At 34.8% G+C, this 62,176-nt stretch overlaps 6 protein-coding genes across 16 annotated transcripts; 2 read left to right on the plus strand and 4 right to left on the minus strand.

The window, feature by feature from the left end:
- Window positions 1-502: 502 nt before the first annotated feature.
- On the minus strand, window positions 503-1,234 carry LOC118039903 (zinc finger protein GIS3). Its single transcript, XM_035046736.2, has one exon. It carries the CDS (start codon window positions 1,232-1,234, stop codon window positions 503-505), a length of 732 nt encoding a protein of 243 aa, XP_034902627.1.
- An 8,724-nt stretch (window positions 1,235-9,958) lies between these two features.
- LOC118039902 (chaperone protein dnaJ 15) lies at window positions 9,959-17,249 on the minus strand. The gene is made up of 11 exons (XM_035046735.2): window positions 16,730-17,249; window positions 15,527-15,650; window positions 14,866-14,948; window positions 14,578-14,689; window positions 14,393-14,497; window positions 14,213-14,263; window positions 11,674-11,763; window positions 11,448-11,556; window positions 11,215-11,363; window positions 11,076-11,129; window positions 9,959-10,488 (listed from the first exon to the last, which is right to left on the minus strand). The coding sequence occupies exons 1-11, from the start codon at window positions 16,861-16,863 to the stop codon at window positions 10,276-10,278; spliced, it is 1,224 nt and encodes a 407-aa protein (XP_034902626.1). The 5' UTR covers window positions 16,864-17,249; the 3' UTR covers window positions 9,959-10,275.
- Window positions 17,250-20,744: 3,495 nt separating this feature from the next.
- LOC118039901 (zinc finger protein BRUTUS) lies at window positions 20,745-31,357 on the minus strand. 6 transcript variants are annotated; one of them, XM_035046732.2, is made up of 14 exons: window positions 30,772-31,355; window positions 27,817-28,026; window positions 27,377-27,571; window positions 26,898-27,262; window positions 26,205-26,430; window positions 25,812-25,980; window positions 24,432-25,667; window positions 24,072-24,243; window positions 23,761-23,982; window positions 23,542-23,679; window positions 22,711-22,945; window positions 22,493-22,552; window positions 21,393-21,464; window positions 20,745-21,306 (listed from the first exon to the last, which is right to left on the minus strand). In XM_035046732.2, exons 1-14 carry the CDS (start codon window positions 31,066-31,068, stop codon window positions 21,163-21,165), a joined length of 3,741 nt encoding a protein of 1,246 aa, XP_034902623.1. In that variant the 5' UTR covers window positions 31,069-31,355; the 3' UTR covers window positions 20,745-21,162. The 6 variants fall into 6 exon arrangements, 5 of the variants coding, with proteins under 5 accessions (XP_034902623.1, XP_034902625.1, XP_073266846.1 ...); XM_035046734.2 differs by lacking the exon at window positions 30,772-31,355 and adding an exon at window positions 29,570-30,539; XM_073410745.1 differs by lacking the exon at window positions 30,772-31,355 and adding an exon at window positions 29,529-30,539.
- Window positions 31,358-39,125: 7,768 nt separating this feature from the next.
- On the plus strand, window positions 39,126-41,651 carry LOC118039900 (glycosyltransferase BC10). Its single transcript, XM_035046731.2, has 2 exons — window positions 39,126-40,156; window positions 40,797-41,651. Exons 1-2 carry the CDS (start codon window positions 39,626-39,628, stop codon window positions 41,439-41,441), a joined length of 1,176 nt encoding a protein of 391 aa, XP_034902622.1. The 5' UTR covers window positions 39,126-39,625; the 3' UTR covers window positions 41,442-41,651.
- A 2,943-nt stretch (window positions 41,652-44,594) lies between these two features.
- LOC118039898 (probable protein phosphatase 2C 15) lies at window positions 44,595-49,765 on the minus strand. 6 transcript variants are annotated; one of them, XM_073410697.1, is made up of 9 exons: window positions 49,491-49,765; window positions 48,109-48,987; window positions 47,408-47,579; window positions 47,124-47,277; window positions 46,984-47,047; window positions 46,752-46,859; window positions 46,467-46,592; window positions 46,033-46,265; window positions 44,595-45,007 (listed from the first exon to the last, which is right to left on the minus strand). In XM_073410697.1, exons 2-9 carry the CDS (start codon window positions 48,316-48,318, stop codon window positions 44,788-44,790), a joined length of 1,287 nt encoding a protein of 428 aa, XP_073266798.1. In that variant the 5' UTR covers window positions 48,319-48,987; window positions 49,491-49,765; the 3' UTR covers window positions 44,595-44,787. The 6 variants fall into 6 exon arrangements, with proteins under 6 accessions (XP_073266798.1, XP_073266796.1, XP_034902620.1 ...); XM_073410695.1 differs by having other exon boundaries at window positions 48,109-49,002; XM_035046729.2 differs by lacking the exon at window positions 49,491-49,765 and having other exon boundaries at window positions 48,109-48,535; window positions 48,845-49,451.
- A 4,042-nt stretch (window positions 49,766-53,807) lies between these two features.
- On the plus strand, window positions 53,808-59,307 carry LOC118039897 (nicotinamide adenine dinucleotide transporter 1, chloroplastic). Its single transcript, XM_035046723.2, has 10 exons — window positions 53,808-54,277; window positions 54,357-54,450; window positions 54,615-54,704; window positions 55,330-55,436; window positions 55,901-55,946; window positions 56,105-56,217; window positions 58,050-58,144; window positions 58,354-58,442; window positions 58,542-58,636; window positions 58,733-59,307. Exons 2-10 carry the CDS (start codon window positions 54,372-54,374, stop codon window positions 59,126-59,128), a joined length of 1,110 nt encoding a protein of 369 aa, XP_034902614.1. The 5' UTR covers window positions 53,808-54,277; window positions 54,357-54,371; the 3' UTR covers window positions 59,129-59,307.
- Window positions 59,308-62,176: the final 2,869 nt, after the last annotated feature.

Here is a 62,176-nt window from a genome sequence, read left to right on the forward strand (position 1 = left end):
GGCTCGATGGAATGAACGCGCCGGTGTTGGGAAAAAGTTTGACTTTGACAAGTTTGAAAAACTTCGCTCATGCCTCTTCTTTCCAAATATTTTGTACCCTAATTAGTAATAATTGAGCAAGCATGCTAGGTTTATAAATGTCAATCAGAGCCCGCTTAACCTAAAATTACTTGGAATGGCTCAAAACTTTCACTCCAATAATAAATATTTAATAAAAGAATTTAAGAAAAAACAAAATATATTTTTCCAATTAAATACAGATTATCCAAGACCCCGTTTATCTATCAGACGTACTTGGAAGGATAAAAATAAAATACTTCTTGAATTGTTTTTGCAAAAGCTAGCGAATCAATTATAAATTAAACCAGTTAGCAACGAGAATGGTGAGGAAGAAATGTCTGATCTAGGGAGATAAATCATCAGAAAAATAAATAAATAAAACTTGAAAATGTACAAATATCCGTCCTGAAAAATATATCCCAGGTCACTCCTAGAAAACAAATCATGGCCCAGCTGGAGAAAGACTAAGATGCAAGTCCAGGCTCAATTTATCATCAAAGCTAGGTCCACCATCACTTTTAGAGAACCTGCTCAATGATGTAGGCCCATTCAGATCACCGATGACCCTGCTAATATGGGCCCTACTTTGCACTTGCTGGTATGGCCCACTACCACTAGAGGCCAATCCAAAATCCCCTACACTACCACCATACGTTAAGCTCCCTACACCCCTCCCACCCACCCCCCTAGGAAACACACTCCCATGTGAAACATGAAACGGTGGTGCCGCCCGAGGCAAGTAAACCCACGACTGAGAAGCCTCCGGGACCACAACCTGGCCTGCTGCCTGGGCCAGGAGGTGCGGAGGAGGAGCGAAGGCAGAGATCATAGGGTTTCTACCAAAGGAAACGGCAGCTGCAGCTGCGTTTCTTGTGGCTTGCATTTGAGCTCGTTTGAGTTGTTGTCTCTCTTTTTTGTGTGCGTTTTGGTGGCCACCAAGGGCTTGTGAGTTTGCAAATTCCCTAGAGCAGTACTGGCACTCGTATTTCCTACTGTCTCCTGTAGCTGTCGCTGTAGCGAAAGAGGATGAGTCCGGAGTATTACAAGAAGATGACTTGAGAGAGTATGTTGTAGCTATTAGGTCTTCATCTTCGGAGACGTTGAAGCCGAATAGTTTTAATCGTGTAGACGTAGTGGTTGAGTTGTGTTTTGTATCGTAGTCCAGCTCTGCCATTTTTAGCTCGGCAAACAAGGTCAGAGAGATTTCTTTACTTTGTAGAGAGACGGATCAGAGAGAGGTGTGGGGAATGAGGGTGTGAAGCATAAGGCAAGCTGTTGCATGAGTGGGGTATATATACAAGATTAAAAAAAAAAAAAAGCTTGAGGAAAAAACTACTGTAGTATATACAATAGAGAAATATAGAGAGATGGTTGCGGACATCCCAAGGAGAAGAAATAGTGTGATGGTATTTTGGGAACACGAACCAAGAGCACTCGGGACCCAAAAGGATTGCACTTGTCTCGACCAATTTTTTCTCTTTCTATTACGTAACACCAAGGTTTTGTTAACTTTTAGGGCTAAATTGCAAGAATGCCCTTTGTGGGGGCAATGAAAACAATATTAGCCTTCATGATTAATTAAACATGATAATGCTAATTAAATAGCTTATTTTATCTATAATTATATATATTAAATATACATTAAAATCTCTTAGATTTCATGAATTCTTTTTTAATTTTTTACGACACTTAAAATTTTTCAGTCTTATTTTATATTTTTATTTTTTTTTCATTTATTTTGTATTCTAAGCATTGAAAAAAATATATGAGAAAAATTATGAATTTTTTTTAAAGTTTTATTCTGAATATGTATATTCTTACTTGTCTTTTATTTTTCTAATATGTTATTAGCACGATCACTCTACTTAATTTATACTAAAGTCTTGACACACATGAACTCTCATGTAATGTGGTTTGTATCAATTTTAGTATTTTTCTTTTATCTTTTTATTATTTTTCATGCTTTATGGAATATATTTGGCTCTATAACTTATTTTGACAATTTTTTTTTCTTTTTTATTCGTCAAAATTTAAAGTTCTTGAAAAACTAGTATTATAAATTTATAAAGAATTAAATAAACTAAATACAATTCTTAAAGAATTAGTATTTATAAAGAACTGAATAGCAGTCTTAAAAGATTAATTTTTTCTTTTATATTCATGATTTTATTTAATAAGTTGTTTCTTCTTCTTCTTTTGTATCTTTGTTGTATCTACCTTTTTTAAAATTATAATAAATTAATTTATTTTATCATTCAACATTAAATTGATTTGGTATTGCCTCGGTTTTTTGGTCATATTTGTCATATCTTGCTCTTTTAATAATAAATTTTTTAATTAAATTAAATTTTCTCACCCTTCAACATTGAATGTGTTTTTATATTAAGCTTCTTAGTTGAGTCTATATTAGGAGTTTAACTAACAGTTTGTGAATTTAATAGATTAACTTGAGTTTAAAAGGTTCGTTCAGATTTGTTTGGTTTTTATTGTCCTTTTTTAGCTTATTTTTTTTATGTTTCATCCTCAAAATGTTTTTTTTCCCAAATCCTATAAGATTTTTCATTTTTTTTTTTAAAAAAAAAAAAAACATGTTACCATCAATTGTTTTTTATAATTTGTTTCAATTACTTTTAAGACCTAGGTCGGCCTAAACCTCGAGTTTCCCACGTCACGAGTCAACTTGTCAGGCAAGCTTTTTGAGCATCAAATGTTATATTATGATTTTTTTTAATTTTATCCTCACTTAATTGATTTTTATTTTTATTTTGAATTCTTTTGTAAATTTGTGGACTTAGAAATTTTCAATTTGGACCATTCAATTCAATATTTGATGGTATTTTAGGTTTTGATCCTTAATCTTTTATTTTTAAATTTTAATTCTTTATACCTTTATTAAATTTTAATTTGTTTTTCATTTCATCATTAAATTTATAATCTTGATTGTCTTTCAATTTCATTACTTGGGTTTGCTAGTATTTTTTTTTTCCTTCATTTTTTTTTAAATTTTATCTTCGGTATTTTTTTTCATTCTCCTTTTATGATGTGGAGCTGTTATTTAAAAAATAAAAACATTTACAGCACTAAATTATTGTTTTTTATGCTTAAAAAAAAATCAGATAGATTCGCAGACAAGCTATCTAGTTATCTTCCAAGACAATAAGACTCCGTAGCACCCCCCTCGAGCCAAGATATGTTATCATGCACAGAGAGATTCCTCGGAGTATTTTTTGCTCTATTTAAGTTCTGCAACGAGGAAACTTATTATCGATGATGAGAACTGTGATTTTTGCTCTATATATATATATATAAGATTATTAGGTTAGAAAACTGTGCACAGATGATCTGGACCACTAGCTTTCAATTCAGTGATGATGAAAAGTATAGTTAAGGAGACCAATTACAAGTTAACAAATTGGTTTGATCAACTATGTATAGACTTTTAATTTATTGGCTACACTTAACACTCAACTCCCATAGTGGACAAGTCCTGAGTAAGCACTTCGTACGTGGCACATGTACCGTAATTTCTACTATATATAATGTTGATGCCGTCTTCTCCATTACTTTGATTAAACTTTCTTTAAAGAAAATTTGCACTCAATTATAACCATATCGTTAATCATCTTTTAAGGATCTGGCACTTTTGTAATTTTAATTTATTGCCATCAAATGTCCAAATTAAGATTTGCTATCATGAAACTTGTAATTTCTAATATTAATGGTTACTGAAAATTTATCTTATTGTTAATTTTAAAATTAATTAAAATTAATTAAGATATATACAAGCTAGCCTAAATATTCTATATAAAAATTAAAAAAAAAAAAAACCCTCAAATTTTGCAAAACATAACTCGTCTTTCGACCGTTGACATGTCTTTTGTTTCCATTTTTAGCCCTTTGGCCCATCTTTCTCTCTCTCGAGTCCAAAGCTACTGCATGCCTTGGCTCAATCTCAGGAGCCGAGACGCACACCCAACCAGCCACCACCACTTCAGAAGTCAAAACACTGACCCTTGCATGCAACATATTAAATACATGCATCATAGGATCCATGTCGTAAAAACAACTAGATACATTCAAGATCTAAGTAACACCACATATCAAAGTCCCACACTAATCACTTCTTCATGGCCCACGTGTCACCATCTCACTTGTCCTGCATACGTAGCATTAGATACGCATGTTTCACATGATATATACATGTAACTTTTTCTCTCACTGTTATGTCTCCTCCGCTCTCATCCCTCGGCTCTATCTGTCTCTATCTCTCTCCCCCCACTTGCGATGGTGGTGGAAGTTTTTTTAGTGAATTGAAGTCAACATGAGAAGCTGGAGATCTAGCTTTAGGTCTAGCTAGTTGCTTTAACTTATTTGAGAGGCCAAGCACACTGTGTACATATATATATATATATATATATATATATATATATATATATATATATATATATATATAACAAATAAACAAGAAACTTCACGGGACTGGCTAGGTGGGTGAAAAAACAAATATGAATTGAACGAAAATGAATGTTCAGGTGCTTACAACTATATATCATGTGGCCCTGTCATTACGTGCTAGCTGCTGATGATGGTGAATAAGGTTAAGGATGTTTGCGTGATTGACGTTGAAATCTTCTTTGCTATATTGTTTTATTTATTCCAGAGAGATCTCTCCGAATCTCAATAAGAAAGTACCGTTTGTTTGGAGGTAAACTTTTTTTTCTAACTAGCTGTTTAGAAAAACATCGTTTTGTTAATTAAATAATTCTTATTTCTTACATTGAATTTCATGTATAATTGTGTTTTAAACTTAATTTGACTTTATAAAAGCTAAAATCATCTGTTTTTTTTATTTATTTTATACGTAAAAATCTATCCTATAATAATTAAAACTACAAGAGAGAGAGAGAGAGAGATTTATCTGATTTGTCTAATAACCCACTTGAATGAGAGCATAAATAATTATTTTTTTTACAGACTTTAAAATAGATGTCGTAAAGATCTTTAGATACGTGTGGGCATGAAAAACTTAATTTTCACTACAAAATATAAGTTATATAAATCTGTGCTTGTGTTTTACTTGTAAGAGAAACTACATATATGGCTTTGTCGATTCCTTTTCTCCTTTTTTAAATTAACCAAGGATTCCTTTTCATCTTATCTAGTTTATAATTAACTACTGAGATATATAAGGAAGGTTTAGGATCTGATGGGATAGTTGTGATGACCCGTTGGTGAATAGTTCTATGCGGGGCCCGCTATGTTTAATGAAATCCCTAAAACGGGGCTTAAATGTTGTTTGATGACATTAAGAAGATTTAAATATAATTATAATACAGATAGACTGGAATCTCTGTTAGCTTAGAATAATGGTTTCCTAAACCTGATCGTCTTTGCTTGTGTATAGTAATATGGTATTTTTAATTAAAAATATTTTTTAATTTTTAACATCATCACATCAAAACCATTAAAAAAACACTCAAAAATCAATTTTAAAAAACATCAACTATTTACTAAGAACGATAATGGATCCAATGATGTCTTTTCGAGGTCTTTCTTAATCCCAGGAAGGTTAGGAAAAAACCAGAGGTTGGACCCCTAACCACCACCACCCACACCCAGACCACGGGGGCTCGAGGAGTAAGTACTTGTCACTTTGAAAATAAAATGTACAAAAGCATGCTTCTCAACTAAAATATGAGTAGTCATACTCATAAAGGTTAAAGAGTTGCCATGTATGGATGATTGCTGGGACCAGCACCTGTGCCCGGTGAATATTTCAACCGCTGGTAATGCTATGATTTAACTTCTTACCTTCCTTCATGGAGTTTATCAAAATTAATCTATTAGTTTTTTTTTCTTCAAAAAATGCCTTCCAAACTTCCGTCTTATCTACCATTTAATTCCTCCATTCAATGTTTTCAACAAGGAAAAAAAAACATGGAATTGATGAAGAGACAAGTTATAAATAAATTTTAAAATTTATACGTCAGATATATAATTCTTTAAAATCATATCTAATTAATTTCATTAATAAACAGGAGTAGGTTATACTTGTTGATATACAGTCTTTCATCATTGAAAGGTTAATGATTACAAAAAACAATGATAAAAATGACACTTTAAAGGATTTTTCAATTTCCATGTTGTGATTTGAGGGCTCGCAAAACCATGAGCAGCAGAAACCTCAAGTCTGGATAGCACCATAGCTATAATTAGGTTTGGGTTCCAACTCACAAGCTAACAGGTGAATCTAGTTTATTCAAGATAATGATATTTTAATTTATTAAAAAAAGATCAGATGATATCGTCTTGGACGCTAAGAAAACTTAAATGATACTGATATAGATAAAAAAAAAATGAAAAAAAAAATATCTATTCTAATCAAGTTAATATATACGAATAAAGGACAAACCCTAAAAAAATAATTATTGAGGCCTAGCAAAAGCATGAATAATAGAGAGAAGATGCGTGGAAGGGAGGCGGCCTTGGTTAAGGAAGGGATTGTATATGAATTGTCAAGATGGGTGGGTTAGCATAGGCACAAGGATTTCTCCACTGATGGAGGGTGACGCATGTGAGGGTGAATCTAATTGGCCTCGCCCTCTTTGAACAAACTTTTGGTGGGACACACCTAGGATGGGGACCACATGGGTGTCAATGGGCCCACAGGAGAGAGTCTTGAGCAGCAGTAGGGCCTGGGCCTTAGGCAGCTAGGGTGGTGAAAGGATTGTCCAATCAGACCTCTTCCTTCATCAACACCTGTCCTCTTCCTGCTTACTTTGCTGGTTGATTGAAGGGATGCCGATATTATCATATAAGATCACCCGAATCATGTAGATGGCCCACCAAAGTAGTGCTTATCAGAGAAAACTAACCAATGAGTCTGTATAAAAAACATTATTAGCGAAGGATTATTTCAGACATGATCCTATCATGTTAGAACTCCATTAACTTTCTAATCATCCTTGTTCCCTTTCGCAACCATTACTTTGGAAGCATCCATAAAGGATAGAAAGATAGACCCAATGTGACTTGGTTTTCAAGTTGGAAATCCCTTTTCATGGATATGTTCATACCTTTTCTTTTCTTCTTTCAAACAATCCCAAACATTGTGCCTATGATTTAATAAATACGGTTTTTTTTTTTTTTGTATTGTGGTTGCGGTGTAGCATTAATATTTTTAAAATAATTTTGAATTTCTTTTTATATTTCTTAATTATTTGAATGAATTGATATAAAAATAAAACAATATTATTTTAAAATAAATTCTTAACGCATCACCATCAACCCTTCCATGTATTCCAAGTGATACTACCTAGTACCTACCTCATTTAAAAACTAGGTAGGAAAAGTAGGAGTGTGGTGGAGTGGAGTTAGCTTTATGTCATGTGAGGTGACCCTTTCTTCGCCTATCTTACTAAAACCAAATTTTAAAATTAATCATACTGTTAACATGATATTAAGCACTTATGCTTCGACTATCGTCTAGAAGGGCTGCCGTTTTAAGGAAATAAATGATTGCTATATGAATCCCATCAAGCTTTTGTGTCTGATTTTCGTTCTTTTTTTCTTTTTTTTTTGTCTAGGAAATAGAAGCCAGTGAAATAAGTTTGGATGTAGAGAACTTCGGTCAATCAATGAGATAAAATAATTGTGCTCTGGTTTCTAAAAAAGCGAGACACTAGACGGCTACACGAACATACCATACGGCATCCAGCCCAAAGCCGTGGGGTTGGAGCACATGACATGACAAGAACTTATAGTTCATCAGTTAATTCTTTTATATTAAAGTTTTTGTCCCTTGTATTGTGTAGTAATTAGCTAGTCTATGCGCAATTCTCGCTACTTAAATAAATAATCACACTTATATAGCATGGTCCATCTATTACAATGTGCCCACGTTGTAGTTGTGAAATAGAATTATCATGTTGTATCATCAAAAGGAGCAAGTGGGGAATTTACATTGCATTTACTTCTTTTTTTTTAAGAAACGAAAAGTTTAAAAAACAATGATTTTTTTTTTTTGAAAACGCATGTTTTCTATTTTTTTTAGAAAATTGAAAAACATCTCAATATATAATTGTTAATTTCAAAACATACCACGTGTAAAAAAGGCAACAAGAAATTCAGAAACCTACACAAGACTGAACCAGGGAATCTATCTTAATAAATATTGGATTTCATCGAGTTCTTTGCTATAACTTATAAGTTTATGAGTGCGCTTGTGGGACTTGGTCTCTAAATAAGGGTTCAACAGAAGAAGAAAAAAAAAACATAAACACAAAGGAAGATGGGTTCAAGCAGTTCATAACTGTCCTGTGTGCTTATTATAACAAATACCCTCACGTACCCTTAAACAATCCTTGAGCACTCGAGGAATCTGTCAGTTGGAAAAATCCAAGTAGATACAAGAATCTAATTACCACAGCTGCAAATTATTGGTTTTTAATTCAACACGTACAGGTCGAGACAAGAACTTTGATGTTATGGAGTTCATGTTCGTTGTGTTGTGCGCATCAAGTCATGTTTCTATACTATTTGTCTTAAACTGATAACCTAAGATGGTCCTGTTCTGCGTATTACTCCATGATCGTCGCAGATTATTTTTTAATTTACACCGAGAGTAAATTATAGCTTCGTGTCTGTATATATGTTTAAGAAAACAACTAATTAGTCATTTGACTACTTTCGACTGTCAAATCAGTAACAAAAATAGGCGCCGGATACGGATTTGAGCAATAGAATTGGAGGTACTTAGTAATAAATTGAAGAGATAATACTTAAGTTGATTCTAAACCATTTGTTTCTTAAGATTAATGTAGCAACTAAGCTTATAGCATACTCTTTCTCAGGGCTTAACTGGCTCTGGCTATACACACGGAGTGCCCCCTCTCCAATCCCTAAATTTGTGTGCATTCCTAATTCTGAATTTGATACCTTCTGGTAAAATCCTAATCACAATTATTGGGATGTCTCTTTGAGAACGCATCGACCTCGACATTTGAACCAACCTTCAGGCAATCATATGACGTGCCAAGCTCAATACATCTCATGTTGCTAACCTTCCATCAATGAAAATGATTTCGATTGAATTTATCCTTATAATGGCATTCGTAGACTTTTTAAATATGCTTTTCTATGACAAGTGTACCTTATTTCGTCGAACAAGTTTCCCCCAGATTATTTTGTCAGAAAAGAGTTCGTCATCAATATAACTGTTTTATACAAGACGCTTTCCTGACGAAAATAAGATATCTCGTTCGGAAAGACATCACTTGACGACATTTCATTGATTAAGCAAAGCCATTTCTGGTAAAAAAAAAAAAAAAGAAATTCCGTCCGGAAGTACTATAAATTGGCAGCGGAAGCTCGTTGTAAAGTCATCGCTGATGAAATTTCATTCCTGTTGCTTTTCCAGATAAAATAGTACAATTTTGTGTTTTCACAATTGTTTCAAAATTACACTGACATATTTGTTTGTATTAGTGATGAGAAGAGAATTTTTCCGACATATACAGAAGTTTTAAATACAATGTTACAGAAAACGCCTGCAGATGGTCTTCATTCGAGGAAATATATAATATATTTATTTAGAAGTATGAACATGATCGAAGTAGTTGAACATCTAGTCACCGGTCAGATACAATTGAATGATCAAATCGTCATTTATGTTTAGATAAATTATGAAAAACCATTCCTATATATATATATATATAATAACAAAAAAAATAAAGTAAAACCGACTTACTTCGGCTCTGTTCAGCAATCTATATATTTTAAAAGAAATATTTATTTTAGTTTTAAATTATATTTTAAAATTTTTTTTATCCTAATATCAAAAATAAAATTTTAAAAATAAAAATAATATTTTAATATCTCCAAAAAAAAAAACAATTTGAAAAAAAAAAAAGTTTTATTTCACTGGATGCAATACAGCAAATGTTCAGGTTTTACATTAACTAGGAAGATGGGCGAATTTGAACTAAAACTATACATACTGTTACATACAAACTATGAAAATTACAGATACATATCAGAGAAAGCCATTAATAAACCACCTCAGTAAAACCTAAAGAGGAAAAAAATATCAAACAAAAAGTATAAGGCGCAAGTCCCTGCGTGCTAAGTGGATGGGCCAAGTACTTCAATCCAATAATGGATATCCAGTCAAATCCCTCGAAACAATACAAAATCATTTAAATACCTTTTGAAGTCCTACTTCTTTTCGGACCCTTTAAGGTTCAAGTTGAACCATTTCTTTTTGGATGATTTATCCTTTCCATCAGAGATTCCATCTTCCACTGGACTCCCGGCTTTTGAATCATCACCAAGAAGTTTGCTCGTACTTCCATTACTTAAGTAGCTCACCGTCCTGGTTACGGTGAAAGAGGCGTGTATGCTATCCCGCTGTTTCAGCAGCTCATCTACCTGCAGCAACCAAAATGATGAGGTCAGCCAAACAAAAAGAACATTTACCCTTAGCATAAAGTGTGACCAGAAGATACAGAACCAGAGTAATCTATGCCAGCTATGATTCAACCATGATAAAGAAAACAATACTTGAGTTCCGTTATCACAGATATCAAATACTAAGTTGGCAGGGAAAACAGATTTAAACAGAAAGCTTTTTCAGAACTTGCAGGCGGCAAGAAGTTTACGACTGTTTGTTTACGTGGTGCACCTCATAAACAAAAATAGTCTAAGAATAAGAAGCTACCATCACTTAATATTCCTTATTGTGAAACATTTCGCCTTTCATTTATCATATAACATATCTTTTCTGAAGTGAGTAAAGAGTATATCTAAGGTAAATGTTGCAGTATGACGAGATGATCTTGTTCTCCTCTTGTAAATAACCCAGCTCCGGAAAACAATTCAGAGCAAATCTACAATACATAGAATACGTATATGCATGCACAAGTATAGCAGTTGTATTTTATCAAGTTAGAAGGCAGATATTGCAAACATGTAGAAAAACACCATCTGACAAGAGACATCGAGGTTTCATAACATACAGATTGCTTTTCCTGGCTGTATCTGTTGGTTACTTCCTGGAAGCGTGCCAAAGCCTACAAAACATCGTAAGTGAATTTCAAGGACAAATGGGCATCAGCAAATAGTGATAGAAGGCACATCAATAGAAGCAGATTCTACCTTTCTGTACTCTGTCTCAAATTGGCGTAGCTCATTTCTTTTTCTAAGAATTTGAGCCTCAACATCCTTGAGCTTCTCTGTGGTATCTTCGTAAGTCTTTGAACAAAGTGCCTCAATGGTGTAGCTAGCAGTCTTGAAAAAATTATCTCCTGACAAAATTCAGTGAATGTCAGACCGATATAAATTCTGCAAGACAGCTAATCCATACTCAAAAGACACAAAATAATTCCAACCATAAACAGCGAATATATGAGTCCCAGCTTTCAGTTCTGAAACTTCACAAGGTTGAAGACCTTCCAACCTTCTAAAGAAAGCAGCATCGGGATCCTTAGCTATAGCTAACTGCAGAGCACCATTGTGTAGAAAAAGATCACTTCAGCCACATAAGAGAAAAAAAGTAATATCCACCAAAGTAAAATGACAAGGAAAAAAATTATGTAACAGGATGGAACCTCATACCGCATTCACAGTTGAATCCATTCTGTACACTTGAAAATGTAAGAAATACATCCCTACGGATGTCACCTTGCCAGTCTTCTCACTATCTTCCTGTACAGAGATGGTAATATAGTTAGTTTTGTGGAATCCACAAGTGAGTCAATAGAGATGTGTTGATTATGACACCACTAGATTGTGACTGATTTCAATTCAAATACATGTCAAGTGGCCCAAGCAAATACGCTAGGGTGATAAGATTTTCCAGGGAGCACATTATCATAAGAAATGGAAATTTCATAAATCCTAACAGTTGTTAAATGCTAGGATGAGATGTCATTGATACCAAGGTAATCATGGAACTCAAATTGAACATCCTGGGAAATCTGAAATGAATAAGCAATATCTTTGCATTTGAACAACTAAAATAAGTTCATAAGAAATGAGGCAACTACAATCTAGTTACCAAACTCGTGATGTTTGACATAATATGCTCCTCATATCCTTATTTAGAAAGACAAGAAATTTCTAGATTTTCCTCGTTAAATTACACAAAAGTCCAAATGCAAGATAAAATAGTAGCATTAAACAGCAGGTAAGGGATGTAAAGGGACAAGGCTAATGAAATGTTTGCCATAACCAAGATCAGTTCATCATATGACATGAAGTCCTAGGCACTCTGATACCTGAAATTGTCAAAACAGGAAGTAAAAGAAGAGACATAAAACAATAAAGATACAGGAAGTTTGGCACCCATGTAGCAACACTTATATGCTATCTATTCTCTCTCTGGATTATAATCGCAAAGCAGCTTGACAAACTCACTTGACCACAAAGCAATTAACCTTGACCAAAAAAACTGATCAAATTAAGCATGTACCGTTCAACACACAGGAAATGCTAAGCCAAACTTTTTCAAAGATATTTATAATCCTTAGTAAAGGATAAAGCCATCCCAAGAATCTCTAAACAGCCTTCAAATATATGCTACACTATTGGAAGGTGGTGGTTGAGATCAAATGTTTCAGTCTAAAACAATTTTTTGGGAAGAATATTGCCTTTTTTCCTGTTAGCCATTTCTTTTACTTGACTAAGCCTCAATTTGAAACTTCCAACATAAAGAATTTCACCCTAAATATCAAAGGTCATTCAGCAGCAAAATGCAACAAACATTATTAGAAAAAAAGTATCACTGCAAGAGAAAGAACATCAAAACAATTATGAAGATGTGCCCAAGTCATCTGATAGAAGGAGCTCATCACCAAATGTTCAAGCCACGATTATCTTCCTGACTAAGAGAATGCCATTCACACGTGTCCAAGACAAATTTATGATGATCAACACCTTTATCATCCACAAGTTAGTACTACTGTTTAATGAACCCCCACATCCTCCTTTGGGGTGCTTCCTGATGCTCTCATAATTAATCAGATAGGAGAGAGATGAACTAGATTGTAAGTACAACCCTTTTGGCTTCCAAGGAGTATACATGAGGTAGACACTCTTTTGGCACATTTCTTTTCCTCACTGATTGCTAAGAGAAGAGCCAAAAAGAATATATGTTGTGGGAAAAAAATAATCCATTAAATTCAATAAGGAATCACCTTACCCAAGAGCTCAAGGAATCCAATAATCCATTGAATTCAATCTGTGATTTTCTTATGGTGAATCGTAATATGCAACCTCTGATGCATATTGTCCACACAATCTCAAAGCTTTATAAAGACACTTTCAAGGCTCACCTTCACCACCATAAAATCAAGTAGCTATGAGTCGTTCACTAAAGCCCCACATCGATCCACCATTACATGTCAGCAATACTACATAACAGCTAGACAGGAAATCCATATACAGAGGATAGCCCTATTGTTGGTACAACTTGCCTAATAAACAACTTTGAACTTCTAACTTCATTAGGAAGCTGTATGTTCCTCTCTGTTTCTTCTTTCCTCTCTTCTCTCCACATCTCTGACTCTTCTTTAAATCTCTCTTTTCATCTTATTATATAAATTATTTAGTATTTGTTAGTTTGAAAACGTATAATCTGTTTTGGTATATTTACTGGTGAGAATGGATTAAAAATTAACTTTTGCTGCCTGAAACTACAAATTTACATTATTATGTTTGCAAAAATTGAGATTCAAAACCTCAAAAGGTGCATTTTAAGTGGTTGGAAATTGATATTCAGGGTGCAGTGATATAGAATTTGAAGAGTTGTTTTGGAACTTGGATGGTTTAACAGGTAGTAACTGGAAAAAAAAAGTCATAACAACAAGCCCTCATCATAAGAATAAGCAACATTGCCATCCAAAGTCATGTTAAGCAGTAAAGATATGGCAATAAACAAACAAAATGTTGTCATACCATGAATAAAGGTACAAAACTTCATTCATACTTACTTTATGGAGAAAATATGGCAATTAAAGCTAAAACAGCACAAAAGTTCTCTAAGCCTTCATTCATAATTTTATCAAATAACACAACAGTCCAAAACTTTAAAGATTTTTTTTCCTTTAAGAAATACAAACTATAAACATAAAGGAGTGCAAGAAAATAATAGTACCTGTAAGGCCAAACCATAGCCACCATTAGCTTCTTGCTCAAAATAAAGCAACTGCAAATCAAGAAATGCAATACAAAGCTTGTTATATTTGCATAAAGAACAGTAGTGGAAGCAGATATAAAGTAGTGGAGCATGGGACCCAAAACTCCTAATATTCATTGCACTTGGAACTCAAATAACCTTAAATTTGCTTTGTGCAGTTGAAGTTACTCTCACAACAAGCCCTGCCTCAGCTTGTTGCTCATCTATTGTCACGCCAAAGAAGTGGGCACATTGTTTGTCCACCTGCAATTAAGCTCAAAACAGGTCAATAAAAATGAAAGTGTATGGTTATAACTTATACCAAACATAAACATCACAAGTACCTTCCCACTAACTGATGTACCGACAGGGAGGGGTCTGACTGTGACAGTTCCACTGAGAGCTTCTTCAAGAACATTAGCAGAAATTGTAGTCTTGATTGGGACACCAAGCTTGCTATACACAACAGAATAGGAAACTTAAAAACAGTTAAAAAAAAAGGAATACAATAGCCAAGGAGATGTAATTCAACTGGCATCAGTGTTCCTTTCCCATCAAGAGGTCTTGGGTTCGAACCTCTCCTTTGAACCAAAAAAAGAATACAATATCCAAATACTTCCAACTCAAATTACCTGAATAATGCAGCAAACACAGTATTGACAGTTCCCAGATTTGACAAATCAATTTCCATGTCCACACTTTCAACATCCAGAGCCTGATTAGAAATGATTATAGAAGTCCAAAAAATTAGGACAAGTCACCATAAATAAAACACATAACATGCAAACATTAAGAGAAGACAGAAAATAAGATCAAATATCATTCCAGCTTGTATGAATTGACAAGTTAATAACTCTAGAGAGGGTTAACATGAAACATTATGTAGTGCAAAAAAATGCAATTATTCAGAACTGGCAGGAAAAAGTAAATGAATGCCCTGACATCCCTTGGAAACCAGAAGCACGCAAAGTGGGACTGCAAATATGACCAAGAGAAAGCTATTACCAAGTTTATTTGTCTTGGTGCTGCACCTCTATTTATTGTTATCTTTTAGTTTTCACTGGTCATTCCTATTTTTGGTAATTTCAGCACTTTATAAAGTGTGCCGTAGTGATCCTGATTGATGTCTTTTATAACTCCCATAGGGTAGTTCCAGTTTAATGCGAACTGCACAAAAAGGCTAATCAAGCTACTCTATCCAGTATCATTTTTCACAACATGGAGCACTAAACATTTCACATTGAAAATATAGAACAGAATTACAGAGACAGAGAGGCAGCTACAAAAAAGCACCTCAAAACCTGCACTGTCATATTGCCTTCTCTTCTCAGGGTCAGATAATATACTGTAGGAATATGTAACCTCCTTGAAAAGCTCTGAAGCTTCAGGATTACTGGCATTTTTATCTGGATGATACCTGTCCAAGTATAATTCTTAGTTAACGCAAGATTGTACGCAGGTTGAATCAATATTGACCAACAACCTTGTCATTTAACAAATGATTACCATACAACAAAAATGGGATGTTATGCAACGAGCATGAAAGATCTTGCAAAAGAGAAGGACTTGTGGAATTTGCCAAAAAAAATTTCCACTTATCTAAAAGAGAATATAAGAAAGGATTTGATGATGAGATGTATAGATTCTCTTTCTTATGGAATTCCAAAGCATCTTTTCATTATCACATTGTCTAAACAGTGAAAAGAATCTATAGGACTTTGTTATTATCTTATTCCATTTATATCATGTGGATATATAGATTCGAAATGTTAATCGAGTGGAACTCGATTTTCAATATATCTGAAAACGCCAATAAGGGTCAACATGTACAATTTCTAAGGCCAAGCATTTTACAGTTAAAAGCAGCCCGGTACTCCGTTTTAGTAGAAGACGAAAGGAAATGAAGGCAAGAGGTGGGGTGAAAAGGAAGGACCATTTGTAACCTGGTTCATTTGCCAGGATGGAAAAATCAAGGGAAAGCAATTTCATCAATTCATTAACCTCAACTTCCCACCTTTAATCAGGCTGGTGGCCTGCATTTACGAAACCCATTTTGGATGATAGCGTAAGACTGTAAGTAGAGCACACATTGGGACGCAATGACTCCCATAGCAACCAAACAGTCCCCACACAACCTGAATGCATCATACTCATAGATTATTCAATTTATTCGCATGCTTAAAATGAAATTCCAGCTCATGGAGCTGCTATCTTTCCGCGCGGGGGGGGGGGGATCTGATAATATACTGTTCATAAATCAGCTCCCACTGTTCTGATTCCAATTTTGTCACTTAATTATGCGATAGGAGCACCAACACAACAACAAATTCGGTCGGGTAAATTTACATAATGCTGTATTCAAGCATGGTTCAAGGAAACAGATTTAAGTCAGAAATCGCAAACTAGCAGTGCCCATTATTAGCTCAGAAATCACATACAACAAGAAAATCAAAACAAAAAATTGAATAGTATAGTAGTAACAAAGAAAGGGCATACTTGAGAGCAAGTTTTCTATAAGCACTTTTAATCTCCTGATCAGTAGAATCCCTTGATACCGACAGCACTTCATATGGGTCTTTTCTAAGGACTGGCGGCGGTGCTGATGTACTTTCTGTCTTCTTCGAATCCATCTCTCCACCAACTTGCCCTTCAGACTGTCTTCTCTTTTCTTCTTCTGCTCTTAAAAATAAAATGCAAAAACTCTTCCCTCTTTCTTTGTATACAGTATTCAAGAGAGCGGGGTTTACTTACTCTGCTTTGAATCTGCAAAAACCTAATTGATAAAAAGAAGCACAGAATTCAAGCCAAGTTTTGGATCCCTAATCAGTTTCCTTCTCTCTCGAGGAAAACGAAAGCCAAATTGCTAATATAAAAATAATAATAGGAATTACAAAAGATCCAGATACATTTAATGATAATAATAATAATCCTTTTCTATTTTTACTTCTGCTTCAATTCAATTACATTCGCTCATTGATTTTTATTATCTTTTTTTTTTCTTTGGGGTCGTATAGTAAGAGTACCTTTCGATGTAAGAATAGTCAGTTTTTACTATTTTTCCACAACAAACAAGCAAGGTGCGAGCTGTTGGATTAGTGAAATCTCTATAGATATTTGATTACCACATTATTAATTAATTAAGTAATATTCTAATTAATGAACGTTCATGCAATAATGGTTTGTTCTTTTAAGTTGGTTCCACGTTTTTTTATATAAAAATGACTGAATGTTAATAAAATGTCTTAAAACATGTACAGAGGATGTAATTCCATAGTTTTTAGATCCGATTTGGTAGTCAATCCGATTCAAGACACGGGTTCCGCATTTTGACCGGATTATCAGGTTTTAACCGAGTCACCCGGGTCAATTTTTAAAAAAAAAAATTCAAAATGACATCGTTTTAGTAAAAAAAAAAAAAAAAAAAGTCAACGGGTTACAACAAGGTTTTTGACCAGGTTGCCGGGTCAACCGGGTTATATCGAGTTTTTTCTTCCCCTGTTTTTTCTTCAATCTAACCTAGTTCCAGCCTTAGGTTAAGGATGAGCAAAAAAATCGATAAACCGAGAAAACCGAAAAAATCAAACTGAAAAAAAACGAATTAACTGATTAAAAAATCATAAAAAAATTCTGGTTCGGTTTCGGTTTCTAAAGTCTGAAACCGATTGAACCAAACCGGACTTGTTCAACCAGCCAGCACTTAAAAAAACAAAAAGTATAAATAAAATGTTTTCTAACCCTAGAATAACATTCAACTATCAACTGCCCCCTCTCCCTTCTCTGCATCTCTCTCACTTTACTCTCTATTCTGCTTTGATTTTCCTCCCCTTCCTTATAGATTTTGTTCCTTTGGGTTTTTTTTTTTTGGATCTTAATTCTCCTGTTGAGTCTGTGGTTGGCTCTATTGAGATAGAGAGTGACGAAGAAGATTACTTAGCTAGGTTAACTCGTCAAATGGCTCACTCCACCCTTGAAGATGATTTCAAGAGAAACGACCTCCCTTGCAACACCAAAAAGACTAAGGTATTGCTTCCTTTATGTTTCTTTTTAAAGTAGGACAACCTGCTTTGGTTTTTGTGATTATGTTTTTCAGGTCTTAGGTTTTTTGCCTGATTTGCATAGTGGTTATGTCTAGATTGCTTCAATCAATGCTATGTGTAATTGGACGCAGATGCGGTTGTAGACAAGGGTCTAGTCGTGGAAGCCCGAATGGGTCTTCACCTCCAGCAACTTGGGATATATTGTACAAGGCTGCAAGAGAAGTAGAGAGGATCATTGGGTTTGAATCAGTTTGGAAGAAAAAAAAACCGAAACTAACCGAATCGAAATTAATCGGTTTAAACTGGTTTCAGTTCAGTTCGATTTAAAAAATTAAAAAAAAAATTCAGTTTAATTGTTTATTTTGGTTCAAAACCAGATCAAACCAAAAATGTTCAGCCCTACCTCAGGTCGGCAGGGTCTCGGACCGGGTTTTAAAATTATGGTAATTCTTCATCCTTCCATACAAGTTCTGTTGAAATTTTAAAAATATTACTGTAAATTAAAATTTTATGTTTTGTGTTTTTGTTATCCGAGATATTAGTTGTAAAAAAAAAATGGAGTGAAATGAGATATGATGAAAGTTTAGTACTTTCATATACCTTTACAGCTCAAAATACGTTGAGAGGGATTGACGTGCAATATATATACACTAGTTGTATATTTGTGATTTATCGCGGATAATTTTTTTGATAAAAAAATTAAAAGATAATATTATTTTTAAATAAATTTTTAATGATAAATTGGCCCATATGCAAAGATTTTTCTACCTCTTAAGTAAAAATTTTAAAAATCAAAGGATGAAGAGTAAAATAATACAATTTAATTTTACTACAATCCTATAAATATTTCACTATAATTGGACTACAGTAGAAAACTAACACAAATTTATTATTATTATTATTATTATTATTATTATTATTATTATTAATATGATTGTTTGATAGTTTGTGTACATCTCGACTAATCCCACGGGTCCTAAAATTAACGATCATGTAAGTTTCCAGCAATCCTAAGAGAACTCGAACTTGTCATCATTAAAAAACAAACTCAATATATAACCAGTTAAGCTAACTATTGTTGGTAGTATTATCAATATTAGTAGTGTTGGTAGTATTATTAATATTAGTAGTGGTAGCAATCCTATTCATTTATACTTGGAAAAGCCAATAATACCCCCCAAACAAGCCAATAATAATTAAATTACTGCACCAAAAAAAAGAAAATATCTCTAATTCAAAAGCAAATAATTTTTCATGAGAAGAATAAAAGGTTATTATGAATAAACAAATACAAGAATCAAAGTTGTTAAAAGTATTTTTTTAACACGACACAAAATATACAATATAAACTTGAATCGTAAAATTATAAGTAAAGTATTTTAACTAATTAGATGTTAACAATTTTAATCAAGTAGTAATTAACAATATAACACAATTAAAATTAAAATAAATTAAGTGGAGAATGACTCAATTAATTTTTCTTACATTGTAGTAGTTTTGTTAATTAGCTTCGCTCTAAGCTGATCTCCTGCAGCTCCTTTGTTTATACAGGTGCATATTGCACACATATTGTGTTATTAATTGATTTTGTTATAGTTCTCCTACAAAAAAAATGCTGTAATAACAATATATTGTTTAGAGATGAACCTAGATTTGAGCTTTCTTTTCTTTGCAAAAATATCAAAGAATACGATTATGGCAGTGCTTTCACAAGATGCATGCACAATTTTGCATATTAGAGGAAAAATGCACAACATGTAACTAACTGTACATCTGTGCATATTTAAAAACAATTGTGCATGAAAGACTTGCGCCTCTCAACTAGCCATGCCGTTTTCATAAATAAGTTATTAACTTGGTTAATATTTTTAACCACTGCTATTAAAAAAATTAAAAGAATAGGATTCTTCAGAATGCGACTGGCCAAGAACCAACAGCTTCTGCGTCCTTGTAATTGCCAAATCTGTCGAGTAACTTGTCACTCCTAGCAAAAACTAGAAGATGAAATTAGAAGTTCCAAGCGTGCTCTCTTGCGAAATATAATTGCATCTGTCAGGAAAATCCCGCTGCCGGATGAAAGACGGAGTGATGAATTTCATTGCCCCTGGACCTGGGGTCAGGACCACGATATATTAGCAGCATTATTTTGACAGAAGACAGTTAAGCATTGGCTGTGTCTAGCTCTTCAGGTGTACGGTAGGTATTACCGATGCATTAACTTGTCCCAGTTACGCGTTGGCCGTGTCAGATTCCCCTGAATTGCATTTTAGCAGATACAAGCCGGAGAGTATGCTCCACTTGAGTGCTTGTGATATGGTTGAATGCACTTCTTCCATCCAACACCGACATCCCATAGCTAAAACGCTTAAACATGCAGCTTATGTGAAGCATTCCCAAGGGATTTCTCAAGAAAATCTCAGGGAGCTGATATGCTTTCCCAAGATTTCCAAGCGACCAAGTCAGAACACAGCATGTAAACCAAAACAAAAAATCTTCATTTTTCCTGTACACTTCTTCACAAGTATTTTTCTACCCAGCAAGATAATGATCGTGGTAGAAGAACCAAAAGCTCAGAGCACAGCTTACAAAATAGAGGACAGTAATATTTCAAAAGGTAACTTGGCTAATCTCAACAACCAAAAAACAAAATTTTTCAAATTTCCTGCACTCGTCTTCAGAAGTATTTTCTACCCAGCAAGCAAATGATCGGTGGTATATGAAACAAAAGCTATGTGGCATAACATGGACGCCCTCAATAGCTGAAAAGAATACAGCCGAGGAAAAAAAGGTAAAATTGAAATGAGTATTGTAATGGCATATCATTTACAAAGCCACGTGTAACTGTTGGGTGCACGGATACATGCCTATACATGCAATGCGAGGCCATAGCCCTCACTGGTTCAAAGTTGTGCAGTTTGAATCTGTTGAATCAACCTTAATTACCCTGGTATTGTATGATCCACACAACCTACACTTGTGGTATAGCCAATGAAAAGGTGCTGTGCCCTTCTTGTCACAGTCATTGCACAATATATCCTGAATTAAAAAAACAAAAAAAAACAAAAACAATCTTAGTATTGCTTAAATGACAAAGGATGACAAAGGAAACTTGGGATAATTACCTGACAGCGATCCCGGTACTCTTCTGGAAGCTCCTCAGAAGCCAATAGTGCATCAAGCATACCAAAGTAAACCTGAACAAAGAGAGGTGCCTTCATAAGTGTCTAATACACCTCATCACTATTTCAGCCTCGGTACATAATATGGACATGAACAAACATTCCCCACTACAAAATAAGTTTTCATTTACATTTCAATGGAATACTTCACTTAGTACAGATACAGGTCGCTAAGGAGCTTATGAAAAAATATTATTTCATTTACATTCATCTCCTGGAACCACTAAGGAAATTCAAGTGTTTTTCATGTCTAATCATGATATAATTTTATAATTTATTCATTTCCTCTCGCTTGCTTGACAAGAAAAAGGAGGGAAACTGAAAAGATCCCTGCATGCAATGTCTAATTCGTAGCAGCCCACTAGTTGAAGACCACAAGAATCACCAATTATCTTCTGTGGGAAGTGTATCTCTCCATAAATCTTTTGGTACATGGAATAGAAGAATTCGATTTTGAGATTCTGTTTAATAAAAAGAAATTGCAAGCCCACTGAAGAGTCCAAGTAACAAGCATACCACCATTCTATACTTTAAAGTACTATCCAGTCAAAATAACTGACTGCACATCTAGCACCAAATAAGGATCACAAACAATAAAATGTACATGATGAACAGACTAAGAACCCCAAATCTCCCCTCATTATACAGTAAAGCATAACTTTAACCCAGTCAAACAAATTCAAGTTTCACAAGATTGTTTAAATATACAAGAAAGAAACCAAAGTTTATCAAGACTGTCATTAACACAATAAAAAGGATGACTTTATGAACATATAAATTGTCACGGCTCCCTTTCTTTTCTTTTTTTCCCTTTATTTGGTATCATGGATCTTTTCAATAATTTGCTGAATGTCCATTCGAATTTTAAAAAGGTTCAGAAAAGATCACAACAACCATTTAGTTTTAATACCTGGAGAAGATAAGTAGCCAGGTTAGCAAGTACCAGAAATGAGACAGTTGACAATACTTTTAATTAATCATAAATTTTTATGATCAACAGAATAGATTTTACTTGTTAATTAAAAAAAATGGTTACATCTTACCGACATGTCTCCCAGAGATTTGCTACAAATTGGGCAGATGTAGTGACTACAAGTGTATGCCTGCCACAATGAAAAGTGAACAGAATCAAGTACCAGGCACACAAAAAATGGTTCATACTATCCTTCATGATATATCTGTATTATCATTGCAACAGGCAAAAATTGAAACAAAAAGGAATTACGTTAATCTTATGACAAAACAAAGTAAAAAAACAGACCTGAAAACAAGTTGAATGCATGAAATGACCGCAAGGAAGAGCTTTGACACTTGCACTTGAAGTGAACATGTCATCACAGCAGATGGGACAATTTGTTTCCAGACCTTTCTCTCGACACTTGTGGTCAGCTAGTTTCATTGCCAGGCAACAATTGCATTTCATGCAATGAAAGAAGTCAACACCAAGACCAGTTCCCACACGGCATAAATTGCAGAAAGGACAATGATAAACAGCCCTGAAATAAATTCAGTGAGTTTCTGGAAATCTAGTGGCAGGGATAGGTTCAGAAGCAGTTACTCTTATAAATTTAAAGACCATGGTAGAGTCGAAACAATTGAACTGCTTTGCTAAACAGATTAGGCCTTCACCTCTCTCACCACGGCTTAAGAAATAAATGAAAGGATTGAACTGCTATGCTAAACAGATTAGACCTTCACCCCTCTCACTATGGCTTAAAAAATAAATGAAAAGGCAAATAGGTCATTTCCAGTCAGTTATCATTGTAATCAGTATTTGTTATTCTGTAATTAAAATGGACGAGAGGGTAACATGCAAACTTTTTCCTTTTTGTATATGCTTCCAGACATGTTAGCTGACTTCATACGCACCTTCTCATCATAATCATTGAAAAAGTTGAATTGCCAAACAAGAGAAACTGCATGCTATAAATTTTGGAAGAACAAGTGAATAAATTCATGATAGAAGATGCACATCACATTTCTAATTGAAATCCAGAAAATCTACGGCCTAGTTAGGTTAAAACCGGAAACCACTATTTTCTTTTATGTTTTCTAGTATCAATAAACCAAAGGTGAAAGGGAGTCTGAATACCTTTCATCATCAAAAAATTTGCAGACACTGCAATAGTACTTTGCCATTGAGAACCCACCACAGGAAACAGAGGTGCAAACTGGTCCAACAGGCTGAATTCTGAGGCAGCGCATACACATCATTTCAGATGTAGCCTTCCTGAAAGTAAAAAATTAAAATACCATAAAGTCTATAGAAAGTCCAATCAAAACCAAGTATGAACGAATAACACTAAATTACCTATCCATCGAATGGTCACTGACTTTATCATGGCAGAACCTACATGCAAATAACTTGCCACAGCAAGTAGCACGTAATTTACAATTTCTTTTGTAATGCTCACACCCAAATACTTGTTTATCTGGATCTCGAAATGAAGGAGAACATCCAAGTAAGTCTCCACCATTTGAATGGTCACCAGTTCTTGCTTGAGGTGACTTCTGCTGAGAAGCTATCCAGCGGCTAACAAAATCAATCAAATATGTTGATCAGAGCAAGTTGAAGTATGGTAATCCAGAAAACTGCAGGGAGTTTGCACAGTGTACACAAACCTGGTCATAAGATTTTGAATAAGATAAGCTTTTCTTCTTGGATCAAGAGTTGAATCTCGAGAAACTTTCCTAATCTCAGCTTCAAGCTCATTTTGATTCATCCGAAAAATATCTTTCCACCCAGGCTTAAATGTATGATCACTTTGATCCAGACTTGCATGGAGATCGTTACCTAAACAGAAAATAAATACAGCAACACTTAAAATGTTCTAATACCAGCCAGAATAAAAAATAAAATGCCACCTTCAAGAAACAACATTGCAGAATGTTTCAAGTTAGCAGCTTTCTTTACACAAATTATGCCACATTCAACAGTGAATAAAAGGTAAATTGATCAAACGAATAAATGAGTCAAGAAACCTAGTGAAATACAACTCTCTGATGCTGTTTTAAGTGGTGTTGCAGCAGAAGTTCCTTCCCACCATTCATTAAGCCACTCGCTAAACATTGTATTTTTGGTTGCCTGCTTCCACGTGTCCATCATCCTGTTCTGCTCCTCCTGGGTGAGAGCAGATGTTACCCATGGCAACATTGATTGAAGCACCTCTGCACCAGTGGTGCCAATTATTTGACCAACAATTTTGTCCTGCTCCTCTACGGAAAAATGCCTGTCAAATAATGGCCACAACTCAAGTTCTTCCCGGAAAACATGTTGATCCAGAGTTACTCTAATGGATTTGCACATCCCCTGAAGCTTTGTTGCAAGCTCATTATACTGTCTAACAGTATCATTACAATCAGACGAATCAGCACACTTTCCAATTAAATCATCAGCATGATTTGTATTCTTCATGTATTCATGAAGCTGAGTAAGCTCTGAAAGTGCAGAGGACATATCTTCAAATAACTTCTCCTCCTGCTTGTGGTCCAGAGTGTAAGAATGGCTAACATTATGAAGTGTCTCTTTAGATTCTAGTGCAGGGAATACTATTTCATCCTCTGCATTACTATGAGCTCTATACAAACCCCACAACAAACGAAATCTACCAGTAAACTGCCTCAGCAAAGTTTCATTGCAATCATTTAGTTTTCCAGATTCAACATCTAAATACTCCAGGTCTTTGCGGATGGCTTTATGAAATTGGAATATGTTATCAATAGGCCGTGATGAGCAACCAATATTGGTGGGGCTTGTGTCCATTTCCCAGTTGAAAAGGCTGGAGTTAAGGGAAGGAGCAGAAGGGCTAAAAGATGAGCGTAGAGATTTGGCCACAGCAAGAGAACTAATTCCCAGATTGTTGGTATTTACTCCTAACCCAGGGACACAACAAGAATTATTACTACAAGATGATTTTTGGGTATCAACAGGCTCTGTAGAGGGACAAGCATTGTTGTCTTCCCGAACTACCAAGTTTCCACATTTGCCTGGCCTTCTAGAGTCATCAGCTCCATCTGCTTGCACCAAGTAAGGCTCATCACCAACAGATGACCTAGAGTTGGATGAACAGAACCGCTGCTTGGTAACTTCCTCGGTCCCAGCCAAGATTCTCACAGGACAAAAACCAGTGGCACTTGAAGACAAACAAACATTTTTAGAACGACCCTTGCATGCCCAACCAGAAAAAAGTGTAACCAATGCAGAATCTGAAGCTGGAGCTGCAAGAAATCTCACTGCAAGTTACTAATTGACAGGTATAAAGCACCGATAAGATGAATACCACAGTGGACAACCCTCAATAAAATGTCAATAAGGTATAATTAGCATTAATAAAAAGGAGAAGTTGTGAATGGACACTGAACCTGCCATGTACATATTTTGAAGAAAAGACCTTGCTTCCTCTTCACTAAGTGACCCTACCAACCATGGTAAGACACATTCAATCACTTTCAAGGGCATCACACACAAGCTTTGATAAAGAAGTTCACGCTGTCTTTTGGCACTAAAGTGCTTTCGAGCAAGTGGAAGAACCTGCCAATGCAATATACCTGTCAGACAGCTCTCCAAGCCAGTAAGAGCCAAGATGTGTATGATTGTTGATTTTAAATCCCAATTAATATGCAGGTGATGTTGTAGCTCTACCTTTCTTTTATTTCTTTTTTTTTTTCCAGTTAAGAATAGCAGAAACTAAAAAATGAACATGCATCTTCCATAGGTAAGACAATATCCACACAGTGATGCAACAACATGCTTACCTGAACTTCCTCATTTTGGAAGTGTTTCTGTATGCTGTCCATGATTTGATCAGCTTGAGAGCACAACTTTGTATAGAAATCAGTAAGAGACGTGTGGGCTCCAGCACTTTGAATGCTTTCTATCAGGCACCTAAGCTTGTCAAACTGAATTTCTTCTTCTGCATGCTCATGGGCAAAAGAGAGCTCTGCATCTACAGCAGGGAATATAACCTTGTCCTCAGCAATACTGCAGTCATAGAGAAAAAGCATTTCAAATAAATTGGATGTTCATAAGTTTGCCAATAACACAAAACTAGTATTCATGATCTCTTTCTAGTTTGCCAATAACAAATAACTAATATTCATGTTCTCTTTCTATTACACTTTTATTTGGTTCCTGTAAAGGCACTGAAAGGAAAAGGAAGGATCCACTGAAGTTCAATTGCCTTTAAAGATGAACAATTTGAAATTTTATTATTCTTTATTGAGGCGAAGGGTTTTTAAAACAAAACAAAAAATGCGGATTCAAAGGACTGATAAGAGGTAGGATGCCACAATTTATTCAGTGGACCATACTATGATGGACTACTCACGCCAAATGGTTATCTTTAGGCACAAAGAAAGTTACATTTAATGCACAACTAGTGTAATAAAGTCCATCCTTCAACAGTGTTATAATAAGAGCATAAATATGAAAACGTGGAAAAACTGCACCTGTGAAAGATGCAAACTTCTGCAATGAATTGCAGCCTCTTGTTGAACGAAGACAGATTAGAAAAATCTCCCGAAAGCTGTATGCTCCTAGCTGCCTCAGTTATATCATTCAACTCTCTTTTAATGGCATTGTGCCAGAGCAGAATTTCATTTATTGGATGGAATTTAGTGGAAATGATAGCATCACAATTTAGCTCCATATATTTCCTTTTACCCGCTCCAGAAGATTCACATGCACAGTGTCTTTTTGTGCTTTGACACTCTAAAGTTGGTGCTCCTGAATCTTGACAACAGGCTTTAGAATTATCTTCACAACTCTTACACGTATCAGACAATTTTGTCCCTTTCATCCAGGAGAAAATAACCTTCATTAACAGAAGTTTGAGTCAGCTTGCTTTTCTCCTACCCTTAAGTCCATCCAAAAACATATATATATATATATATATATATATCAAATTCACTGCCATAAAGATCCTCACCTGCCGGAGAAGTTTCTCTTCTGGGATTATCTTGTACAAGCACATGTGCATATCTTGTTGTTCATCAGTTGATATAGAGGAAGAAAGCCAAGGAAGAAACTCTGTCATCATATTAACAGGAATGCTGCACAGAAACTGCCATACCAGGAAAGCCTGCTCTTCTAATGAAAACTTCTCAATAAGCAAGGGAAAGACCTGCCACATTCACCAAAAAGTCGGTGACAAATTTATTATTGACCAAGTGTATCAAACTCCTACTGAATTATTTGTGAAACACGATTGCCAGTTAGTAAGAGAAGTTTCAATGGCATGGATTTGGCAACTCAGAGAGCATCTCGTTCACAGTCAACTTAGAGAATAGGAGGATCAAGTTCAAATTGCCTTAAACCTATCATGAGAAACTGCAAAGCTATCCTTGTATAACTGATACAAAAGACTACCTGTTCCTCTTCCTTTGACATATGCTGATCAATTGATGTTTGAAGGGCTCCTGTACGAGAGGCTAACTCTCTCCGATAGGTTTCTTCACTTTGCATATTTAAATCAAGCAGCTCAAATAATTTATCAAAAAGAACACTCTCCCCCTCATGTTCAAGGGAGTAAGTCCGTGCCACATTCTTCACACGGATATCAAGTGCAGGAAAGATAACCTACAGTTGCAAAATAACACTGTCAGAATCCTCAACTACTTGTGTATAAACTAAACCTAAAGAACACAGAAATAATCCATCTTCAATCATGAAATTTGTGGCTGGTAACATCATTTATGATTCTCTCAAAAATAAGTTGCAGAGACCTAGAAAATCCAAGTAGAAACTATTTATTTTGTACAGCTGATTGTTTTAACTAGTTGATGCTGCCTAACTTAGCTGATAAAGACACTTGGCAAGATACAAAACGGCCTGCCATTAAATCTTAGAGACATTAAGAACTATAGATTAAAGGAAAAGGATGGTACACCGTTCTGCAGCACAAGACCTGATGGGCCTCCAGATGAATAAAAAAAAATCTCCCAAGTCAATATTCCAAATACCAGCCCTGTGTGTTTCAATACAGTCCCAGGACACACTATTTTTATTAAAAAATAAAAAAATCAGATATTACAAACCTATGTAAGCAATGCCGCTTTTCAATTCAAATTGATTTGATCCTAAAGTTAATTTTTCAATTTCAATTGATAGATGACTATGGAAATCTGGAAGTCCACGCCATAATTGTTTCTGAAAGCACCTTCTACCTTTGGTCAGTTTAAGGAGCAAGAAGAGGGGCAAGAAATTACATCAATAAATCTCTTATTCCTATTTCACTTAATACTGTATCACAAACAGGAAATGTGACAGGATTCTAAGGCTTGTACTATGGCCCACGTGGCACAGAAAATTTATATTGTTATTTGACAAAACAGTACCTACTAAAAGCTGCAGAGCCAGTACTTCTTGCAAGAAAATGTGGCAGATTCTCCAAAATATACCGCTTTCATTCATCGCACTTAATGATATCTTAATTAACTAGTGATAAATCCCACAATAAATCCTCAATTCAGAGATCATGTATCATAGAGATATTTCATGGCTAAATTAATTTGAGGAACGTAGATTGCATTACTGTCATGCAAAACAATGATTATCAGATTATCTTGCCCTCTCAGCCTTCTCAATTTAGCAAACCTTTTACATATTTATGATATCTGTTACTTCTAAACTCAAGCCAGCTCGTTTTGTTTTGTGTCAAATGCCCCGTAGCTCATACAGATGCAAATAACTCTCAACCCCCAAATTATAGGTAAACAATAACCATCGAGCAAAGGTAGCTACAAGATGGAATATTCCATGACTTAAGAAAGAAGGAAAGGAGTATAAATGCAATGCTAATTCAATAACTAATAACTTGCAAAAAATGAGAGGGAGATTAAAACACATACCCAAAGTAACATGAGAAGCAATAAATGACTTCATCTGAAGCAATTATAGCGAACAGTGCATACCGTAATCAAGAAACCCCAGTCATTAAGCACCCCCTAAAACATATGGAGTCCATATCCTACCATATTATAATTAATCTAACGACCAAAAGACCATGGATAATGACAATTGAAACGCTATCTGATAGTTCGGTCATGCTAACAATTGAGAGGGTCTTGCCATAAACATACCATGGATGTTACATACACAGTGTGAGCTTCTCATATCATACCGTAGCAGTGTTATACGTCATTGAGGTGAACATGCACGCAGTAACTACAGACAATGTCTTCCCAGTGGGATAGTATGCTCCTTTGAACCATGAATTTGAGGCACACTGTACTTGATCTCCTCTAAAACCTGCTGTTTAGGCACTAACAGACCCAACAGATCATGCTGATTCTTAACCATCCGGTACACCCACAATCAAAGCTATCACATCAAATTTAATCACAAGGCCATGGAGATGGAAATGGGGCAGGTTATACTTCCCCATCTATGCCCCATGTTAATTGGGTCTGGGGCAGAGAAGAAAACTTTTCCCCCATCAGGTTTGGAGCTGATCTGGGGATTTCCCATTAATTAAAAAATTATATTTTTTGTATTTACAATTAATATTTGATGGTTAATATGCAATGAAAAAATAATATTAAGTGCGTATAAACATTGAGTTTTACCAAAACTCTCATACATAGTTAAATATAAATCCAGCAACAAAATTATTTTAAAAGATTAATTATTCCATATATATATATATATAAATGGAATATATACACTATAATCAGGTCCAGGTTCTCTACGGAGCTGGGGGCATGCATCTCACACTCAACCCCATTTGGTTATCAGGGTAAAAATGCGTCCCATACCTTACCTGCCCCCTTTGGGTTGGGTACTGTCGGGTATCCATCGGGGGCAAGTAATTTTGCCATCCCTACAAGGCCATATATTGAACCGCTATTGCTCTTGGCGATTCAGATTCCACAGAACTTCGTTTTGCAAGAAGAAAATATTCATCACCACCGCACTAGTATCAGAATATAAACTATAAAGATACCGTTCATACGTGTCAATGCATCAAAGTACATAGCTTCAACTGGTACCATCTACTCACTCTATTGAGAAATCAAATTATACTCTCAGCCAATCCAAAACAATCAACTCGAATGACCACAACTAAAAAATAAGCACAATTAAGCCATAATCACCCGAAATCATCTCTCAAACTACAAATAAAATAGAAAGAAGATTCAATTACGTATCCCTAAAAAAACTCCAAAACTCCCATTCAATCGATTACAAGACACTAACACACCATAGAATCTAACGCAAAATTGAAAGCTGAAAGGAGGAAAATTGAACCGAACAAATTAAGTATAATAAATCAATCAAAGCCTGAAATCCAGCAAATTTGAAACAGAAATTAGTAAAACCAACCTCGTCCTCAGCATTGCAGTGATGCTTATATATCGAGCGAAAAAAGTGATATCGCTCAAGTAACGGCTCAATATCGCCACCAGTAGTAGCGAAAGCGATGGCGGCTCTGTGGAGGCCATCGAGCTCGGACCTAATAGCTTTATGGAAGAAAAGGAAGATAAGAATTGGAGATTTCAAAGCCGAACTTTTCGGGCAAGTTTTAGACGGTGTTGAAGGATCGATTGGATTCAATGGACCTGCCATTACCGCTACTCCTCCTGCTCCACCTCTGTCTATACCAGAAAATGGCGTCGCCATTGTAGCAGCGAATCAATTAATTAAAAAAGAACCTTGAAATTCCTAATTTCTCTCCTTTTTGTTTCTTTTTTTTTTTTTTGAAATAAATTGCTAGATTTTCATTTTAAAAAAAAATTGGTTTCTTCTTTGGTTTTCCAGTTATTTGTAGATTTGGTGGATTACTTTGTCTTTGTTTGCAAACAAGGAGAAGAGTACGGAGCGTATAAAAACAGAAAAAGGAGGAGATAGAATACAAAGAATGCAAATGGAGAAGACGGGCATTTTATAGCGGTCTCTTTCTTTCTTTATTTCTTCGGTTATTTTAGAGAGTGAGTTATTATTTATTTATTTATGTTTGTTTGGCGAATGGGGAAAAATAAATGGAAAAGATCATAGGGTGATGTTAATCAGAGAGGTCGTAAGCGGGATTTACGAAGCTTGGAATAGACAAAACTAAATAAATAATTTATGTATATTTCTAGTTTATTTTTTAAATTTATAATCACGATCCTCTAATCTTGAGATTTACTGAGATGAAAAAGAAAAGTACCTTTTAGGTTGATTAGATATTGGCAATATTTTACTAATTTAAATCTGTTAAGGAGATTTATCTAGATTGATCCCAATTAACGAAGATTTTCGCCATTAGGAACTTAAACAAAAAAATGTGTTTATATTTTGGCAGGAGAAAAAAATAAAAAAAAATCTCTGATCTATTAAAACATTGTTGAAAAATTATTAACTGAGATTAGTAAGCAATCTAAAATCATAAAGCAATGGATGAGTTTTTTTATAAATCATTAATCTAGTAATTGGTATCTAGTTTTTTTTATTTAGTAGCATGAGCATAATTATAAAGTTATAAACTTGAATAGTAAAGAAGACATTATTTTTTAGTTTCAAAAATATTTTTGAAAAAAAAAAATTTATTTTTTTTGTTTTAAATTAATATTTTTTATGTTTTTATATAAATTTGATGTGCTAATTTTAAAAATAATTTTTTAAAAATAAAAAAAATATTTTAATATATTTATAAATAAAAAATAATTATAACTACACTTCCAATTAAGTTTTAATTTTTATTGGAAACTTCATTGGTTTGGTCTGTAATATTTAGAAGCAAAAATACCCTCATCTGATAATTTCTTAAAGTTAGTATTTGTTATGTTGTGATTTTTAACTCAGTTAAATTTAAATTATAAAATCTTGTAGTAATATAGTGGTGAGTTTTAAGGGTTTGTTTGGTGGCTGGGGAGGCTTGATCACCTCGTTGACTTTTTAGATTCAAATTTTATTTTTATTATTAGAAAAAACTATTAAATTATTTTGAATATATCGACAAGAAATGCATGAGATATCTTGAATATACAATGTACTTGTCAAGATTAAAGCTTTATGTTCATTAAAAAAAGAATAAGAAGAGACGAATGTTCATTTATGACAAGCTTATCTGATCACCCATGTTTGTGTCTACCTGACATGTGACTAGAAAAATTAGAAAAAAACTTAGGTTTGAGGAGTGAAAGTTGGCTTAGTGGCGTCTTTACCATTACAAAAAATTTATGAGTTATTTAATTGACCTTTGTGGCATCATCATTGGACAGTGCTCGAAATCAGGCTCTCTCTTTTTTTTTTATTGGTACATTTAAAAAAATATATTAGCTAAATAACACAGATAAAAAAAACAGAATAAAAGTTGAGAAACATGAAATTTACAGCTTGTTGCTATTTAAAATAACAACATTAAATTAAAAATATTAAACAGACATGAAAAAAAGAGAGAGAGAGAAATCTTGAAAATATAATAAAATTCCAATTACTACATTACCAATATCATTGAAAATATTTCGGCAAAATAAATAAAACAACATTAAAAAAACTCTCTAACAATAATGCAAGTGTGTTACACCTACCGTCAAAGGCAAGTGATTCGCCTTTTATCTTTGGGTAGCAAGTGTAATCCACTCAGGTTACCAATGTTGACCTTACTTAATGTAATTGTATTTGTGTCGTCGAGATATTTCTGATAATATTAATAGTGTTGTAATTGAAATTTTGATATGTTTTTGAGATTTTTTTTTATTTGTTTATATCTCATTTTTTTTAATTTAATATTTTATTAGATGTTACTATTCTAAATAGTAAAAAACTATAAAATAACATGTTTTTCAATCCCGACATATATAAAATATATTTTTTTGATATTTTTTTAATTATTTATTTTTGGTAATATTTTTAATTTGCTATTTTTTTTTTTAAATCTTAAAATCAAGTATAATTTCTAGCAGTGCTAGTTCTCGTCGTTGAATTGTAAGCGCCTATCATAGATTTTTGCATCCCTAAGTGGGAAGGTCAATGAAAATAGCCGACTGCACCTCGAAAAATGAACTACGACTTCTTGTTTTTTTTAATCGAATTGGATTTGATCGAACTATTTATTTTATAGTCCAAAGATTAGATAACTACTTGTTAAGAATGTTGTTGAATATTCTTACAAGGCAAGCGAGGAAGACAAATGTGGTAAGCAGTGGCGGAGCAAGTACTTGAAGTTCAGGGGAGTAGGTGGTCCGATCATCACCAATAGTCCATGTTTATGGATTCGGTTGTAAGGTTTATGATTAATTGGTGTTTTAATATTAGTTATTTTTTTAAGTATTTTATATTAAAATAATATTTTTATTTTATTTTAAAAAAATATTTTTTACATTAAAATATCAACGATATAAAAATATAAAAATTATTTTTTAAAAGAAACATTTTTTAAAAGTAAAAGCAAAAGCAAAAGCACACGTGCTCCAATAAATAAGCTTTCTACGCTGGAGGGCCAGGGTGTTCGTGTATTTACTAGAATCATCAATCCATGACTCTCTTAGATGAACGTCAACATTGCTGATTTTTTTATTAAAAAAAAAAAGTTTGGGATTCAAAAATAAATTGATCCAAGTTAATGATATACTCGCATGTATGCGTACATTTAATATCATAAAAAAATATATATAAATACTGATACATATGAATACTAATATATTTCATATAATTCACAGAGTCGCGAAGAATAAAATTAAAAACGTCAAAACTAGCATAATAATTACCGGATCCAGTTACTAATAAAAATCTTATCTGAATTAAAAATGCAAATGATTCAAAACTAGTACATATAACCGGTTCACTTTTTTTTTTTTTCCAGATATAGTGCGTGTCATATAAATAAATAAATAAAAAAGGAAAGACATGGTCTTGTCATGCTTTTTCTCCCGTACAAAGGATTTTAATACACATTAAATGAGAATATAGATAAATTCACACAGTAGATCACACGAGGAACCACCATTTATTATTTAAAACTCTTATCATGTAAAATATAGAACGACCTAATCTAAACCTTTTAAGGGAAATAATTGAGTAATTTATACAACCAATGGAGCCCGGCTCTCGGAGAAAATATTGGGATTAAATGGAAATAAATAAATAAATAAGAGAAAAGGAGACGAGCTTGAAAGAGGAAAAAACAGTGGTGTGGAGGGGGCAATAGAGTAATTTAGAGCTGGAAGGACCGGTCAGGTGGTTATACTAGCATGAAGGGAGCACATGAAACGGGCATGTAAAGGCGTGGCAATCGCTGGGTGGCACGAGACATGCCCGTGCTCTCACAAGGTTCTCTCTTGCGACTTGCTTTTCATTTACGGTAACATTTGCTCCTCCTTCATTTGTGGTGTCCTCAGCTAACAACCGAAAATTCATTCTTGTTTTTTTAATCTGGTCAAAGTGGCCAAAAAAGAATGAATTCTTATGATAAAAGAATGAATTTTCTTATTTTTTTTTTTTATAAAAACATCCACCAAGTTATTAAATTATATCAATAAACAACTCTAAAAAAAAATAACTCAATTTAAGGTTAAGTTTGTTCTCTAAATATCACCAGTGATAGAGTCTTCACAAATTTCAGAGTCACTTAAATTTATACGATCATTAACTTCGAAATTTATAAAGATTAATTAAGAAACGCTACAATTAATTGAACAGAATATCTATATTAATTAATCAAAAAAAAAATACTGATAAACAAACATATCAGCGTGTATGAATCAAGAGAGAAGGGCAAAATTAGGTAGAAAGTTCGTGGGTTATTCTAACAGGAAGAACGCCCTTAATTCGAACAATGATGTCTTGTTTTAAACAGGATTTTTTCAGATAAAAGATTAAATAATCTGATTATCTGACCGTCAAAATAAAATAAAAAATAAATATGGTATTGACAGTGTCTGGCCGACAGTGATCCAGCATGACCACGCTGCATTGCAGTGGCTGTTAAAAGACAAAATGGGGCTATGGTGGGCCTCTTCTGTTTAACCTTAAAAATACAATAATTCTATGCAGGTTAACAGTTTGAATGTTAGAAATATTAGGGTTTTATATGTTTGTTAATTTTAGAGTTTTAAAAAATTAATAGTATATATAAGCTAGTTTAGATATTTATAATTAAAAAAAATACAACAATCCTAGGAGCTGATGAATCTGCATAAAACTAAATAATCCACCCCTGAAAATTTATTCATCGGTTTTAAGATATATACGAGATGTATTATACGACCGATTGTTCCAAACTTTTACTTAAATTAAAACTTAAAAATTTTAACTTCTAATTTATATATCCTGTGCTTCAATGGCTTCAGGCTATAATTAGAAGTCCAAGTACTCAATTAGTCATGTTGGTTAAATTTAAATCATCAAATTTAAAAAAGAAAATGAGTTTAAAATGTACCAAGAAAAAGTCAAGATTTAATTATTATTGTATTTTTTCAACCTAATCTGAGATTTGGAATCCGAAATAAGAAACATTTGGAATCAATGGTACTTCCATGGAAGAAAGAGGTTTTGTGAAAGTAAATGGCAGCGTGTTCCCATGACTGGCTGGCATACACCCACATATTTTTCTTTTACGTCGACGAAATCCACCGTAATATAGATATTCCACCGTGGATCCAATGCCTTCTCGAGATGAGGTGCTGTCAATTTCATGTACTCTTTTTTTCTTTTCTTTTTCCCCCTCATTCTGATCGTCGGCTAAAATCACTATCCACAAACTTTTAAAAGTTTCCCATTTAATTAGTGAAGCTTTAAATTTACTTTATAAAAATCACAAATTTAAATTTTATAAATAGCAATATTATTAAAGTTTTATATAATTATTAACTTTAAAACTTATAAAATTAATTAAATACAAGTAAACTGGTCTGAAAATTCATATTAATAATAATAATAAATTCCAATACCAAGCATATATTACCATAATTTACTCCATTATACTTTGAAGTTAAAGAATAAATATGATATCTTTTGCTGACTGAAGATAGAACTGCTTTTTTAAAAATGATACTTAGGATACATAGAAAATTCGGTACCCCTATCGCAATTTATCATAATGTCCCCAGTGGCATCCACGTGTGTTTTGACATAAAAAATCCCATCAGTCAATGCCGATGGGGAAGACTTCGAGCATCTTTTATGCTTCATGAAAAGCCACTTTCCATATATTGCCACCCAAATACGTCATGCAGTTCGATACACACCCAGAAAATTCTCACCACAGAGAGCCACTAGAATTATAGTGCGGGTAATAATTATGAGGTAACTGGTTTTAAAGATTATTTATTTGAATTTTATAAATATCAAAATTATTGAAAGTTTGCATTGTTATTAATTTTAAAACTAATAAAATATTAAAATTACCACAGTTTGCTTCCTTTTTGCATGGAAGTTTCGCCAGGATCGCTTGGTTTTCACTCTTAGAACCTCTTGGCGTTTAGTTATTTTAAGAGCCCAACAATCTGATGAAGCCGCAAACTAGTGAGATGATTCAAATAATTATGACACAATTACGAGCAAAAAACACTCCCAACTGGCAAAGCTTTCAGATCTTCCAATTGCTTACGGATTCTATCATATTCGGATGAAACAAGATCGGAAATATTTTAAATTAACTTGCTTTGTTGACGAAACACATGTTTCAGAGTTGGGAAAACTCTCAAAAAACCTCGGATCCTAATGCCTTGTTTGTTTCAAGGAAACTCAGTTTCTTCATTTTTTCTTGTTTGGCAACCATTCAGAAAATTAGTCAAAGGAAAGTTGATTCCGGTCAACAAGTAAACTGCTTTTTACCCGAGGAAAGTGTTTTCCTTTCCTTGTCAAAAGGAAAACACTTTCCTTTATTGATAAAACATATCTTCCCCTCCCCCTCTCTGTGTCCGAATACAGTTGGAAAGTATATTTCTCTATGGTCATGTATGATATTACTTTTTTGAATAGTTCGCATTTCGAATCGTCGATGCCGGGGAGTCAGCTTCCGGCGAGTTGTCGGAGTTGCGATTTTAAATCGGTGACTTCGCTTTTTCTGTATCGAAAAAAAATGAAATGTTAGGAGTTGTGGCGATTTTGTAATTTTAAGAGATGAGTTTTTACACTTACCCAGACGGTTGTGATGGCGACAGAGATCGGTTAGTTTGGGCCAGGGGAGCCATGCCGAAGTTCTGTGAGGTGCGGTTTGTACAGTGAGATCGAGTAGGGAAGGAGAGATCTGACGAAGAGGAAAAGAGCAGAGGGGGACACCAAGACAGTGAGATGAATTAATTAGAGGAATTCGTGTCCGGGCTGAGGTGGCTGTGGCTTATTGGTCTGTTGTCTGGATATTTATGGAGAGCTTTTGGTTGATTAGTGATGAGTACAGTTGCTAAAACGATAATGATATATATAGCTACGTATAAATATAAATATAGGATATAATAAAAAAAATTTATTATTATAATATACTTTTTGGATTTTATTTTTTTTATTGTAAGTGATTAAATATTTTATATATATTAGATAAATTTGAAAAAAAAAATTTAATTTATTAATAAATTATTTTTCAGTTTCATTTTCCATAACACAACCAAACACTGGAAAGTATTTTTCAGTTTATTTTTCATAACACTACCAAATATCAGAAAATTTTTTTTAGAATTCACTTTTCTCTAAAATTTACTTTCTAAAAAAAAATCACTTTCCTGCAAACAAACGGAAACCTAAATATCTAACTGGTCTTCTCTTTCTTTCCTTGATTTTATTTTTCCTTTCGATCACCTTGATGTTCCAAGGGAGTGAAAACATTGGGTAATCTAGTAGGCCCTCTCATCATTTATGCATATTTGAAAGCCTTTGGGCTAGTTGAAGTAGTCCATCATGAATGTTCTAGGTCTAAGAGAATATCAAAGCCCATTTAAAAAGAAAAGGATCCAGCTCCATGGTCAACAAAAGCTTCCTAAAAAGAAGTCTATTTTCAAATCAAAATCATTGATAAAAGGCGAAGTTAATTCATAGATAATGATTAATGAGGCGGGAAAAACACGTATGAGAAAGTAATAGATCTTTCACCGAGAAAAAAGTTATAAAATCATTACTGTTAACTACGCAAGCTGTGTGCCATGTGTTGCCATAAATACCACAAATTTTCTGTTTCAATTGAATTAGACGTCATAGGGTCTGTTGGTTTTCTTCGTTTTCCCTTAGAATCTTCCTGAAATAACCACTGATTGCTAATTGAGAACTGGAGCAACACATGAAAGTGGAAGAACACTTTCTCGAAGAAAGAAAGAAAGAAAATTGGAGTGACACATGAAATTATCGTATACGGAACAAATTGCTGTTGATTTGCTGTGACGATGCAATCCAACAGCCACTCCCAATGTTTTAGGAGCTGGCAATGATTTCTTAATCAATTGCATGAATAATCAATCCATGCACACTGTAATTCAACCCTGCGGACTTTTCTCACGGGAAAATTTTCCTTGGTGGCCACCTCCGCCGCCGCAGCCCTTCACTGGTTAACAACTCACGGGTCGTGTTGTTTAAGCCGACACGCATAGTACTTTGACATGGTATGAACCAGTTTACACTTCGACAACGTGCATGTAGCACAACGGGTAACAGGATCCTTCTACGAAGACTTGTATTCGAACCTCTTCTTTATAATAATAACAATAAAAAAATATAAGTTTGTTATTTTTCCGGGAAAAAACCCCTAATTCTAATAATGTTGTCAAAAGGCAATTGCGACTTGCTTTTGAATCATTACACGTATTCTGTTTTTTGAGTCTTCGCATCACGGTGGCTTTCTGGATCTCACCACAAATTTAGGCACCAGCGCCTCATCTTCTAGTAGTTCCCCATCAATCTCTCCCGCAAGTCATAAAAATTGAGTTGTCTTTCTTGAAAACTCTCCATCGATTGTCTTTCTTGAAAACTCTCCATAATATTTTTGCTTGCTTACTGTTTAGGGTCTCAGATTTCCTTCTCTTTCATATTTTATCATTAGCTTTGATCAGTTGACACAAACTCTCTAACAAACAACTCTAGTTATCATCATATTTTTTTCCCAACTGACATCTCCTGTGCTCAAAGAAAACAGCTGCTTGTTGGATCAATAAAAGAACAGTTTTGAAGCCTTTTTTAGCGAGAATACTGCTGCTGCTACTTTAGTTCTTTCAAGCTATTGATCGAGAGCTCTTTTGTTCCACGCATCAGATTGGGGCAACCAATTATCATGAAGGGTCAAAAACAGAATTTGCCCACTACATTTACGAAGCTATTCAATGCCCAGTTGCAACTCATCAATGTCCTTTCTTTTTTATTTTTATTTGGCTGCGGTCTTGTCACTGGGGTCGTTCTTAGTTCCTATCTCAAAAACGCATCCTTCAATCTACATGTCACCCAATTCTCTGTTTCTACCACAACCACAACAACTGTTCCATTGGCAACATTACCAACATTTAAGTTGCCTCGCGTAGGCTTGAAAGAACATTTGGAAGTGCCTGATGTTAAGCATGATATGGATGAAAAGGAATTGCTATGGAGAGCTTCAATGACTCCAAGGATTCGCGAATATCCATTCGATAGAGTTCCTAAGGTTGCTTTTATGTTTTTGACAAAAGGTCCAGTTTTGATGGCTCCACTGTGGGAGAGATTCTTCCAGGGGCATGAGGGGTTGTACTCAATTTATGTGCACTCAAGTCCATCTTACAATGAATCAGAACCAGAAAGTCCTGTCTTTCATGGCAGAAGAATTCCCAGTAAGGTTAGTTTTTTGCATAGTTTCTTGAGATTCAATCATGTGAATTTAACATTGTATCGTGTTGTTTTGATCCTCAATCAACATCAATTATGTTGCACAAATTAGCACTTGGTAATTGATATTTTATTTTTTTCTTAATTAATAGCAATACTTGATTGGTTCATGCCCCTGTGATTTCTATACGGAAAAAAAAAAAGAAAAAGAAATACATGAACCAAGGTCTACGAACTTATCAAAAGGAATATAGTGCAAAAGAAAGATATCTGAGTGTCTGCATAAATTACTACAGTGATTTTTTCTTGATTTCCCGTGATAGAGTTTTTACAGCTATTTGATTTTATTAATGGTCAAATAATCATCTCAATTCAATAACTTAGGCTGTAAGATGAGGTTCTAAAATATGATTTATATTATTTTTTAAGACATCTCTTCAAGTGAAAACCTTTTAAACTTAAAATTTACACTTATACACATATTATCTTCGTGCTTGATTTTTATCAAATAAATAGGGGTGGTGAGATTTAAATTCGTGACCACTTGATTATCAAGATTTTGATACTATGTTAAAGAATCATCTCAATTCAATAACTTAAATTGTTAGATGATGTTTTAATATATAATTTATATTATTGTCATGATGCAGGATGTTCAATGGGGGAATACCAACATAATTGAAGCTGAAAGACGACTATTAGCCAATGCACTCCTTGACATTTCTAACCAACGTTTTGTTCTCCTCTCAGAATCATGCATTCCAATCTTCAACTTCTCCACGGTCTACACTTACCTAATGAACTCAACCAAAAATCATGTGGATTCCTATGTTTTAGACGGTCCAGTAGGTAATGGCCGATACAATCCCCGTATGAGACCTGTGATCAAAATTGAACAATGGAGAAAGGGCTCACAATGGTTCGAAATGGATCGAGACCTTGCCATTGAAGTTGTCTCGGACCAAGAGTACTTTCCCGTGTTCCAAAAGTACTGCAAGCGACAATGTTACGCTGATGAACACTATTTACCAACATTTGTGAGTATGAAGCACTCGGAGAGGAACTCAAAGAGGAGTTTGACTTGGGTTGATTGGTCGAGGGGTGGAGCTCATCCTGCTAAGTTCTTAAGAAGAGAGGTTACCGTTGAGTTCCTGGAAAGGATGAGGAGCGGCAGCAAATGCGTGTATAATGGGAATAGCACCAACACTTGTTTCTTGTTTGCAAGGAAATTCTTGCCTTCTGCTCTAGAACGGCTGTTAAGGTTTGCTCCCAAAGTCATGCACTTCAACTCATAGGTTTATTGAATGATTTCACTCTTTATTCATTTGTGTAAATGTTGCATATATTCCCTCACAAGAGATTAGACTTTAGAGCTCTTTGATTCTCTGTTCTGTTATGCTGATAGGATACAAGCTTGAAAGTTCTTAATTACTCATCTTCCTTGAATGTATTTACAAGTACTCTACTTCAATAATTTTACACCTGATTATTACAAGTACTGAATTTTATTTCTGTTCCTCGGACTTTGTTACTAAAGGGTGTTTGAAAGTGTAGTTGTTGTTATTTTTTAAAATGACTTTTCACTTAGAAAAGCATGCCAATAATTTTTTTTTTTTTTATTTTTTAAAAATTATTTTTGAGATCAGCATATCAAAATGATTTGAAAACATCAAGAATATATTAATTTAAAGCAAATAAAAAAATAAAAAAATTTCAAATTTTTTTTAAAAATACTTTTAAAAAGCACTCCCAATCAGGCAATAAATCATTGGTTTTTTGGTGAACGTCTTAGATACCATGCAGCAGCAATGGTAAAACCAAACCTGTCTGTAGAAAATTCAATGACGAACTTGTACATAAAAATTCTGAGTTCAGACCAAATAGATCGTCTCTCTACCATTTAAGACATTATTTTAGAGGTGACAAAACTGTTAAACAACAACCAATCATTGTTAAGAGCCCTGATTTTGTTTTGTTATTATTAATCGTATCTTTCCATGATCCGTGCTCCAAGGATATACTACTGCCACGCATGCCTTTCAGCTTTAAGCATGGTTTAAGACCCAACCCATGTCAACCCAATCCAAGGCTTGGTTCATGGGTTGGGTGGCCCACTTCAACTACATCTATAATTATTTAAAAAAAAATTAAGAAAACATTGTTCTGATAAAAAAATACATTTAGTTGACCTGCAGGTCAAGTCTTATAATTCTACTTTTTAGTTTTTTTTTATCTTTATCTAATTTTTTTTATTTGATTTAATGCTCAAACCATCTACATCGAATCTTTTTTTTTTTTAAAAAAAAACCTTGTTATACATAGATTGATGTTTTTTTATAACCAAAATGTGATGAATTGTAAGCTTTTTCTCTCCTCTTTTTCTTTGGCACTTCTATCTTTTCTCTCTTAATTATTATGAACCGGAATAAAGTGTCATGATTGAAATGTAAACTCCTAAAAATCTGAGAACAAAAGTTAAAAAAAAAAAAAAAAGAATTAAAACGAGTCTCTTTAACAGTGCAAATAAATAGTGTTTTGATAATGCGTGAACAAGAGTAAAAATTCCTTTTTTTAATTGTTAATGTTAAATAGTAAATAAAGAATTTTAATTTGAATAATAATGGAACTGGTCGAGCCCGTAATGTATAAGCCTGTTATCTAAACCAAAATTAGAGATAACAATTTAATTTAAATTTGATAAATATTTATCTGAATTCATTTGAATTAATAGGTTTTTTAAATAATTATTTTATTTGATAAATAATGGATAAAAAATAGATATTATTAAACTCTATTCAAAATCAATTTCAAAATTAATTCGAGATATATATTTGTATGTACGTAAAACATTTATATTGTTTAAGAATCCAATATAATATATGCATGTTATAAAATTTATAATTTTATAATTTAATATATATATATATATACTTTTATTTAAATTCAATAAATAATATCTAAATTTATTATTTAATGATTAATGACAAGAATAGAAAAAAATCAAATCCATAAATTCAATGGCCATCTCAAGCCCAAAGCGAATGCTTGGGCTGTTGGTTAAGATTTTTTTCCTTTTCCTTTTCCTTTTCCTTTTCTTTTGAGAAATAGATCGAGACTTGTTCATACGCAAGCATCATCTACCAAGTCCAATTTTTTGGTTTCTCACAACACAAGACGAGCGTAGTTTACAGAAGAACCTCTACAATTTTGAATATAATTCACTTTTTTTTCTTTGCTGAATTAAAGTCCGTGATGCTGTCCATGCATGCGTTTCATTTATATTGCAAAATAAGTTTCATGTACTCTTTTTAAGGTATCAATGGCAAAAGTCTCTTCATAGCAACTTTCATGGATAGAGATTAAATCGTTCTTTAGTTGGACCCTCAGCAGACCCATTATATTCAGACGAGAGCATTTACCAGAAACTTTCATGTTACTGAGAAACGAACATCGACTTGATAGCACAATGAGAGTCACTTGATCCCAAGCAGATGCTTCTTGACACTCAAAAGTGATGAGAGGGAATCCTCCGGTGATCTTGGAGGTGACGATAAGAACAATTTAGCTGGAACCTGTGAGGATTCAAGGCTCCCTTCCAAGTTCTCTACATTTCTACCACCAAGCAGGTTGTGCTGTTGCATATTAGACTGTTCTAACAGGGCAGGCGAGACGGAGAAGTAATCTGGCAATAGTGGAGTGGTTAGCAGACCAGTTTATTTAGCCCTCTTCCTCGCTGTTTAAGTGTAAATTACAGGGTCAAAATTGAGGTTAATATTGTTAATCTTGGGCCACTACCAAGAACAACAGGACTAGATCTTTAAACATCCCAGTTGAAATTCTGTGATCAGCAAATTTACACCGTACATCCATTTGAACAATATGAGGTCAATAAAACCGAGTTCAAAACTTCCACAAATAAACGGGCTCAACGGGGACGACAAAGATTTCCAAACAGCGCGTGCATAAATTAACCTGAAACCCTTCGAGAGGAGAGGCCATGAGTGCTAATTAAAGTGTCAGACTCAACGACGATTCCTGTTCCTTTCAACATTCATTGCAAGACAAGAAGAAAGGGCGAGCTTAGCCACTCTTTGCTTGTCGTAAATCTAGGGGCACCTTGGCAGCCCCACCGATACAACTGCAAGGGCAGCCTTCTTTTACAAAGTTCAGTCTAGAAAAGCATTATTGTTCTCTCTTTCCTCCATAGATAATCGCTCCCTCTCCCAGCACAAAATCAATCTGCTGCCACCTCCAGTCCCCCGCAAACCAAACCACTTAGAATATACTTCCAACTTTTAGTCTAGCGTCCTTGTGTTATCATGCAAGCTTGATGGAGGATTAAATACCCTTCTCCGGTGCTAAAGTGATTAAACGAATACTCCTCTACTTGGCACAGAGACGATGGCAAGCACAGCTACCATACCAGCAAATATTATGGAAAAACAAAATTTTTGAAGCTCCAAGCAGGTGCTTCTTAGACCAACTCTTCCTTGAATGATAAGGCTCGTTTTACATTATAGGCATATATTACATATACATCTGCTGTACCATCGTAGTAAGATTCAAACAATTTCCTTCCCTAAATAAATGTCGTTTACAAAAAAAATTGTGGGAGCAAGAATGGGTGGAAACAGTAAAGAGTTAGGCCACTTTGACTCCACTTGGGCGTTTTCCTTCCATGGCATCCTTCTTATTACGGCAATCAGCACAAAGGAAAGGCCCTTGCCAAGGCTTTGAGCTGGTGGAGAAGATAGAACCAGCATGAACAGAGATGCCCTCGCTTGGAGCAAGGTCAATTTGACAGACAACACATGTAAAAAGACCAGATGTAGATTGCGATGTGGAGTCATCATTCCCTAATCTGTAGCACACGTGAAAAATCACAACTTAGATGTAAACATAGATACAGTAAAAGATTCCCTTTCCCAAGTCTGGAGGACACAACTTAAGATTTAGACATTGATACAAGCTAAGAGCTCCTCGTAATATACGCATGCATGGTAAGAAGTGGACCAATGAACAAGGATAACCCCACTAGCACGTCAACTGAACAAATTTAACTAGATGTTATGTGGTGTTCCTGTTACCTAATACATTTTAGGGTAAGAAAACTAATTCTACATGCTCAAAGTACTAAGGATTCAAGACATCCGCATTGTTTTATATGCTACTGCATCACCGGATTCATCGAAGATATAAATAAGGCTTGAGGTTTCTCTTATTTGCTATATAAGTAAAATTAGCACTTACCAAATAGCAAATTACAACATTCAACTGAAAGATACTGTTTAAAAAATTGTTATCCTCTTCTTATTCCTAAAGCTCAAATCTAAATCTATCAAATTCCCATCCCATTGCCACCATTTCCGAGTCCTGAAAAGCAGGGAGGCTGCACCTTAAATCACTTTTCTAGGATGTTCACAAAAAAGATGACACCCCCATCATGAATAAAAATATAAAAAGGGGGAGAGGAAGAAAAACAATGGACTCAGGTCCAAATAATGACAAATTACAGCTGGGGAAGTTATGTGCACAATTTCAAAATATTTAATAATAAACGATATGATCTCAGACAAAATCCCCCTGCACTGGTTATAACTCATGATGGTTATGAGCAACTTTGTCCTCTCATAAAAGGAAAGCTGATAATGCCTCCTAAAAAATAATTATTCTAGAGTTTGTTTGCAACCATCAGGGGGGTAATTAACTCAGTGAGAACATATAACGTGAAAATAATAAAGCATGATGCATTTTTCTTCTTAGGATGTCTTCTTTAAAAAACTTACTTTTCATACTATAAATTCAATAATGAATATGATACTAGGTGGAGTATTACAGAGGAAAAGATCAATGTGAGAATATGCATGCAAAAATGGCAGTACTAACCTTTCAGCAAGCATAGCCGAGCCTTCTTCAAACAGTTCTTCGACTGTACCTATGGCAGAAAGCTTCTTTGATAGCTTACTGGAAGAATCATGGCACTTCTTCCTAAACAACAAGGCTCTTAGCTTGTTATGTTTCTTGGGAGGAGTTGGAGGCTGAATTGAATTGTCAGGAGGAATTATGTCAACAACTATGCAGGTTGTATCATCCTTTAGTCCCCGTGTCCTTAAAGCTTCCTACAAAAGACCATATAAAATGAAGAAAGCAATTTGAGCATTTATTATAACACGAGCATTCATTAAAGCAATATACTACTTCAGGGCAGCTTTTCCCACAATATTAGCACATATATTATTTTAAAACCATCTTAGAAACTTGAAGGGTCATTGAAACAAGACATGCAAAGGAGAAGCGCCACATAAAAGAATTTTAATTACCTTTACAACTTGTTTGGCAGCAAGTTCAGCTGGTAACCCACGGCAAGATTTTGCTGCCATTTCTGAGGACAAGGCATCCCATATGCCATCAGAAGCAACTATAAGCCTCCCACCTGCATTTGACAGCTTTAAAGGGAATGGAGCAAGTTAGAGTTCGTAATGTGGACAGCACTGCATCCAGTATTAATGCACAGGCTTTGCACTCAAAGAAATAAAATAATAGAAAGACTGAAATATAATAAAAAAAAATAATAATAATAGAAGTGGAATGAAAATGATTATTACTTTCACTTGCTTGACATATGGAACAGGAACTATAAACTCTCCAACATCCATGTCTCCAATTGACCTAGAAAGGCATAAACCTCCAGGCCAACAGCGAAGAGGACCAACCTGTAAAGTATTAAGGGTTTAGACCAAAATTATCATCACTTGAAAGAACATCCATTTCAGTGACAGGCAGTTAGACTTTAACAATTGTAATAAAAATAATGTACAGGGTCTAGAACCACCTCACCTCAACACCACCAACAATGCTAAGCCTTCCAACTTCCCCACCACTTGCAGTCACCCTTTTCCTCCTGCATATAATGTACAATAGATTATACTTCTGTCCAATTTTTAGGAATGTATAAGATCTTGAGAATAGACACGTACTCCTCCACATTCTCTTCAAGTCTGTGATCAACAGTCAAGGAGGAAACGGCACCACCCTGAGCATCTAAAATACAACGTGAGTCTCCAACAGAAGCAACAGTAACAGTCCATCTATCAACTATTACAAATGTTGCTGTAGTACCCGAAGTTTCTCCTGAAGAAAGGCACGCCATACAATTAAACAGAAAATATTAGTGTTAACTAGATGCACAACAATATAGTGTGGAATGGATTAACTAAAAGGGATAAAAAGAACTGAAGAATCAGGGAAAAACATCTCATGCCTCTGCTCTGAAACTCCTTATCAGTCTTCACAAATCCGGCAACTAAAGCACGAGGTAAAGCTTGAATCCACTCCTCACGTCCAAGACCACGAGGCATAGCGCCCAAAATATGATTCAACAAATTCTCTCTCGTATAAATTGCTGCAGCATTTCCATTGTGCCCATCGAAGATCTGACAGTCAGGAGAGAACAATGACCATCTTATAGATCAAGAGAGACACAGATGCAGCAGAAGAAAAAACATTTTCAGGTCTACATACTGCTCTATAATCAATTCAAAACAAGGTTGTATTCATGTGCACAATTACAGATACTTTTCTTGTTTCTGAACTGTATGCAAGGAGGTCAATAAAACCCATGTAGTTTTTGAACTTACATACACAGTACTATAACAGGGACTGGAAAAGGGAAAGTTGTTACGTACGCAGCAACTATTGCCCTTCGTCAACAACAGAATCAGATTCTTCAGAATATCAGATCATCAAATCAAATAGATTGAAAACAAATGAAAAACCCAACTCCAAAACTTCTTGTAAAGTTGGTTCTACAAAAGGAAAACAACACGGCAAAGTGGACAGCAAAGAAACACATCACCAAACTCAAGGTTTCGTGCACCATGTGCTCATTTCCGCAAAGATGCAAAAGAAACCGTATTCACCAGGGATTGAAGGCATAATAGGATTTGAGAGAGTAAGGATTACCGCAAATACAGAAAATGTTGATGACGAATTCCCAGGTACCCGCTGACAATCCATCTTAATAAGGAAATGATCCTCCCCTTTCCTAGATTGGGCTGCATGACCATATTTGACAGTTGGCTTCTCCATCTTTTCAATCCTCATTTCTCTGCTGATCAAAGCAGCAAGAGGCACAAGATTATCACGTCGACGCCTACCTTCTCCCGAGGCCATTATCTTCAACTCCAATATCTTAGCCTTCGGAGTCCGGACCTCAGACCTTCAAGTTACTGATTCTTTGGTGTCAAAAGCATATCACAACCCAACATTCCAAGTGCTTATGGTTATATTCAGTCCAACTCAACTTAAACACAACTTCCTTGATATCCGTGGTTCTCCCAGAATATATCAAACCCACCAATTCCGTTGGCGAGAAAATCAAAACTCAACGCTGAAATTCAAATATTTTTCATTCAATCACCAATTATTCTAACAATCCGCGGTCGTCAGTCACAGAGCACAGCAAGTGCAAAACTTAAGATCAAGCAGAACATGAACACATCTTAACTAAGGACGCTGTTGAAGGCAGTTGCATCTGCGATGAACAATCAGCCTAACAATGATAACCATAATCTACAATTAGAAGGCCAAGAGCTCTATAATATACCTTAAATAGAAAAAACATTTAAAACCGTGTAACATCAGATTTATAGTCTGTTAAAATACAACTTGCCAACTGTAGTTAGAGAATGTGAAATACCAGGAAGAAGCAAGAATGTCTGGTTTTGTGTTTCTTAGCAGAGACGGGAAAAAAAAAAAAAAAGCAGATCTGATTCAAGCCACTAAGCAACCAGCCACCGCCACAGCCACAGCCACAGCCACAAGGATATGGAACGCGTTTTGCTGACAAAAAATGAACTGTAATACCATTATTCTAATAAATCCCGAAAGTCCCCCAATTAAAAAAATAAATCCCATGTCCATACATACAGAAATAAACAAATTAAAAGATGAAAGATTCACTTTTTTTAAGTGCCATGTCAACTTCTATACATTTTTCTCGAACAACAGAGGCAGCTATTTTAAAAAAAATGAAATTACTTCCTTGCTGGGAAAAAACAAGGATGGTTTAGAAAGACAACCTTTTCAATCAGAGAAGGGCAAGAAAGAGATTTTGCAGACTCTATAAAGCAACCTACTCACGTACCCACATTTTCCCTGTTAAAAATCCATCCCTTTTTTGTCCAGTCCCACTTTTTTCTATTTTTTTACTTCAAAAAGAAGAAGAAAGGAGTTAAAAAGCCAGAATTACAGCCACAAAACCCAATCACAGAGACCCAATTAAGTAACAAGTGTAATGAAAGTAGTAACAACCAGTAGCTAGCAAGGAGTCTGTGTTCGTTTACCTAACCGGAGATGACTCCCTGGGCATGTAGCTGGGCGAACACTTCAAAAAATTGGTGAAGGAAATGCAGGTGGGTGCTGTAAAATGAGTGAAAAGATGGTACTAGCGCAGCATGCAGTCGATCGTGGAAACTGTCAGAGGAGAGAGGGTAATAACTAACAGCAGAAGCAGACACGTAATTTTTTAGGGTTTATTTTTTGTCGTCGTTGCAGAATAAAAGTGGAAAGTTGGCACATGCTCAGGAGAGTGCGGCAGGAGGTTGCATGTGTGTGTTCCTGCAGGTATGGTAAATTGGCAATGATACGCCCGCGCGTGTGTACGCAGGTGGGGTGATGTATCATGCACCTGTGTCTAATTGGCAATAGCTGTGTATTTTATTTATTTTTTTAGGTGGTCCCTATTGCTCGGATTTGGGTTAATGAAAAAAATAAAATATGTGTGGTTGGACTGTTCTTGGAGGTCCAATCTCTGGATTAATGGGCTACAGTTAAGGCTAGGATTAGCTCTAGCGCGTGATGTGTGGTGACGTAGCATACGATGATTTTTAAAAATATATTAAATATTTTTTATATAATTTTTTTAAATTAATGCATTCAAATAATAATAAAATATCTTTTTAAGTTAACATATTTACAGCTGAAATACCAAACAAACACTTGCTGATGAGGATCGGGTAAAGTTTTTGGAGTTGAAAATTAAAATGCAGTAGGGTTTAGGAACGGCACGCGCTAAACAATCTCCATTAATTTTTCAGACATTGTGTCAGTGCAATTGGCTGATAATTACCACTTTTAAACATGTATGCAAGACTATCAGATTTTTTAAGGATAAAAAGTTTTGTTTTTTATATTAGCACGTTATAAAACATTTAAACATAGTAATTTAATAATTTTTAAAAGTATAAAGTAATTTAAAAAATAAAAATTACTAAACAATGATTAAATCAGGAACTAATAAATCATAAGTATAAAGGTATTTAAACATTTGTGATAAAGGAAAGGAACTAATCAAACATTTCGTTATTTAAAAAAACAATAATTAAATCAGTAGCTCTGGAAATCTGGTAATTTTTTTTGGAACCCGATTATTCACATAATCCAGATTCATCTTTCATTCCCAGAGAGAAACCAGCATCCTTGTCTCAAGCCATGTGATTAGGTCTAGCTAGTACCTACTTAGCTTATAAATTATTATAAGCCGGAAGGCCTGGTCGAGGCCTTCAATTTGTAGGCCTGAAGAGCTAATCAAAATAAAGAAAATGCAGGCAACGTGATTGCATATGATTAAACATGAACTCTCTCAATTATTATTATTGTTACTGTTGTTTTATTATCACTGCCCGCCATCCAAAAAAGGGCTGGTGAAAGTTGGCTCCTGGGGGGATGTTAACCTGTTTCCATTCAAGCTCTTGCCGGAGTCTTAACTTCAGAGCGATGGGACGGCGACAGATTCATGCTCCGGGGAGCAAAGACAATGACTTTTACTGCCTTGATTACCAGAGAATCAAAACATACTAGACAGCAAAACATGGAAAGTGATTGTATGGTATGTGTGCGCGAAGCTGTCCCACAAAGAGCAAAGATGCTAGCAGCTATTACATCATTTCAAATTTTTCATTGCTCGAAAAATAGCAATCCGTAAAACGAATGTTTTTGGTCAGGAGGAGTAGCCCTCTTACGTAGAGGAGGAGGACACTGATGACAAAATACATTATACTACTGGCTACACTTAATAGTCAATACCTATACAAAATTAATCGAGTAGACTGTTCTTTGGATCTTGGTCTTTGAACCCAATACAAGTTCCTCGTGATCTAGGGGTTGTTTGGAAACGCTATTGCTATAATATTTTTTAAAATTTTGATTTTGTTTTTTTTTATTATTATTGTTTTGATGTGTTGACAAAAAAAATATTTTAAAAAAATATGATTTTAATTTATTTATAATCAAAAAGTATTTTAAAAAGTAATTGTTATTACATTCTCAAACACCCTTTTAAAATCATCATACAAACTCGCATGTATTTGGTATTGTAGTGCAAAGTATTTTTTGCTTGAAAATATATTAAAATAATTTTTATATGCATGTGCGTGCACACTATCACATTAAATTCATTAAAAACATTAAAAAATAAAAATCAACTCAATTTTAAAAACACACTCAAATACAGGTTCAACCACAATACTAGACAATCTCTATGTCATTTTGTCCTATCTACACAACTAGAGCATTTGTTGTTGTTTTTATCTAAATTTCAATTATATTCTTTTAAAATTTACTTTATAATTTTTTTTTCAATAATTATTCTGGTTTCTAAACCCAAGTTGATTTTGATTATTATTATTATTTTTATTAATTTAATATTTTAATATTAAATTAATTGAGAATTGAACTTCATATATTTTTTTTTATTTTTCTTTTACGAGATTATCACAATCTTATAAACCGGGTCACAGGTTAGGCCGACTGATTTTTTTTTCAATATTATCTTCCAATATCTGATCGATTAAGAATTAAACTTTATAATTTATTTTGGTTTGTGTTCCATAAGATTATTCGATCTCATGACTCGAGTTACGAATTTAATCGATTGATTTATGTTGACTCATATGGTTTTTTATGTAGTTTTTTTAATTGATATTTTTATTTTGTTCTTTAACATTTAGTTAATGAAACTTAAACTTTATGCTTTTTTACAATTTATTTTATACGAGGTCAATCTCATGGTTATTGGTAGATATAAATTCATCCTGGCAGTCCCATGTGCGGGCCATGTGCTTTTGTTGCCGAAGTAAAGCTGTTTCCATTCCATAACTTCACAAAATTTGCGATGGCCTAACCTTCCGATGAACGGCCTGATGAGCCTTTCTGGGCTTGTTTGCTCCCGAAAACATGCATCCATCGTTTTACTACCGTCCAGGTCCACCACCGATTTATCAGTAGATTCATGACATGTTTTCCGTGTAGTTCTTCAAGTGTTTAATTTGCCCCCTCAATTCAATATTTAATTAATTAAATCCTTGCTCGATGATTAACTTGAACCCTCTGCCCACCAACATATTTGACGAGTGACACATATAAATGAAAAAAATAATAAAAAATCAATATTTTTTTAAAAAGCTACTAAAGGGAAAAGGTGACTGTAAAGAAGAATAATCAGCGATTCTCTCTGGCCACCACTATATTTATATCTTAATTGTTCCCTTTCCGAAAGAAATCGAATCGATCCACAACCCAATTCCTCGAAACATTTAATCTTTTTTTAAAAAGCTATTATATGATAACCGAAGCAAACTGTTACTGCCTGTCCAGAAATATATTCGCAAACGATGACAATGAAGATTATAGAAGCTAAGGTTGGAAACGATAGAAAAACTTACATTTGCATAATTTGTCACAGGCAACTCGCAAGCAAATAAATGATCAAGGTTACGATATTCTTAATAAATCAGTGCAGTGCAGACAAACTTTCCACACAACAGTAAGAAAATCTGGTTTTGTTTGTTGATTTCACCTGGATATCTGAAATAATTTATATATATCTCAATTAATATAAATTAATATAAAAGATCCTGAAATTAATGATAAATATTCAATAATTAAAAAAACTCAAACTCGGCACCTTAACAAGAAAATTCAGGATCTGATTAATGAGGTATTCCTCATAATCTAAGATGGTGGGACCATACACAAATAATATAAACTAATTAGTTCAAACAAGAAGGATCGAAGCTGATCCTCGTGCTTGTGACAAGGTAAATCTCTGCCAGTAACAAAATTTGACAAATCTTCGCCGCAGGTGACATCTTTATCTTTTCTTTAAGGATTTTCTCAGCAACAACACTGGGGCATCTTGTACATTTCCTTGCCAGTTCTTGTCAGAATTTCCAGGGCATGATCCTGAACCTGGTGAAAATATAGGCGCAGACACGGCCTTTGCAACAGGAGGTGAACTGCACTGTATCCCATAAAACCACGGGATCATCAGGAAGTGCCATGAGAATCTTGATTAGGTTTAATACATAGCCTTTCGAACCAAACAAAAAGTTGCATGAGTCATTGTAGCCCAGGCTTTTCATTCGAAATAGACCTGCCTAATTCTTACTTGAAAATGCTAGCGTTGATATCACGACCATAGTCTCTGACATGCCTCAAAAATAGGATTTGTATGCTCATTTTTCCATATAGTTTTTATTAATTAGTTTTGACAAAAAAAGTTGATTCTCAGTAAAAATAAAATAATAACTTCCAACCACAATATGCAGCCTATCTATGTGTATATCTTGATCAAAAAATTTGCCTCCTTGGTGTCTCTGTTTTTTTTCCCTCTCAATTTTTGAGAATTTGGCACCTCTCTCGACTGATAACGAGGCTTCTGACCGAGCGCTTAGCGATGGTATCGCTCTCTTTAACAGGCAAATAAAGTTATGATTTGACATCATCAGCTTCCCAATCAAAAAGCAAACCAAAAAACAAGCCCTTCAGAAAATAAGCGTTAATAGTTGAGCAAACACCCAATCTTTTATCTATAATTGGCTTACAACAGAAAAAAATAAAATAAAAATAAAAAACCTTTCACTTTGGGATCTTCTTCTCATTCCCTTCCACATAGTAGCCAGAAGCCTAAAGGTGGACCTCTTCAATTCAGTGTCTCTTCCACGTCTGACAACAGTCAGTCCTAAAAACCCTTCAAAGGGGCCAACTCAACCTCGAAAACATGTCCTTCCTGGTCAATGCAATGCAATAGAGAATAGGAGCACCATTTCTTTCTTCTTACACACACCTATTGGTATATATATATTGATTGATTTAGATATAGATCTGCCATGGTGATTTGGTTTTGTTTTATAGTATTCTTGGAATTGTAGAGAGAGTTTTCAAAGATGACCGGAGGTGGGGAAGCGTCCCATAAGCGAAGCCCAAGGGAGCTAGTGTGTCATGCTGGTGCTGGTGCCTCCGCAGGTCTTCTTCATAAAACTCAAGGCTTTTGTTTGTGAATTTAATTTGTGGGTTTTATGTCTAGTTCAAGAAATTAATTAGTTTTTGTTAATGATTGGTGCACCCAAGTTTAGTTGATTAAGGATTGGATAATTTCTGCAAGATTATATAGTTGATGTTTCTTGCAGGTGCTATTGCAGCCACGTTTATGTGCCCATTGGATGTGATCAAGACGAGGCTACAAGTCCATGGCTTGCCCCCCAATTCAGTTCAAGGAGGTATGGTAGATTCGGTGCCCTTGATTATTATTATTATTATTATTAGTAGTAGTAGTATTATATGGTAGTCAACGGAAAAACTGTGAGTTAGTTTGCTTATGGTAAGCAAACTATGGGGAGGTGCTTCGAGATTGAATTGCCTCATAGTTATTTGGATGAGTAAAGATTTCAGCCTTTAGAACCAGAAGGCTAAACCATTTTGACAAGTAACTTAATAGGAACACGGGACCCTGATTTTTTGTTCATGACTAAACTGGGATCAGTGCTGTAATCTTTTATTTTGTTTTATTTTCTCATCTCTGTTTGTCTATCGGTATAAAAAAATATATTTGGCTTTCGGTACTAGGGAAGCCCATGCTGGGTTTCAATGGTAAACTTATAACTTCCTTCATCTTCTTGACCTTTCCCCGTAAAAACGTATGCATTTTCTTCCCTGTTTGTGCGATGCAGTAATTATCAACTTGTCTGCATCAGATTACATGAAGCGTAATGTCACAGTATATTCTATTGCCATTGTTCCTGAGATGAACTAGTAATATGATTATTCTCTTGTATCAGATGGATAATGCAGTTTCCTTATTGATTAATACCATTCTTTGTGCTCTTCTGTTTCCTCCATGCTCAGGTAGTATCATCATCTCAAGTCTAAAGCACATTGTTAAAACTGAAGGTTTTAAGGGATTGTATCGTGGGCTCTCTCCAACAATAATGGCACTTCTTCCGAATTGGGCTGTGAGTATTGTTTATGTTGCTTTTTCTTTTTTATGGACAAGCTTTTGAAAAACATTAGGGTGTTTTATAATGTTATCATTGCGCTAAAATATGATTTAATGATCTAGGACTTAAAGTGTGGGTTTCCTGAATCCACCTTGCTTGAAGCTTGCCTTGTTGGTTCTTCATTATATTTTTGTGGAGAATTTTAATAGTGGGGAAGAGGAATTCTGGTTTTGTTTTCTATTGAATGGAAAAGAATCGTCAATATGTCTGTAGAAAGAAGACAATGATCAATAAGAAGACATCACTTTGTCCACCTTGTTTGAAAAATTACATTACGAAAGCACCCTCTGAATTCCAGAGCGTAGTTAACTCTGGGATTGATCAAAGGGAACTGTGGTGAATTTTTTTTTATCCTAAGGCAAACACCTTATGTGCTCTTCATGTTTCTGGTAATGACAAATATGCTCATTTCATTGCAGGTGTATTTCACAGTTTATGAGCAACTCAAAGGCATCCTTTCAGATGGTTGGTTTCTTAAGAGTTTCTTTCTATGCTTTGTTCTGCTATCGAGTTCATTGAGAAACCTTGTTCTATTAAATTTCTATCCGAGATATGAAGAATGTCAAGTTCTGTTGAATTATTTGTTTTGATTTATTTTAAAACCTTTTGTTCTAATATTGTAGTGGATGGAGATAGCCAACTCTCAGTTAGTGCAAACATGGTAGCTGCTGCAGGTGCTGGGGCTGCCACAGCCACCGCAACAAATCCTTTGTGGGTTGTGAAAACCAGACTCCAAGTAAGTTAGTATGGTTATGAATTTGATTTTCTTCGAATATGCATAATGTTCATTAAGATCACAATGGTTCTATTATGTGTCAACAACTACAATTGCTGCCTGCTAAATTCTTGAAGGTTGCTACCAAAACTTCATTATAGTTTTCGTTTGACAAATGAATATGCACATGTTTTTATTGGAAAGAACTTTCTAGCTGCACTTGGTTTAAATTGCTGCCTTGTCGGAGCTCACAGCTGTATAGGGACAACTTTGTTGCTGTGTGTTATAATCTCGCTGAAGTATCCCATCCAGGAATATCTTGAAAGTGGGTGGAGTTCTGAGAATCAAACTCATCAACTCCAGAGATAGGCTTGACCCTAGCAGGCATACATCTTGAACCTTAAAAAATGAGACACAAAAAAATTCAATCCTAATTTTTTTTATCATTTTTAAAGTTGGTCTTCTGCAGATAAGTAATTGCATTCATTTGATTCCCCTATCATATGGTCCTATCTTTTTATTTCCATTTTCCTAGTAAAGTAGAATGGGAGTTTACACGCCTTAACAGCTAAAAGATATGTAGGCCACTTCAAAAGGATTGGTAGCTTGGTTTTTCCTGACTGGGAATCTGGCTCATCTTAAGATACTTCATAATCTTAATAACTAATTTGTAAGAATAGCTAACACATTTTTTTGGTTGGTAGACTTCAAGCATAAGACCACTCGACCTAATAGATTTCCTTATCAGTTGATCTCTCAACATTTGTTGCAAAAACAATATTATCTATGTATAGATATCGCCACTTTTCACTTTTGAAACTGAGAAGCTCTCTCTCTCTCTCTCAAATCTTTTATATTTCAAGTTTGCTCAGTTCTGAAAACTCGTGCTTCACATTACTTGCAATATGCTTGAGAAAGAGACATTGAATTTGCAACTTAATGCACAAGCTCAACCTATCGCTATGTATAGATTTGAGGATTTGAAATGTGGATTTGGATTTCTGATTCTCTTGAAAATGTGAACCTAAGTCCAAAAAAATGAAAAATTATTATGCCCATAAAAAAGTTGTTTTGGGCACCCTTAAAGAAAAGCTGGCTCCACCCATGAATCCACTTGTAAAAACTGTAGTTTTGGAAAATTATCCAAGAAACTTGAACTAAAAGACTCGGTCAAAATCACTCCTGCCAAATCTTTGAATCAGCTGTGCTGTAGTGCTGCTTTAGAACTGTGTATTCTGCGGCTTTGTTGTCTTCTACAGAATGCAGGATATTGGGAATCTGCTTGAACTGGTCCTGCAGATAATTTTTGTTTATCTCTACTTAGCCCTTGGACAGTGATTTTAATCATCTAGGTGGACAATTAAATTCAAAGATATTTCCATGTAGGAGAATTCCTTGTGTTTAGCTGTCAATGGAGTAAATATGTTTCATGTTATTTGATTTCATAATATTTATTGATCTGATATCATATTTCAAAGGGAAAAGCAAATAAGAACTTCCTGATAGTATTGCTTCCTCTTAATTTTTTAGCAACTTCATCACCATTTCTCCTCATCTTCCCTGTCGTCTCCTTAATTTCTAAGTCAACAGTATTTAACATTATTCTCTCCTTGTATTATTTACTTATTCGTAGACTCTAAGCAATCAATTTCTGCAACAACATTGTGTAAGAGGAAACTTTCTTTGCTGTATTCTGATAAGATAGGATGCCTGATGTTTCTTTGCTCGGGATGTGTGGATACTTTGATATTACATGCGAGCAACTGTTACTCTGCATAGCTAATAATTTATTAATAATGTTTGCATCATTGCCGTTCTTTTTCATTCATTCATTTGCTTTTCTTCTCTCCTAGACTCAAGGAATGAGGCCAGATCTGGTTCCTTACAAAAATGTTCTTTCTGCTCTGAGGCGGATTACACAAGAGGAAGGCATGCGAGGGTTATATAGGTCAGTAAATTCTGAATTCCGATTCAGCCTTCTTGATTAAGCTTTTAATTGCTGAAGGACATGATCTGAATATATATTGCTGTAGTATTTAAGGCCCTTTAAGCTTGTTTCTTTTTGCAAGTATTGGTGCTATGATTTTAAGACGATTGGAAAATGTTTTTTCCCCTCGTGATTTGGTTTCATAACGCCGCATTCTTTGTTTGAAACAGCGGCATTCTGCCTTCTTTGGCCGGGATAAGTCATGTTGCAATTCAATTTCCAGCATACGAAAATATCAAGTTTTACATGGCAAAGAGGGGTATTGTTTACTATCTCTTATTCTTTCTGGGTTGTGAGTCCAACTTCTGTAAATTATAACGTTCGAACAGATTTGACAATATTGTTTTGAATTTACCAGGTAATACAACTGTTGATAATTTGAGTCATGCGGATGTGGCAATTGCCTCATCAGTAGCCAAAATATTTGCCTCTGTGCTGACTTATCCTCATGAGGTATGCACTCTACTGCAGTGAGGGTTCCATCTCTTATGAAAGCTCTGTCCACTCATGCTTGTGTCAATTGTTGTAATATATTCATTTCAATACTAGGTGGTGCGTTCAAGGCTTCAAGAGCAAGGGCGTCTCAGAAATTCTGAGGTCCATTATGCCGGTGTCGTTGATTGCATTAAGAAGGTGTCCCGCAAGGAAGGCTTTCGTGGGTTTTACCGTGGCTGTGCAACTAACTTAATGAGAACGACTCCATCTGCTGTGATTACGTTTACCAGTTACGAGATGATACTCAAGTTCTTTGAGCGAGTTCTGCCTTCAGACAAGAAGCCTTCACGTGCCCGGACCAAATCCCATGACCATGCCAAACCTCAACAGGGAAGCAGAGGAAATGTTAATAGTGGCAAGGACACTGTTTCAGGGCAATCACAAACCCAAACAAATAAGACCCCCTCCATTCCTATGGGAAACAAAGAGCAGCTACCTGCAGGGCACTGATTGATGCTGCTTCTTCACAACTTCCCTGTTAGGGAAACCCTCCACAGAAAATGAAATAGCTTGGTAAAATGTGAAGGTGAATAAAAAAATGCAAAATTCTTTTGTTTCAAAATTTTGTTTATTTTTTGTATGGTAAGGTGAGTCCTTGGTTGATTCAGTCAGTCTGCTATTTTCTGTTCTTTCATCCGCCCGTTTATTTTTCTCTTTCTTTCTCTCTTTTTTTAATTTTTTTTCAAATGCCTCGCCTTCGCTTGGACGTTGGGGATGATCGAAGAGCCTGGCATTTTAGATGTTCTCGTCTTTTTAACTATTCTTAGGGAATGAAAAGGGTAGCATGGTTGGGACTCGGATGAGCACGAATCTTATTCCCCGCTGCGCTGCGCTGATTGGAATCCTTAGCTTGCTGTGTATATTTCTCTTGGATGGAAAGTATTGGAAAGAGATTTCTAGCATTTAATTATAAAGACAAATGCTATCCTTTATTCTACACCCATACTAAGATGAGCTCGTGGACAAGCATCTAACCTTCTATTTTCTTCTTCTTAAAAAAAGAAAGGAATATGTTCAACTTTGACTAGTGCAGAAAAAGATAATCCTGAGACCAGATAACTGTAGCGGCATCCATATAGAAGAGGACCAGGAATTTGTCGTGGGGAAAAATATTGCAAAATTATGTAGCATGCATGAAGCTACTAGACTAACTGTATATACATGGGAAAATATGACTCGCGATGTAACGTGAAAATATAATATAATATAATGGCGCCAATTTGGATTTTATTTGAGAAGGGGAAGAAGCATATCTCGCGAGCTGCAAGCATCATCAAAATTTGCTGTCCTTTTTTTTTATTATTATTAATTTATTTTCCCATAGTCCGCTATCCACGCTTTTGAACATGTTATTATGCGGGTCCCATCCATTTTCACTTTCTATTGCACACTTCGTAGTTACAAGTGTTGAGCATTCAAGCATGACAATCCCAACTCAATCGTTTCAGCGGGCGGCACTTTTCTCTCTCTGCCTATTCTTTTCTTGTTCCCTCTTTCTGCCATCAAAATTAACTCTTAACTAGCTGGTGATAACATGCTGTCTTCTTCTTCTTTTCTTAAAAGAAAGAGAGTAACATCTTACTGTCAATTATTTATGATCACCGTTTGAAAAATTGGGATACAAAAATTTTAAACACGTACTAGGTGCAAGAATGTTAACTCACCAAGAAATTCTTTTTTCCTGTGTTATTTTTGAGAGACTATTTAGAAAAATTAAATATTTGTGAACCATGAAAATCGAATGCCACTTCATTCCAAAATATCAAATTAGCCCCTAAAATAATAATAAAAAAATTGAAAAAGAGGAAGAAAATGGTAATACTATAGTAATCATAACTGAATTTCAAAAATTCAGTATATCCTTTGCATAGTTAAATCAAATTACCCATCCACATCACTAATTTACATCGGAAAATTAAGATCCTTTTTTTTTTAACCCTCAAAAAGTTTATTGATACCAAAATTATTTACTACAACTCCAGTAGAAAACCCTTGCCATGGCAGTTAAAAATCAAGATTAAGATTAAAAATTATCCCGCTCCGGGATACTAACCAGCATGGGCCGCCAAGCGCTCCTCAAAACAGACCTGTGTCTAAACCCGATCCAACCGGGTCTAGGCGAGCCCAGTCCATCTCCCAAACCGTTAACTTTCATTCTACACACTCGCCTCCAAAACCTCCAATCACATCTCCCCTCTCTGCCCCACTCCTTCTCCTTTCCAATTCCTCATCAAACGCCGTCGCGGATATAAACCAATTCGAATTCAAAGTATCCCTCTTTCTCTCCGGTAATGGCGCCACGCTCCTCCGATGGTGAATCGGTGGCTCCTGTCGGCGAGGAGAGCGGATTCCGAGGAGCGTACGGAGTGTGGTTTTGCGGCATTGGCGGAGGTGGACTGCTGTACTCGTTCTCGGACCTCGTGTTGGACCCTGTGCCACGCCGCACTGTGTTGCTAGAAGTTTGAATTTCTGCAACGTCGGCATATTTTTGCACGTTCTTCGTCTTTTTTTCTTATTTGTTTGGGATTGCGGTTATATGCTTTTAAAATTGTTCTGCTTTTAAATTAGTATTTTTTTGATGTTTTAATATTGTTTTGAAATATTAATATAAAAAATAAATTTTTACCTAAAAAAATATTTTAAAAAACAATATTTATATTAATTCAAAAGAAAACAATTGTTTTGCTGTCTATCATTGACTCCTGTCTATTTAAGTAGCGGCGGGAGTACGAGTATGACGGTGATGACGATAATGTTTGTGTGTGTGTTAGCACTTCACAGTGGTTTTGCTCGAGTGAAAGAAGAAAGGTTCAGTTTCCATATTTGGTACTAAAAAATAGTGACCTCCATTAACTATATACAGTCCCTTACATAAACCTGCCAATGCCGTGCCTTGAATCTCCTTTCAGCGTACAACAGAACAAAGACAGGAAGAAAACAGACATTTCCATCTACAATCTGGTGTGCATGCTATCACCAATCAACTTGAAATTAAACAGATTGGAGGAAAAACATCTATTAAAATGTATCCTACCAGATACACTAGAACAGACTACTGAGCTGACCAGCATAGGTTCAACATTATATACTGGGAATCAGGGTTAAGGTAGTGCACGCCGCGTAAACAAACAGGGTAGAATATCAACTATGGCGGGGCCTGGTGATGCCTGGAGCACTGAGGGTAGCCTTTGCCACTCTTAACTATGGAAATATTCTTACAAGGTAATATTATACCTGGTACCTATGATTTGCAATGCCATGTTTGTGAACGGGGAGAAGATCTTTATCACTGTATTCTAACAAGATACTGGCTGCTGGGAACCTGGGTAGCATCTCTCTAAACCATATGTATTTTAGAATTCATGATTCCACCAAGTTAAAAAGTGTGCGTGTAGATATCTAGACCTAAAATCAAGAGATCATGAGAGTAAGACCATAACTAATCTAGAAAGAGCTAGGCACGAGACAGTTAAAAACATGGAAGCAAGTCATACCATC

The sequence above is a fragment of the Populus alba genome, chromosome 8 (assembly GCF_005239225.2).
Source record: "Populus alba chromosome 8, ASM523922v2, whole genome shotgun sequence".
Lineage (NCBI taxonomy): Eukaryota > Viridiplantae > Streptophyta > Magnoliopsida > Malpighiales > Salicaceae > Populus > Populus alba.

Bases quoted from the DNA above. Each gene is read 5' to 3' on its own strand.
- LOC118039903 (XM_035046736.2), bottom strand. From the start codon at position 1,234: ATGGCAGAGCTGGACTACGATACAAAACACAACTCAACCACTACGTCT.
- LOC118039902 (XM_035046735.2), bottom strand. From the start codon at position 16,863: ATGGATTCGAAGAAGACAGAAAGTACATCAGCACCGCCGCCAGTCCTT. The intron at 15,651-16,729 runs GTATGCCCTTTC...ATACTTGGACAG, and splicing joins TATAGAAAACTTGCTCTCAA to GTATCATCCAGATAAAAATG. The intron at 11,130-11,214 runs GTAGAATCTGCT...GATGTTTTGTAG, and splicing joins TTGAGACAGAGTACAGAAAG to GCTTTGGCACGCTTCCAGGA.
- LOC118039901 (XM_035046732.2), bottom strand. From the start codon at position 31,068: ATGGCGACGCCATTTTCTGGTATAGACAGAGGTGGAGCAGGAGGAGTA. The intron at 25,668-25,811 runs GTTCAGTGTCCA...GATTTCTTGCAG, and splicing joins TCAAAATATGTACATGGCAG to CTCCAGCTTCAGATTCTGCA. The intron at 21,307-21,392 runs GTAATTATCCCA...TTTTTAATTCAG, and splicing joins AGTACCGGGATCGCTGTCAG to GATATATTGTGCAATGACTG.
- LOC118039900 (XM_035046731.2), top strand. From the start codon at position 39,626: ATGAAGGGTCAAAAACAGAATTTGCCCACTACATTTACGAAGCTATTC. The intron at 40,157-40,796 runs GTTAGTTTTTTG...GTCATGATGCAG, and splicing joins GCAGAAGAATTCCCAGTAAG to GATGTTCAATGGGGGAATAC.
- LOC118039898 (XM_073410697.1), bottom strand. From the start codon at position 48,318: ATGGCCTCGGGAGAAGGTAGGCGTCGACGTGATAATCTTGTGCCTCTT. The intron at 47,278-47,407 runs GCATGAGATGTT...GCCTTTCTTCAG, and splicing joins TAAGGAGTTTCAGAGCAGAG to GAGAAACTTCGGGTACTACA. The intron at 47,048-47,123 runs GTACGTGTCTAT...CATTATATGCAG, and splicing joins CTTGAAGAGAATGTGGAGGA to GAGGAAAAGGGTGACTGCAA.
- LOC118039897 (XM_035046723.2), top strand. From the start codon at position 54,372: ATGACCGGAGGTGGGGAAGCGTCCCATAAGCGAAGCCCAAGGGAGCTA. The intron at 54,705-55,329 runs GTATGGTAGATT...CTCCATGCTCAG, and splicing joins CCCCAATTCAGTTCAAGGAG to GTAGTATCATCATCTCAAGT. The intron at 55,437-55,900 runs GTGAGTATTGTT...ATTTCATTGCAG, and splicing joins CACTTCTTCCGAATTGGGCT to GTGTATTTCACAGTTTATGA.